This window comes from Panthera onca, chromosome B3, assembly GCF_046562875.1.
Source record: "Panthera onca isolate mPanOnc1 chromosome B3, mPanOnc1 haplotype 2, whole genome shotgun sequence".
NCBI classification, from domain to species: Eukaryota; Metazoa; Chordata; class Mammalia; order Carnivora; family Felidae; genus Panthera; species Panthera onca.
Genome location: NC_138344.1, coordinates 124,089,408 through 124,161,496, shown reverse-complemented (window position 1 = coordinate 124,161,496; position 72,089 = coordinate 124,089,408).

The following is a 72,089-nucleotide window of genomic DNA, read 5'->3' as shown; positions in this document are numbered from 1 at the left end:
AAAGATTTTTTTCCTACCTATTTCTTTATATATTGCCATATAAATTATTTTTACAAAATTAGTGCTATTTTGAATTCCCTTCCCATGATTCTAATCATTTAAAAAAAATATTATTACTAGATAACAGAAGAAACAAATACGATTTGTCATTGAAATATTACCTTCTATGATATGGCTATTATTTTTTTTGAAGTATAGTTGACATATCATATGTTAGTTTTAGGTGTACAACATAGTGATTCAACATTTATATACATTAAAGAGTGATTGCCATGATAGATCTAGTCACCATTTGTCACCACACAAAGTTGTTATATATTATTAGCTATATTCCTTGTGCTGTACATTGTATCCCTGTGTCTTATTCATTTTATAACTGGAAGTTTGTACCTTTTAGTTCCTTTCACCCACTTCCCCACCCTCTTCCCTCAGGCAAACACCACATTGTTCTCTGTATCTCTTTTGTTTTGTTTGTTTTGTCTCCTTGAATTCCAAATATAAGTGAAGGCATATAGTGTTTGTCTTTCTCTGTTTGACTTATTTCATTTAGCCTAATACCCTCGAGATCTGTCCATGTTATCATAAATGGCAAGATTTCATTCTTTTTTATGGCTGAGCAACATTCCATTTATATGTATATCACTGATATGGTTATTTTTTCATGAGATTATTAATGACCTTTTTATGGGTGTCTTCATAATCCTACTATGCACATTAATTCTACCACCAAACAAATGATACAAAATTATGTTAGAAGAAGAAGTCATTTGAGTTGTATCATTTTTCCCAGGTGGATTTCTCTTTCAGTTTATTATTATTATTATTAATTTGAGAGAGAGAGAAAGCATGTGCGAATAGGGAATAGAGGAAATCCCAAGCAGACTCTGTGCCCAGCACGGAGCCTGACATGGGGCTCGATCCCACAACCAGGAGATCATGACCTGAGCTAAAATCAAAAGTCAGATTTTCAACTAACTGAGCCACCCAGCCACCCCTCTTTCAGCTTTTCAGTAGTCATTCTGGTGGGAATAGGGATGCCTGGGACAGTGGGAACCCCATAGTTACCCTCTTGTGTACTAGTAATGGTGTATTAATGTAACAGTTGGGATTAGAAAGGATACATAATACTCATTGATATTAAGATCTTCAAAAATAGTTGTGGTTGCCTCAAAGGAAAAGAACAGGTGCTAAAGGAAAGTGGTATAGGTTAAGATTTCTAACTTTGAGTGGAGTTCTGGGAAGAGAAGTTTAATCTGAGATTGTGGGCTATGCTGGAATCATCCAGGTGAAGATTGAGGGGAAAGGGGACCTCCTAGAAAAAAAGGAGCATTTGAGGGTTCTAAGATGCCATGAACCAGAGAAAGAATGGCTCAAGTGGAGACTGGCACTGTGGTTGGAATCTAGAATATGTGAGAGAGACATTTAAAATCTTTATCCCAATAGTCATTGGAAGCAAAGTGAAGGCTTATTCAGCAGAATCATATGATAACATTTGCATTTTAATAAGGCCATTTGGACTGCATCTAGGAGACTGGATTAGAAGACAAAAAGAACATATGCAAAACAGTTATTTTGATAATCATATTGAGCCATGATGGGGACTTAAAGTGGTGAGAGTATAGATGGAGTAAAGTTGATGTTTATGAGCATCATCTAGAAGGCAAAATCAATGCATGAGCTTATGGAGACAGTAATTCTTTTTCTATATCCTCTGAGTTTGGAATAAATTGAAGAAAGTTGATGCATGAGACAACCGCATCATTTGAGGGAAGCTTAGTTGTGTGACAAGTTCTTTCCTAATGCCTCTGTCCAAGTCTAGAATATGAAGTGGCTTACTAAGGGAGTGTATTAGCTCATTGATCCACTTTGTCAGGATTGCTATCTCATATCTGTGCAAGCCCCATCACAGGGACAGAGAGACATGGGCTTTCAAACTGCCCCTGCAAGCCAGACTTGGCATCTGACCTGGCAGATGTTCTTCTGGAGGCAGAAGAGCAGGATGTACCCACTCTTTAAAAAACAAAAAGATATTTAATGAGATATAATTTACCTACTGTAATTAGTATAATAATGGACTCCCAAAGATATCATAATTTAACACTGAATCCATGAATATGTTACCTTTCATGATAAAAGGAATTTTGCAGATGTGATTAAGTTTAGGAACCTTGAGATGGGGATAGTATCCTGGGTTATCCAGGTGGGCTTATTCCCATGGCATGAGTATTTTCAAGTGGAAAACCTTTTCTGGAGGGGTTAGAAATAACTATTCAACAGTGTATTAGGGTCAGAGAAATGTGATGTTGCTAACTTTAAAGATGGATAGGAGGGGCGCCTGGGTGGCTCAGTAGGTCAAGCTTCTGACTTAGGCTCAGGCCATGATCTAGCCGTTATTGAGTCAGGCCCCATGTCAGGCTCTGTGCTGACAGCTCAGAGCCTGGAGCCTGCTTTGGATTCTGTGTCTCTCTCTCTCTCTGCCCCTCCCCTGCTCTCACTCTCTCAGTCAATCAGTCAATCAATAAAATGTTTAAAAAAAGGTGGATAGGAAAGTAATTCACATGCCATAAAATTCACCTGTCTAAAGTTAAATATTCAGTAGTTTTTAGCATAATTACACATGCTATAATTGTGTCCCTATAGACCTGCCTGTTCTGAACATTTAATATAAACAAAGTCATAAATACATGGTTTTTGCAATTGGCTGACTTCTTTCACTTAATGTAATGTTTTCAGGTCATCCATGTCATAGCATGTATTGGTACTTCATTCCTTTTTATTGCTGAATAGTATTTCACTAGATGGATATACCACATTTTGTTTATACATTCCTCACTTGATGAGCATTTGGATTGTTTCCACTTTGGGGCTATTATGAATAATGCTGCTATGAAACTTCTGTACAAGTTTTTGTGTGGACATTAGTGTTAGTTTCACTTACATATAACTAGGAGTGGAATTTCTGGATCATAAGGTAACTCTATGTTTAACATTTCAGGAGCTGCCAAAGTGGTTTTCCAAAGTGGCTGCACTATTTTACATTTCTGCTAGTAATGTTATAAGGGCTCCAGTTTCTCCAAATTCTCAGCATCACTTGTTGTCTGTCTTCTTTTATTGTAATCATCCTAGTGGATGTGATGTAGTATCTCATTAGGATTTTGATTTGCATTTTCCTGATAACAAATGATGTTTGGCACCTTTTCATGTGTTTATTGGCTGTTTGTGTAACTTATCTGAAGAAATTTTCAGATTCTTAGCCCTTTTTTAAATTGGGTTATTTATCTTTTTATTGTTGAGTTGTGGGAGATCATTTTTGTATATCTAGATAAAAGTCCCTTTTAATATATATGTTTTGCAAATATTTTCTCCCATTCTGTGAGCTGTCTTTTTCACTTCCTTGATGGTGTCCTTTGAAGTGCAAAAGTTTTTGATTATGATGAAGTTCAACTTTCTCATTTTTCCTTTTGCTGCTTGTGCAGTAATATCTAAATAATAAATTATTGCAAACCCAAGATCATAAAGATTTATTCCTTTTTTTCCTTCTAATAATTTTATAGTTTTAAAAACCTATTTTTATGTTGTCTGTTACATTTAGGTCTCAGATCCACTTTGAGCTAATTTTTATATATGATGCAAGGTAGATATTCAACTTCATTCTTTTGCATACAGATATCCAATTGTCCCAGAATCCTTGTTAGGAAGACCATTCTTTACTCTATTGAATTGCTTGGCATCTTTGGAAGATGAAAATCAACTGACCATAAATGTAAGATTTTATTTCTGGATCATTAACTAGAATTGATAGGTTCCATTGATTGGTCTACCAATCAATGTGCCAGCACTACCCTGTGCCAGCACTACCCTGTCATGATTATGGTAGCTTTTTAGTAAGTTTTGAAATTGAGAATTGTGAGTCTTCCAACTTTCTTCTTCTTCCTCTTCCGCCTCCCTCCTTCACCTCCTCTGCTTCTTTTTTTCTTCTTCTTCTTCTTTTAAAGTTTATTTATTTATTTTCAGAGAGAGCACACAAGCAGAGGAGTGGCAGAGAGAGAGGGAGAGCTAATCCCAAGCAGGCTCAAACCCACGAATTGCAAGCTCATGACCCAAGCCAAAATTCAAGTCAGACGCTTAACTGACTGAGCCCCTCAGCTTTCTTCTTCTTGAATTGTTTTGTCTATGCTGTCTCTTTTGCATTTTCATATGAATTTTAGTATCACATTGTCATTTTCTGCAAAGAAGCCAGTCAGGACACTGACAGGGTTTGCAGGGAATCTGTAGATAATTTGGGGGCAAATATTAATAATATTAAATCTTCCAATCCATGAGCATGAGACATATTTTGTTTATTTAGACCTTCTTTAATTTGTTTCAATGATGTTTTGTAGTTTATAAAATATAAGTCTTGTACTTTTTTGGTTGTTTATTTTTACATGTTTTAGAATGCACCCACTGTTACAGCATGAACAACCAAAAGAAGGAAATACAGAATGGCCTGGATCCTTCTCCTAAACTTACCAAGAAGGCAATTCATTTCTTCTCCTCTGAGGAGGAAAAAGGAGGGTAGGGAAAGGAGGGCTAGAAAGAGAACTGGAAGTGTTATTTCAATACAATTTTCCTTTAGGACCAGAAATTCCTTTTAAGCAACATGACAAGAGAGACATAGGAATTCTCTGTATTAGAGAGAACCTGATGATTGATTGGATGTGACAGTTAAGGCACAAGAAAGTGTTAGGGGTACCTGGGTGGCTCAGTCGGTTAAGCATCTCACCCTTGATTTCAGCTCAGGTCATAATCTCATGGGTTTGTGAGATCAAGCCCCCGTCGGGCTCTTGCAGACAGCATGGAGCCTGCTTGGGATTCTCTCTCTCCTCTCTGGCCCTCCCCTACTCACGTGCTCACTCACTCTCTCTCTCTCTGTCTCTCAAAATAAATAAATAGATTTTTAAAAAGGAGAGAGAGAGAAGAAAGTGTCAAGAATAATTCCCCAGTTTCCTGTGTGAGCTTGAATATATGATAGTACTATTCGATGGGGAAGATTCAGAAGAACTACTTTTGGGAAAATAGATTGAGATTCGTTTTGGACAAATTAGATTTAAGGTCCTTTGAAATATGTACACAAGGATGAATATGTTGGTACGTATGTAGATATGGACCTCACAGAAGGTTAGTAGCAAATTTATTTTGGCTTAATTAATCTACTAATGGTAAATGAAAATGTGCAGAGTGGTTGCAATCATCTAGGGGCACTTTGTAGTTTTATATGAGAAGAGAGCCTAGATCTAACTTTTGGGAATTCCATCATTTCCTGGAGAGGTAAAGCAGGATGAGCTGGGGAAACTGAGAAGAGAGATAGAGATGTCTATGGTAGGAGGAAACAGGAGACTATAGTGTCATGAAATCAAGAGTAGAGAATGTTTCTGGCAGGAAGGAGTGTGCTGGATACCATAGAGTAGTCAGGTGAATACAGCAAGACCAATTAATTTTGATGACATTGAGGTCTTCGGTGATCTTGGCAAGAACAGTTTCAAGGGATTTGCGGTAGGATAGAGTACAAGATCCTGAGGAATTAATAAAACAGAGAAAGGGACTAAATTAGAAGTAGTATCTCTGGGGGAGCCTGGGTAGCTCAGTCAGTTAAGTGTCTGACTCTTGGTTTCAGCTCAGGTCATGATCTCACAAAAGACATCAGGCTCTGCGTTGACAGTGAGGAGCCTGCTTGGGATTCTCTCTCCCCCTCTCTCTCTGCCCCTCCCCTGCTTGTGTGATATCTCTCTCTCTCTCTCTCTCTCTCTCTCTCTCTCTCTCTCTCAAAATAAATAAATATTTTAAAAAGTAATGTCTGTGAATAAAAACAGAGAAGTAGATGGCAGGGGGAATACAGTTAAAGGAGATTGTATGTTTTTAAAATAAGAGAAAGTTGAGAATGTTTAAATGTTGATAGCAAAGAGGCCACAGAGAGAAAAAGGATGATGATGAATTAATGATGTGGGGCAGTCCGTAGGATTAGGTTCTTCAAAAGGCAGAACCATAGGACAGGTAAACAGGTTATCTTTTTTTTTTTTAATTTTTTTAACGTTTATTTATTATTGAGAGACAGAGAGACACAGAGCATGAGCAGGGGAGGGGTAGAGAGAGGGGGAGATACAGAATCTGAAGTAGGCTCCAGGCTCTGAGCTGTTACCACAGAGCCCTATGTGGGGCTCGAACTCACAAACTGTGAGATCATGACCTGAGCCGAAGTCGATCACCTAACCAACCGAGCCACCCAGGTGTCCCAAAAGGTTATCTTCTTAAATAAAGAAGTCATCCATTCTTTTTTGTGGAAGGATGCAACATGTGTTGATGCACTCTTTTAGGTTAGTTGTTTGTAAAGACTTGAGTTTTCTCTGTGAAGTAGGTGGATAAGGTCAGTGACTGAAAAGAATTGGGTAGGTGGAGTGGTGAGGGCTGGAGATTCAGGGAGAGTAGAGGGTTGGACGTACCACTTATGATGAATGGAAGAGTGAGCCAGTGAAGGACATATCACAGTATTGCTGGATGGTATTGAGAGCTTGGTGTTTGTGTGTGCAGGAGGGGATTATTGAGGGAGACATAAGAAAGTGATGTGATGGATCCTAAAGGCTGATGACTGGGACAATAAACCTAAACTGGAGAGGTGGTGAGTTTAGACTAAGGTCCCCTCCAACTCTTTCTTGTTTCCAAGAAGAGCCTGAATTAATAAAATCATCTTTCATGAAAGTATTTGAAAAGGACTTGATGGTTATGAATGACAATTGCCAAATTTTCATCTTTATTTTCCCACGAGACTAGACAGTGTTTCCAGTTCCATTCTGTCATAAAGAAAAAGCCAAGGACAGTTTTGTAGAACAAGGATTCCTACCTTGGTTTCCTCCTCCAGCTGCCTGGTGCTAACAGACTGGAGTATTTTCTTACAGTCATATGATTGGTAACTACAATTCAGAGTAAGAATCCAGACAGGAATTTGTGCCATCCAATTAGAAAAGGTCATTGCACTAATCCTAGTGGAATGAGGATAGGGAGAGGTGCAACTGGAAAGGCTAATTTTGTCATGTGGCATGCGAGGGCATGTGGCAAGCCAGTGGTCCCCACCTTATCTTGGCTGAGAGCCTATAGTCCTTGGTTATGATCAGATGTATGGGGAAGGAAGCACTCACACTAGAAGTCACCGTGAAGTTAACTGTAGTCAAGAGCAAGCCTTCACATTTCCCTGGCCATAAAGAATTCCAGAATGCCATGGGAGACTTGCTGTATCACCCTCCTCCTCCTCATCTGGTGAAACTTGGTAACCTTAGTTACCCTGTGACGTGTTACAGTGGGAACATTTATCACATTCTGTGCTGAGAAAAGTAAAAGAAATGGGAGGTGGCTGAGATGAACAAAGTAAAGCAGGAGTCGAATTGCTAACTCTCAGATAACACCCATGTGGGGAACACATTTGACACTGGATTAAAATATTAGGTGTGTTTTAAAGAAAATTACTTGTCTTAAAATGCTGCAAAGAAACCTGCTTAGTGACACTCGTGGTGGAAAATCAGAATGCGTTTTAATTAATATTAATCTCCTATGCTTCTTAAATGTCCAATATTTAGAAGTGACATGAGCTCATTTTTGATTATGAGGTTTGGAAACATTTTACTTTCGAGTAATTGATTCAAGGTAATAATGGTTGAAAGCATTACTACTTGGTCATGGTAATAATAATGATAATGATAGTAATTATAGCTACCATTTATTACTTTGTGTGAAGCACTGTGGTAAGCATTTTGCATACACTGTATTGTCTAAGGCACACAACAATCTTGTAAGCTGGAACTGTTATTTTATGGTGTTTATTTTACAGAAGTCTTGTGTAACCAACAAGGAAACTGGGCACTACTAAATGTCAGGATAGAATTCACACCAGGGTGTATTTGTCTCTACTTCAGTAGAGAGCCTCAGCTTCCTCAGTGTAAAATAAGAATAATTAATAGCATTACTCTTATTGGGATTTAAAGATTAAATGAGACAATACAAGTAAAATTCTGATAACAATGCCAAGTACATAGAGAATACTCAAGTAAATGTTAGTTGCAGGACTGTACTCGAGTAAATAATGTATCTTAGAAGTTCTGCCGCTTGTGTTGTCTGTCCTGATAATCTGCCAACTTGCACTTTGAACTGCTTTTCTTGCAGTAGCTTTTCTTGCAATAACAGGGCTGACCCATCCACAAACTCTTTCTTGGGGTCGAAAGCTCACATCAACTAGCTGGTAAATGGGGCTTCAGTTCTAGAAATAGAATAAAGTAAAGCCTAAATGGCCCATAGGAGAACTACATTCATAGCTACAGTTTTGTAACAATATACTGTATTCAGCTAAAAAAAAAAGTCTGCAAAAAGGAAAGATGGTGTTCAGCAACAGGCTCTTTGAGAAGTATTTGGTTGGTTAAAACCACAGCTTTCTAAAGCAGGGTAGCAAAACCAGGACTAACATAAGAACACTGGGAATATGCATTCCTGTGAGGATTTCCAGGATGTGAGGTCATCTGCCTTGTCTTTGCTTTCCCATATTTTTAGGAAGTTACCATTTCAAATCTTACTGGGGAATACTACTCAGCAACAAAAAGGAACTATTGATACTTGCTATGATATGGGTGAGTTTTTAAAATAATTAAGCCCAATGAAAGAAGTCAGATAAAAAGAAGGCATTCTATATGATTCCATTTATATGCAGTTCTAGAAAAATGAAAATTAATCTATAGCGACACAAAGTAGATCAGTAGTTGCCTCGAAACAGAGTGGGGGTGGGAAGGGAAGCATTACAAAGAGGCATAAAGAAACTTTTGGAGGGTGATGGTTTCACAAATATATCAAACTGGTCAAAACTCATCAAACTGTACACTTTAAATATAGTTTATTATACTTCAATTATACCTCAAAAAAGCTGTTTTTAAAATTGTAACTTTTATTATTTTTTCCTTTAAATCTATTGTCGATTCTTATTTAAGAGAATGTTGTTTTCTTGCAACCTAACTTCTGTAATGTTAGAGTTAGTGATCAGATTTCACTTATTCACATACACATACGTTTGTACCCTCCAATCCCCACACATACACACACACACAAACCTGTTAACACTTTGATGAACTGCACTGAAAATATACATTAATTTTGGAAGAAAATACATTTTTATGATATTGAATATGAACCATAAATATGGTATATCTCCATTTATTTAGGTCTCCTTGAAATGTCTATCAACAGTTTTACAATTTTCTCCATAGGTCTTGCATATTTCTAAATATTTATGATTGTATTGCTATTGAAATAATATTTTTAATAATTTTTCTGTTGAAAGTTTATAAAAATACAGTTGACTTTTGCACACTGATTTTTCAATCCAGTAATCTTTTATTAATTCTTTTAGATTATTCTTTCAGGTTATCTATGTGGCCAATGAGAGCATCTGTGAATACCAAGTATTTATTTATTTTTTTCTGATGCTCATAACTTGTATTTCTTTCTCTTGCCTTGCTGTTTGGTCTGGGTTCTCTAATACAATGATGGATATAAGTAGTGATGGTTTCTTTACTTCTTGCTCTTGTTCCTAATCTTAAAGGAAATGATTCCAGTACTTTATCACTGAGTATGAGTTTACTTTGTAGGAAGATTTTAAATAACAGACTAAGTTTTTTTAAAGACTTTCTTATTTATTTTTTATTTTTTACTTATTTTAGAGAGAGAGCATGCAAGCAGATGAGAGGGGCAGTGGGAATGACAGCAAATCTTTAAAAAAAATTTTTTTTAATGTTTATTTTTGAGGAAGAGAGAGAGAGAGAGAGAGAGAGAGAGAGAGAGAGAGAGAGAGAGAGAGAGTGTGAGAGTGGGGGAGGGGCAGAGACAGAGAGGGAGACACAGAATCTGAAGCAGACTCCAGGTTCTGAGATGTCAGCACAGAGCCTGATGTGGGGCTTGAACTCCTGGACCGGGAGATCACGATCTGAGCTGAAGTCAGACACTTAACCTAGTGAGCCACCCAGGCACCCTGACAGCAAATCTTAAGTAGGCTTCACAGTGCAGAGCCTGACATGGGATTCCATCCCACAACTGTGAGATCATGACCTTAACCTAACTCAAGAGTTGGATGCTTAACTGACTGAGCCACCCAGGTGCCCCACAGATTCAATTTTTAAAAGCCGTTCTAGGACTATTAATTTTCCGTTTCTTTGTTGGTCAATTATACTGTTACATTTTCCTAGAATTTGTTTTCAAATTTTTTGGCATAAAGTTGGTCATAAAAGTTTTTTAATATCTTTGAAATATATGCAGCATTTTAAATTGTACCTATTTTATTCTAAATTTTGCTTATGAGAGCATTCTCTTTTCTTGACAAAATTTGACAATTTTGTTTTGTCAATTTTATAAGTTTATAAGGACTTTTAACTTATGTTAATGTCCTATAAGTTTATAATAATTTATAAAATTAAGCTTATAAGAATTTTATAATTGTAGAAGTAACTTTGCATTTACAGATTATTTCTGTTTTTATATATGTTCTAAATCTGAACTAATATTTTTTTGCCTTCTCTCCTATTACTGTGGATAAACTTCTCAAAGTTAAGTGTAACTCCTTCATTTGTGCATTAAATTTTATTCCTTTCTCCTACTCAAAGACAATGGCCTTACAATTCTCCTTTCTTTTTCTGCACCACCATATTCTCCCCTTGTTATTGGAACCTATCCATCAGTATAAAATATGCCATTATTTCTTCATCTTACAATAGTAACAACAAACAGCATCCTCTTGACCTCGTTTTTTCCAGCTGCTGCCCTATATCTGTTCTGCAGCAAAACTCTTAAAAACCTGCCTGAATTTGCCATTTCCGATATGTCTTCTCATTTTTTTTTTCTTGAATGCAGTCAAATCAGGCTTCTGGACCAACCACTGCTCTGAAACTGCTTTCTTCCGGTCACCATGTCGCTGAAATCATGTTGCCATCTCTTGGTCCTTTTCTTATTTGGCTGATCGGTAGTATTTGACACAGTTTGTCTCTCCTTTGAGACACTTCTTCCCTTGGCTTCCAGAATACCACATTAAGCTTGTACTCCTACTCTGTTTCTGGCCATTGCTTCTCAACCTCTTTTGCTAGTTCCTTCTCATATCATCACTATCTAAAATTTTAACCCCTCGGTTAAAATGGCTTAATCTTTGGACTTCCTTTGTCTATGCCACTTTTATGGCCATGTCACCTAGTACCCTGGCTCTAAGTGTCATCTATATTCTAATGACTCCAAAATTATATATCCATTTTATATCTTTATTCAGCATACCATTTTTAACCTCGCTTTCTCCATGACCACCATAAACCTTCAATATGGCTGGTGAAAAAAGTGGCATTAGGTTTTTAGAAGTCAACACCAGTTCAAAGTCAGTGCCTAATAATTCCTGAAATGTCTGGGTATTTCCTTTCCCTATAGTACAGTCATACTAGTAAGTGCCACACAGTGGAAAAGATTCAAAGACTCAAAGAAAGATTTATAGTATGTATGTGTGGCACTGTAGCAGGCTGTACCCTCAAATGAAACTAGCGTCTTTTAATGAAGGGGTTCTAGACTTATGAAAGGAAACTTGGAGAGAGGCATTGTGCCAACTCATGTCTGGTTTCTAACAGACTCAGAATTATTATTTTATAGATCACGTAACATTTTAGCAAGCTATCTGTGTATTTCATTCCTTAGAAACACTGTAATTCATTTGCCACAGCCAAAGATGTCTGCAAGACAAAACCTACTGACTACCCATTTATTCCTTCTGCCCATTACGGTAAATGTATATCCACATTGTCTCTGTCAGTTAAGCACTGACACTTGGCCTGTGCAACTGTAGGGCCCCGCTGAAAATCAGGAGAGCATCTCAATGGCAGCATTTTCCATTTTCATACCTTTCCTACAAAGAACAGCCATCAGAGAGCTTTCCCAAGATGCTGGTTCTTCCCTCACCGATGTAAAATGAGTGTCCCTTCAGCTTTCTCAGGGAATGTGGTGCAGGTTGAGGGTAGCAGTAAGGTGGGAATGTAGGTCACATATGATAAGTCTGCTCTAACATTCTTAGCTCTACAAGCCTTCTGTATTTGTTCTACATTTTGCCAGGAATGTTCTGGCATCTCAATCTCCTTAAATGCCGCCATTCAAAAAGTCAAGGGCCACTCAGCCAGAATAAACTATTAGAACCACTTCCAATTAACACATTGAATCCATAAATACTCATAGATACATCAAAGTCAACAAATTCGGTCCTTTCCAGAATTCCGTTCCATCTTCCGTGGCCTCACATCCCTTAGAATCCACTCAGAGGATTCCCCATCTTCTCTCTGTAATTGTCCCGATGCACTCAGAGAATCCATCTCACACAACAGTCCTTGTTACCTTTAATGCCACACAAGCTGAAGGGCAATAGCCGTTTGGTTTCCCAAGGACCTACTTCAGTGGGCATTTTATCACAATCAATCACAGTGAGGCTTTGATTAATCATATGCCAGTGCATGTCATGGATCACCAACAATCCATTTCCCATTAACAAGGAGCTCAACACTCATGCAAGCCCAGAAAATGACCAAATTAACCCCAATATACTATGTTCGATGGTCTGTTTCATAGTGCTCTTCCTGGTGCCAATATCTTTATGTTAGAGCCCTTCAAAAACAAAACAGTGTTTTGAACAGAAATGAATTGATGTAATGAATTGATAATCGTGTCTAACATTATTGTCTATGTACCAGAAAAATAAAGAGAAATAAAAAGAAAGAGAACACTAGGGTGTCTCAGAGGTAGAAATTGCTAGAAGCAGTCATTTCCTTAGGGCTGGGACAGCAAGAGGGGAGGTTGGAAAATTTAAACCCTGGAAGCTAGGAGGAAGGGCCTGTGGTTCTAGAAGTCAGACTTCTGACTAAGTGGCTCTGATTAGCTGGTGCTGACGTCTTTAGTGTGGAGATGGGTGGTAAGGATGTTTTTACCAATACTGGAATAATTAAAATTGGATTCAGCTGCTGTTACTGAAAGGGTATGCTGCTGCCAAGGTGAGAGCATTGCTAGGGGAGATGCTCACAGAAGTAAAATCAAGTAGGAAGCAAACACGAATCCTATAGCAAACAATTTGCAGTAATTTGAGGCTTATTCTTACCTTGCAATCAAACCACAGCTAAAAAAGCTATAGCATAGAAAATCACTGTTAGGGCCTCATAAAGACTAAACTCTTAAAAACAAGTGCAAATAGCATACATCTAATATAGATAAAAGAGCGGTAAAAGAAGTTACCTTTCCATCCATCTCACTCTGTGTGCATATGTAAGAGCAAAACATTTGCATGTTTGCACGTATATACAAGTAAAACATTTGGGGTTCATCAATATGGTCGCACAACTAAATTTGTTTCCATAATTTTGTTTCTAATAAGAAACTGTTCATCAAGACAATGAGCGAGTATGTCATGTCAAAATATCATCTTTTATGTGTATGTATTTAGCATATTTTTGGATGAAAAAGATGTTATTCTGGAAAAAAAGGAGTTGTCCAAAATGTGGTTTAACTTTTCAAGAGCTTTCAGGGTGAAGAGTAGCCAAATGAACAGGTATTATAGAAGGTAAAACTTCACTTGAGATTTAAGTGAGGCTCCTGGAAAGGAAGAAGTCTAGCTGCCTTATTCTCAGGACACAGATTGGTTTATCTTGCAAATCTTAAGGAAAATCCCATATACGTGTTGGCTACTATGAATTTAGCAATGTTATAGAATGATTGGCCAGTGCACAAAAATCAATCGCATTTCTACATATAAGCAACAAGAAACTGGAAATTGATAAAAAGTGTCATTTTTACTAGCAATAAAAGTCTGAAATACTTAGGAACAAATTTATAAAGCGTGTGCAAGGTACACACTTTAAACTGTAATGAATTTAAACTACAATATTTGTTGAGGACTATTAAACATGATATTAGTATTAAATTAATTAAACTTACATTACATTAATATATTAATATTTAACATAGCAAATTATGTTCTCTAATAGAAAATATATCTCATAAAAATTGTTATCAGAGGAATGTAAACTAAAACCACAAGTAGATACTATACAAATACAAAATAATGGCTCACATAAAAACTGATAATGCCACAATCCATGAGGATGTGGAATGACTGAAATGCTCGCACATTGCTTGTGGGAATGAAAAGTGGTACAGCCACTTTGGCAAACAATTTTGTAGGTTCCTACAAAATTAAACATACATGTGCCATAAGACCCACCAATCCCATTCCTAGATATTCGAAGAAATGAAAACATGTCTACACAATTGTACAGAAATATTCATAGAAACTTTGTCCATAATAGCCAAGAACTAGAAACAAATCACATACTGTCAAAAACAGAAGCCAAACACAGAAGACTGTATGATTGCATTTATATGAAATTCTAGAAAAGTTAGAACTATAGGAAGCAGACCTGTAGGTTTCAGGGTCTGCAGTTTGGGAGAGAGGATAAACCACAGAGAACTCTTCTGATGTGATGGAAATATTCTGTATCACGATTATGTGTGGAATGTATACCTTCTCATCAGATTGCTCATTTAAGATTGGTGAATGTTATTGTGTGTAAATTGTACCTCAAAAAGCTGATTTTTAAAAATTCTCAAAAGAAAACTAAATCTTCCACGAAAGTGAGAGTAATTTTTACTTTCACGAGGAATGTAGCCTCATGCCTCTCCTTATTTCTGAGGAGGCAAAGTGAAAGAGAAGGAAACTCTCACATTTCCCCTTGGTTTACGGGAATGTAACCATGAAATGTAATTTCTCGTGTTTATTCTCCAAGGAAGTGAGGCTATCTGCAGGCATGATTTTTTGTCTGTTTTCAGAACATATCTCAGACTCTTTGTTAAAACCTCTTACTAAAAATATTATTGAAGTGCTTGGGTGGCTCAGTCGGTTAAGCATCCGACTTTGGCTCAGGTCATGATCTCGCGGTCCATGAGTTCGAGCCCCGCGTCGGGCTCTGTGCTGACAGCTCAGAGCCTGGAGCCTGCTTCAGATTCTGTGTCTCCCTCTCTCTCTCTCTGCCCCTCCCCGGCTCATGCTGTGTCTCTCTGTCTCTCAAAAATGAATAAACATTAAAAAAATATGACTGGCATTTGCCTAGGTCTATGAGCTGTGCTGGAACTTTATATACATTATTTTAATGTAACTTAATCTTGACACTATTCAAAGAGGAGGTACTATCCCACTTTTTTTTTTTTTAAACATGAAACTGAGGCTGAGAAAGGCTGACCTGCTCAAGCTCACAAAGCCATTAACTGGCAGAGTTGAGAAATAAGCAAGATCTCTGTCTTGGGCTTCAAAGGTCGTATTCTTTTTATGCAAGCATACACTGCCTGCAAAAATAAGGAAGAGAGGGATGAGGGGGAGAGGAGAAGAATGATGTACTCTTTTGGGTCACAGTAAACATCTGTGAGATTCAGAACACAGTTCTCCTTAGACAAAGAAAACCTAGGGATTCTGAAACCTGGCCTTAAACATTCTGAGTACCAGGAAACACCAGTGTTTGTGCAGTGCCAGTTAAATCAGGCTCCTTCAGGATAGACCAAGGATTGATATATATATATATATATATATATATATCAGTGTATGTAACTGTGCATATATGTGCACATAAGCACTGTGTTAATCTACTTAAACTGTTATAATACCATACATGCTGTGGCTTAAGCAACAGACGTTTATTTTTTCACAGTTCTGGAGGCTAGACGTCAAAGATAAAGGTGGCAGGGGCACCTGGGTGGCTTATTCGATTAATTCAGTGGCTAATTCTTGATTTTGGGTAAGGCTGTGATCTCACAGTTCATGAGATTGAGCCCCGTGTCGGGGTCTGTGCTGACAGCACAGAGCCTGCTTGGGATTCTCTCCCTCTGACCCTCTCCTGCTCTCACACTCTCTCTGAAAATAAACATTAAAAAAAAAAAACCCAAAAAACATAAGGATGCCAGCATTACCAGTGTGCTGAGAACCCTCTTCCTGCCTTGTGACACCTGTCTTGTTTTTGTGTCCTCACATAGTGCAGAGAGAGTGAGCTTGGGTCTTTTTTCCTTTTAAGGACGCTGATCTTATCATAGGATGGGCTCCACCCTTGTGAATTCATCCTGACCAAATTATCTCCCAAGGATTCCACTTCCAAATATCATCACATTGGTACCTTTTCATGGTTACATTCCCCTAAACCAAGGGGAAATGTGAGAGTTTCCTTCTCTTTCACTTTGCCTCCTCAGAAAGTAAGGAGAGGCATCATTGATACCATTCATTCAATATATGAATTGTGGGGGAACACAAACATTCAGTCCATGGTGTACACACACCCCATGTGATTCTAAGATTGTGAACCATTGCTTTATTTTTTTAAAAAATGTTTATTTATTTATTTTGAGAGAGTGAGCAGCGTTGCATGGGTGGGGGAGGGGCAGAAAGAGAGAGGGAGAGGGAGAATCTCTCTGATGCAGGGCTCAGTCTCACAACCACAAGATCATGACCAGAGCCAAAATCAAAATTTGGATGTTTAACTGACTGATTCACTCAGGCGTCCCCTGCTTTAGAACAGTCCCCTGCTTTAGAACAAGCTTCCGTACGCATTAAAACCACCTGGAGAACTTGTTAATAAGTTGATTGACGGGCACCACCCCCAGTTTCTGACTCTCTAGGTTTAGGGTGGGGTTCCAGAGTTTGCACTTCTAGCATGTCTCCAGGTAATACTTAGGTCAAAATCTTACTATGAGAAGTATTTTAGAAGTTGCTGATTACTGATGTATATAAGCTATTAGAAATCAGTTGTATCTACTTTTAATGAATTCTTGATTTCAGGAATTCACTCCATACAAGTTTTTTAATATATTTTTTTTAAGTTTATTTATTTATTTTTGAGAGAGACAGAGACAGCATGAGCAGGGGAGGGATAGAGAGGGAGAGAGAGAATCCTAAGCAGGCTCTACACTGTCAGCACAGAACCCAGTGTGGGGGCTTGAAGTCACAGACTGTGAGATCGTGACCTGAGCTGAAACCAAGAGTCAGATACTTAACTGACTGAGCCACCCAAGCACACTACAAATTCTTTTGTTTAGTCAACAAGTATTTGTTGAGTACCTAGTAACATCTAGGTCCTCTATTAGGTTCAGGGGATACACTAGGGAATAAAGGTTGACAGAAACCCTGCTCTTAATGGGTTCTATTCTCTTGGAACCCAACACTGAGTGAGTCACTCGTTTACATTTCTCATGTACTACTCATTTTGCTTTGCAACTATTTGTCTGTATATCTGCTCACTTATGGTGGGAGGGACTGCGTTGTCATTCATTCATTCATTCATTAGTTTATGAGGCACTGAGCTTGCAAATGAGATCCAGAGTAAAAATCATAGTTCTTATCCTCAGGAAATTTCCTGTGTAGCAGTGAAAACCATAAATAGCCAATACAAGCCACAGCAATAAATGTGAAAGAGGCTGTCAAAGATGCTATTACCAAATCTCCACTCCCTGGCTGGAACACCTTTTCCTCAGCTGCTGCCAATGCCAAGCTAATGCCTTATACCTGCCACCTGTTTTGGAGCATGGCCCCTGACTAATGGAAACCACCTGCCCTGGAGATTGCTGAGAGGTTACCACCCACCTAAGTACTTGGAGTAAGAATAGACTTCAGCTGGGGGAAGAAGATGTGGGCGGGCTATAGAATCAGAAGGATCTGCGCAAAGGACCTCATAAGTGGCTAATGTGATGGGAACATGCTAGGAGGATGTGTGCTCTGGTTGATGAGCCTGGATGGTATGGACAATGAATGTTTTTCAGTGACATAGGCAGCCATTTCATGAATCTTCAGGATTTTAAATGGGTGAGTCAGATTTTCATTTAAAAACCATCACTGTGGCTTGAAGAAGGGATTGGAGGAGGGTGGAGGTGAGTTTGGAGGCACCAGGGTAGTGGTTAGCTGGCCTAGTTTTGGAGTCAGATGTCTTGGGTTTGAATCCTTGCTCTTCCTCTCACAAGCTGTAATTCATTGGTTAACATATATAATTTTTCTTAGTGCCCTCAGTTTCTTTATCTGTACGTTGGGATTAAAGGTAGAATTTACTCTTTAAAGTTGTGCAAAGAGAAGTAATCAAATTATGGTAAGCACATAGAACAATTCCTGACTCCTAGAAAGTACTTAACAAATGTTGGCTGTTATGGTTTTATTATTTCTATTGTTATTAGTAGTGGTCGCAGAATTAGCACAAGGAAGGAGAAAAGAAGCAGTAGTAACGTTAGTAGTTTGTTTAGATGAGAAAGGATTGGAAGCTAAGCTAAGAAAGTAGCAGTGGGATGGAGGGGGAAGAATTTTGTATGATATTTAGGTTTTAAGTCTTGGTAACAGTTTGAACTTTGAAGTGGGTGAAAATATAGCTTGCGCTCCTAGTTGGATACACAGTGGTGCCATTTCCTGAGATGGGGCTCACAGGAGAAAATGCTGATTTGAATGGGAAGGTTGGAGTTTAGTTTTGTATATTTTGTATTTGAAATATATTTGCTACATCCTTGGGGAAGTTCCCATATATAGTTGTAGAGGTTATGCAGGTATGACATCAGGGAGAGGGACAGACTTAGCCTTGAGATAACTATTTGATAGTCAAGAGTGTATTTACAACTATAGTATCTATGGAGTGCCCCAAATGTTTTTAAATTAGTAAAAAGAAAATTAGAAAAAATGAGAGCATGAAATACTTTAAAAATATTTTAAGCAGAAGATAAGGATGGAGGTTTCAGGACCCAACACAGAATAACAGGAAAAAAAAAATGCAGCCTTAGGAAGAGTACATGGTACACCAGGTATCTTAAATAGAACCAGTAATGTCCACTATGTAAAACTACAAAAGTAGACTCACATTGTCTAGGCAACGTCTGCAATTCCCAGACCACAGAGCGAATAGATAGTATAAAAGGAGGCATTTTTACCTTTAAAGTTACAGGTGACATTCCAGTGCACCTGGTGAGGGAGACCTCACACTTGAAACTCATGCTCCCTTTGATGAATTTTCTTTTAACACTGGGGCCCAAGCTAAAGTCATTCCACAGTTTGTAGCGGTAGCCCTCTAAGAAAAGGTGACTTGTTTTAGATGTTTTCTTTGAAAAACCAAGAGCATAGCATCATAGAAGGCTACAGTGATCCAGAAATTAAATGAACAAATTAGAAAAAATAAAAAAGAGGTGAGTAGAATTGTTCTGGGATCAAGAGTTCCCATTCCCCTGCCAGAATTAGGTAAAAATGAAAATCATTATAAAAGGTTTAAATTGTATTTTACAAAGCTAAGTGTGCAAGACCTATATTACTTTATTTTTTTTTTAAATCAAATTAAATTTGGCCCTAAGCTTCTATACTACAGAGATAGTGGTAAATTCACTCTGGGTTACTATTGGGACCCCTTCCCTAATTATAAGTGCAATGTAAGAAAGAAATCTTTGCCTTCATATGCTTTCCAGAGATGTGGGTTTCATTCTGGTTACCTCTGAAAAGTCCATGGTCTTTGAGGTCCAGAGATGCTGTTGATCTTTCCCACACAACTCTTTGGGCACAGGAATCTGAATTGTCAACACCAGAATTGCATACCTCAAGAATATATACTTCAAGAAGGAAGGGGGAAATCAAGACATTTTAAAATAATGGAGGGGCACCTGGGTGGCTCAGTCAGTTAGGCATTCAACTCTTGATTTCAGCTCAGGTCATGGTCTCACGGTTCATGTGTTCAGGCTCCACATGTGGCTCCACACTGGTGATGCGGAGCCTGCTTGGGATATTCTCTCTCTCTCTCTCTCTCTCTCTCTCTCTTTCTCTCTTTCTCTCTTTCTCTCTTTCCCTCTCTCTCTCTCTCTGCCCCTCTGCCCCTCCCCTACTCATTCTCTCTCTCTGTCTCTATCTAAATAAATAAACTTAAAAAAATAAAATGAATGGAAATTAAGAGAATTTGTTGCCGGCAGATCTATAAATGAATGACTATCAGAAATTCTTTAAACAGAAGTTACGTTTGATGGTTTAAACACAATTATTATACCAATAGGGCTTTTAATCCATGTAGACAAAATATTTATTACCATTATAAGTGTGGGAGGGTAAAGGGACATAAATTCAGGTAAGGTTTCTATACATTACTTGAACTGATAGAATCAGACTCTGATATGTTATGTATATAAAATATAATAATTACATTACATATATAATAATTACAGCAACTGCTTAAAAGCCTAAAGAGAAAAACTAAAAAAATGCTATAAACAAATTAAAATGGAATTCTGATATGAAAAACCTCACAAGAAGACAAGAAAAAGAAAACAGAAACGGAACAAAAAATGGCATGGGCCCGATTTATCTATTTTTGTTACTGTTGCTTGTGCTTTTGAGGTCATATCAATGAAATCATTGCCTAATCTAAGTTCATGAAGATTTTTACTTCTATATTCTAAGAGTTTTATACTTAGGCTTTTAACATTTTGATCTTTGATCCATTTTGAGTTAATTTTCATATATGATGTGAGGCAGGGGTCTAATCTTTGGCATCCTTATTGAAAATCAATGGGGTTTACTTAAGCATTCTTAATTCTCTTCCATTTGTCTATATGTCTGTGCTTATATTATACTACATTGTCTTGATTACTGTACTTTGTAGTAGCTTTTGAAATTGGAAAATGTGAGTCTTCCAATTTTGTTTTTCTTTTTCAAAATTGTTTTGGCTGTTCTTATCCCTTGCATTTCCATGTGAATTTTAGGATCCATTTGTTTTTTTCTGCAAAAAAAGACAGCTGGTGTTTTGGTAGGGATTGTTTTGAATTTGTAGATCAATTTGGGGAATATTGCCACAGTAACAAATACTCTGATTCATGAACAAGGGTGTTTTTCAATTGACTTAGGCCTTTAATTTATTTCAGTGATGTTTTGTACTTTTCAGAGTATAAGTTTTACATTTCTTTAGTGAATTTATTCATAAGTATTTTTGATACTATTTTAAATAGAATTATGTTCTTGATTTCATTTTTTATTTGGTTATTGCTACTATATAGAAATATAATTAATACTCATATTTTGATATATCTTGCAACCTTGCTGAACTCATTGATTAGCTCTAATAGTTTTTTAGTGAATTCTGAGAGGGTTTTCTACATACAAGGTTATATCCATTGGCAAATAGAGACAATTTTACTTTTTCCTTTCTAATCTAGAGAATTTTAGCTGTAGATTTTTTGCAGACAGGCGTGTGTGTGTGTGTATTATTATGATTATGATTATTATTATTATTATTATTTAAGAGAGAGGGAGGGAGAAGGAGAGAGAATCTTGAGCAGGCTCCTTTCCCAGTGCGGAACCCGATCTCACTACCCTGAGCCAAAATCAAGAGTCAGATGATTAACTGACTGAGACACCTAAGCACACTTTGTATATATTTTTAACACCAAGGGACTCATACTAAATTTGGTATTTGTCAGCCTGATTTTTTTACTTGCTATACCACAAAAATTTCTCCATATCATTAAATACTCTTTTCTACATGACTGTAATGGCTGCATGCTATTTTATTGTATGTTGCACCTTTTGAAATCAATTGTTTTGTGTGGGGTGTCTGGGTGGCTCTGTTGGTTAAGCATCTGACTCTTGGTTTCAGCTCAGGTCAGGATCTCATGGTTGGTGAGTTCAAGCTGGAGTCAGTTTGGGATCCTCTCTCTCCCTCTCTCTCTGCCCTTCCCCCATATTCTCTCTCTTTCTTGACATAAACTTAAAAAAATCAATTCTTTTTAATTCCTCTAAGGTTATTCTAAAAATTAGTAGAGGGGTGCCTGGGTGGCTCAGTCGGTTAAATGTCTGACTTTGGCTCAGGTCATGATCTCACGGTCTGTGAGTTCGAGCCCCGCGTCGGGCTCTGTGCTGACGGCTCAGAGCCTGGAGCCTGTTTCAGATTCTGTGTCTCCCTCTCTCTCTGCCCCTCCCCTGTTCATGCTCTGTCTCTCTCTGTCTCAAAAATAAATAAACGTTAAAAAAAAATTAGTAGAAACCCATGTAAATTGTTTAGGCTAAAACCTGAGAAATAGCATACCTGTTTCAAAGGGCATATACTTGTGATGGATTTTTTCTAATTCAACTTAGTATTAATTTTACTTGTGTTTTCTTTCCAACTGAATGGTCAGCTTCTTTTAGAACAGAGTTGGACTTTTGCTTCTGTGTATCCTCCATGAGACTTACAACAGGACCTTTTGCCTGAAGGTGCTTCAGGAACTATTTAAGTGACAGCTATCTCTTTGCAAGAAATTATTCTTCGATTTCCCCATTATATTTGAGATGTTTTAGTTGTATCCTTTTTATGTTTTACAAAATGACATTTCTCCCTTTGATAACATTAGAATTTTTTTGTATATTCTCTTCATTTAACTTTATTGGGTGTTTATCAAAGACATTTCTAGGGGCGCCTGGGTGGCACAGTCGGTTAAGCGTCCGACTTCAGCTCAGGTCACGATCTCACGGTCTGTGAGTTCGAGCCCCGTGTTGGGCTCTGGGCTGATGGCTCAGAGCCTGGAGCCTGCTTCCGATTCTGTGTCTCCCTCTCTCTCTGCCCCTCCCCCATTCATGCTCTGTCTCTCTCTGTCTCAAAAATAAATAAACGTTGGGGCGCCTGGGTGGCGCAGTCGGTTAAGCGTCCGACTTCAGCCAGGTCACGATCTCGCGGTCCGTGAGTTCGAGCCCCGCGTCAGGCTCTGGGCTGATGGCTCGGAGCCTGGAGCCTGTTTCCGATTCTGTGTCTCCCTCTCTCTCTGCCCCTCCCCCGTTCATGCTCTGTCTCTCTCTGTCCCAAAAATAAATAAAAAACGTAAAAAAATAAAATAAAATAAAAAAAAAATAAATAAACGTTAAAAAATTTTTTTTTAAAAACAAAGATATTTCTAGTCTTTTTTTTTTCTTTCTTTTTCTTTCTATTCCAGGCGAAGAAGGGAGCATTGGGAACTTTGCCCTTAATAATACATTGTTCAAGTAATCCAGGGTTTGATGTGTAAATATAGTTAGTATAAAGTTTAGTTTCTTTTAAGTTTATAGCTGGATTGAATGAATATCTTCAGGTTGTCAAAATAATCATCACAGGTAGTAATGGTAACACTTGGCACCTACACATGCAGGCATTGACTGAGTAATTGGGTGTGTTTAGTAGATAGTTTGCAGAGGTAGGAGACTAGGAAGCATGTTGAGTTAAAAGAATGGGGGGGGGAAGAATGGGAGAGGAGGTGTCCTCTGAAAAGATGGGGTGGGGGTCATGGCAAAGAAAATTCATGAAAATCTGTGTCTGGTGAATCAAACAGGAAAAGGTAATGGTCATTAACTGAATAGTCTGAGCTTTCATGCTATTAGAGTTTACTATAATATAAATTACTATTTTGGGATCACTGTGCCAAAGAAAAAATGACATTTTGTTTAAAACAACAGAAATAGTCCTCATACGGGCCTCTGTTTTACTTTAAAGTTGTTTTCCAAGGAACTCTTAAGAACCTTTTCTAAGTGTGACATTTCAAAGCCTGAGGTTTTGTGCCCATCTGCAATTTATCTCTTAGCATATGTTAAAAGGAAAGATGCTTTTGTGAAATTTCATTTGACTGTTAGCACAGTACATGTCTTTTAAAGTTTACAAATTCCAATATATACATCTGTAACCCCAGCTCCTTAGCAAGGAATATAAAATACTAGCTTAAAATACTAGCTCATTTACTAATATTTATTGAGTTATAGAATGGCAATGCTGCGCTAAACCTGGGCAGAACAAAGTTCCTGTGCTTGGAGATTGTAGATCCCAAGCAGTGAGATAAAAATACAATAAAACAAGCTGATAATGATACAGTGTAAAAATCTACTGTTCAGACTTCTATATCTGAACTGCTTGAGACCAAAACCAAACCCAAACAGTAAGTCCCTGTATAATATGTGGAGATGCTTTAGAGGAGATATGGGGGTAGAAGCTGGAGAAATCAGGTAAAGCAAGAATGTATGCTGCTGTGCAAAGAGCCAAGTGTTATGGATGAGTTGGGGCTTGAGATCATAGCATGAAGTGGTCAGATAGGAGTTCAGATGCTCCTTAATTCCCCAATCAAATCATAAAGAAGGAAGCTCATGCATTCCTTCAGTGTGGGGGGATGGAAGGAAAGATTTCAGGAGATGAGAGGTCAGTGTAAACACTACTGGAGGAACGCACTGCAAGCTATGAGTCAGTGTGGTCAGCGTGGCACCCAGAACAGATCATCATCATCCTCTGGAGGCATGGCACTGTCTTTGTTTAGATCCTTGAGCAATCCACACAGAAGGCTGGAAGGGGACAGGCTAAAAGCTGATGGGTTAGACAGGAATCCAGGGTGCTGAGAAAGACCCTGCCAAAGTGATAAACTATTGGTGTGTAGCTTCCATGGTGACATCAATACCCATAGTCTGAGAGTCTTTCTCTTTCCTCTCCTGCTGCTGCTCAAGTAGGACTACTACCTACCTCTGCCTGGGCCACTGTACTAGACCCCTATTTGGCAACCCTTTCAAGGCCTGCCCTCCTCTTGCCTAACTGTTCTTTTTACTAATGATCAATCTTTTCAAAACCCCACTTGCAGCTTATCTGATCCTGCAAACTTGACGTTCCTGCTTCAAGTTCATACTTTACTAATCATTTTTCAAGTATTTCCATAAACTGTTATGAATCTTATTTCACAGGGTTTTTTTTTTCCCTCCAGATATTTAGCCCTTGCCTCACCTAAGTCAGAATTTTTATTTTTGCTTCTGTGCTTTTGCTCAGCTATTTCCTTGGCCCCACTCCCCTTGGTTTATATTCTATTGACCCTTCAAGGTCCAGTCTAAATCCTAATTTTAACTTAAAACTGTAGGCTACATACTTCAGTTCATGAATGTTTGTTTTCTTTTCTTTTTGCCAGGGATGAGTCTATGAACTAGGATGCTGGAAAGAAATTACCTCATTTCACTTTCTGGTGAGTCCAATAGTTTCATGTATTTCCATTCTGCTTTCTGTACCATATAGTAAACAGTTTGACAATGGAAGTCATTCTGAAAATCCTATGGTACCTCAGGCAATGTTGGGCTTCAAGCAGTTAATACATAACATGTGCTTATTAACTGAGGAAGCCGTGTTGAAAAGTGTCATAAGGATACAGAGTATAGAAAAGTGATCAAGAGGTGAAGGGTACTAGTCAGACTTTCCCAAGAAGACAATATAATTGTGCAAGGGCTTTATTTCTTTTCAAAGACTTAGAATGGGAGGGATAGAAGGGAAAAAATTCCAAATATTATATGGTCCCTTGTATTGTTTGGTATAAGCATCTAGGGAAAAATAGAACCTGGAATATTTGATGAACCCTCCAACTATGATATATTAACCTGGAATGTACTTTATTCTTATTTTTTTATTCCTCAGAATCCCTGTGGTTTTTAACAGTTGAAATTATCCAAGGAGAATGTGTGGTCCTTTTGACCAGGGACTAGTTTCCATAAATAAAATAGCCTACTAATTATCATCTCTTCTGTCTCCAGTCCATTTCTGCCACCCATAGCAATGAAGGACTCCATTAAAAAACATTACTATTTTATTAAAAATGTTAGATTGATTTAATATTCCTTTTAATTTCCCAGTAGGTTTTGAAGAGATTATGGAACTATCTGCATATGCCCAGAAGCAGTGATAATAATAGCAGGAGAACCTGCTTCAGCATTAGTGGCCCTTTCTTTTTTAAAAGTGACCTAAATGGGGTCATCGCCTTTACTGATCAGTTAAAGTTCTTTATCTTCTTTCAAACTGGTAACAAGGGAGATGATACTTTTCAATACTCATCTAGGGCATGGTAAAAATGAATGTTTGCTGAAGTAAACAATTCATGCAGACTACTTATTGGGCTTATTCAGTAATCAGAGTCCATGAAAAAGTTGAGCCGGCTCATTCTTAACTTGTTTTCATGTGCTGTATATCCTTTAGTAGTTTGGTGAAGCTTATGAACCATGTCTGTGCCAGTGATAAAGCAACAGCTTCTTAGCTGCAAGCTCACTCTTCTAAATTCCACTTTGTGATACTGTGGAAAAGACTTTGCCAACCACATTTCAGAACGGCCACCTGGCTCCCTGCAAGGCTATGCCAATGGGGGCACTAGAGATAGAGGACAAGACTGGGGGACAGAGAAGGGTGGAATTTCTTCCTGTTGGTTTTATATGGGCTTCCTGTTTGTTTCCTGCCTGCTTCCTATTACTGTGCAATACTTATTCCCTTAGAATCAGCTGTATACTTGTACAACAACAGCTGGATTCATTCTGTAGCTTTTCAACATTTGTAGAGTTGGGTTATAGCACCACCTCAGAGACCTCAGCCCCAGCTAGCGCTCCCTTCCCAGGAGTCTGCATTTCAGCTCCACAAGGTCTTTCCTCTAAGTTTAAAAAGTTCCAACCTCTATCTTTGTTTTCCCAGGTCAAGGAGTGTGGGTGCCTCCTGCAACTGATAACTCCATGATATTTTAGTGCAGTGGTAGGCAAATACACATACATTATCTACTGCTGTTTCGGTTCTCTCTCTCTCTCTCTCTCTCTCTCTCTCTCTCTCTCTCTCTCTCTTTTCCATGAGCAGAGCCCAATGAGGGGCTCAAGGTGGGGCTGGATCTCATGACAGTGACATCATGACCTGAGCTGAAATCAGGAGTCTGACCCTTAACCAACTGAGCCACCCAAGGGCCCCATTGCTTTAGTTCTACAACAGAAGAGATGAATTCTTGTGATGGAGACTACCGGGCTGTATTAAAATGCTAATTTTGTGGTCCTTTATACAAAAAATTCACTGAACTCTGCCTCAATGTTCTATTCTTGCCTTTTTAGTTAATTTACACTAAATTTAAAAACTTCATATTAAATTTTCTCTGTTCAATAACACAAATGGGCGCACTTGGGTGGCTAAGTTGATTAAGTGTCCCAGTCTTGATTTAGGCTCAGGTCATGATCTCATGGTCATGGGATCTAACCCCTGCTTGAGATTCTCTCTCTCACTCTGTCTTCCCCTTCCCCACACATGCATGCATTCTTTCTCTCTCTCTCTCTCTCTCTCTCTCTCTCAAAATCAATAAGCTTTTTTTAAAAACCCCAAAAAACAAATAATACAAAGGGTTCTGTTTTCTGCTTGGACCTTGAATGATTAAAAAAAAAAAACTGGTTGGGGCGCCTGGGTGGCGCCGTCGGTTAAGCGTCCGACTTCAGCCAGGTCACGATCTCGCGGTCTGTGAGTTCGAGCCCTGCGTCAGGCTCTGGGCTGATGGCTCCGAGCCTGGAGCCTGTTTCCGATTCTGTGTCTCCCTCTCTCTCTGCCCCTCCCCCGTTCATGCTCTGTCTCTCTCTGTCCCAAAAATAAATAAAAAACGTTGAAAAAAAAAAAAAAAAACTGGTTCCACAAGTGGTCTAAGGAAATGGACACTCCAAAATGGGGATTTGGGGATTGCTTTGGTCATATTCTTGTGCTTGAGCACAATGACGAAGTTAGATGCTAGTAGTCCACAGCATGCAGTAGCATCTTGTTTAATCAAATAATCATCTGTGATTGATTGCGATAAAGGATCTACTAAAGAAAGTGCCTAAGAAGCTGCTGAACTTGACCATTAGGACAGCAATGATGATAATAAGGACTTTGGTGTGGAATGGATTTTGGATTGCTCATACAGAAAGAAAATGACAAATCCAGACACCCAAAGACTTCTGCAGCTCTAAAAGAATATTTTATTTTTTGTAGCCACAGAGCTAACATTGCTGAACATCAAATACAAAATTTCAACTGGGCAGGGTGTACAATTAAAACAAAAGTTAAATGCATAATATTTTCAAGTCTCTCATGTATGAGCACGGAGTCTGACTTGGGAAGAAATGTACCCCTATTAGTCTGGTGAAATCTATGAACCCCTCTTGGACTACTGCTTTTGGATGCACAAAATAAAATATAGAGAACCAAAAGGAAGCTAATATTGAAATACAGTAATCAAAATGTTATACATGTTTTTAAACAATGAATGCTTTAAAGAAAAAATCTAGCAGTAGGTCTTATAAATGCCATAATTTTGAACACTTTCTTGAGATATCTGCATCAACTGTAATGTAATATGAAATATCTGTTATTTCTGTTGTTGACAAAGTAATTGATAACAGTAACACTACTGTGATTTTTTTTTTTTTTTTGCCCATATATATTATTGAAGGAAGTGCTAAGTTTCAGTTAGAGGTTAATAAAAATAAAGATGTGTATTTTCTTCTCTAAGTTCAATGGTCTTCTGAATGACATCCATGTATCCCAAACTAAGAATCTCTGTTTTAGTCATATATTCTTGAGAAGTTAACTGAATAAGTCAAAATTAATTAGATGAGGGCCAAAGCTATAAGGCTCATTTAATCATCTTTTAACTCTTTCTACTTACAACTCCTCCTAGTATCATTCTCCATTTTTTTTACCCCAGGAATCTCTTCTCTAGGAGATGCGACGAGGTACATCTTCTGTGTGCACCTATATAGTATCCTGGACTTTTACTATAAAAAATATACTACTTATGTAATTTCCTGTACTGCACTTTCCCCATTAAAGAACTATGATGCTACACTGCCTATTTATCTTTATGTATTTTCCCCACTAGATTATAAACTTTGTTATTAGAGACCAAGTTGGACTTGTTGTACCTCTAACATAGGGCCTCCCACCCAGTAGATGCTCAGTATATATTTGTGAATAAACAAGTGAATGAATTGATGAATTCCAAGGTAGAAGTGGTTTTTGCTCTTATTGGTGGCCAAAGTTCTCACCTAGATATATTTGTTAAATATCTATTTTGAGAGAGAGAGAGAGAGGGAGAGAGGGAGAGAGAGAGAGAGAGAGAGAGAGCGAGCACGAGAGCGAGCAGGGGAGAAGCAGAGAGAAAGAGAATCCCAAGCAGGCTCCATGCTGTCAGTGCAGAGCCCTATGCGGGGCTTGATCTCAGGAACCATGAGATCATGACCTGAGCCAAAATCAAGAGTTGGATGCTTAATGAACTGAGTGACCTAGGCACAACTCTCAGCTAGATATTTTATATAAATGCTGCCACAAGTGGAGATAGAAGAGAGAACGTGAGTGACATATCAGTTCAAATCTGCCCACCACTAGAAAAGGAACTCCGTATTCAGACCCTCCCCACAGTGGTATAGTAGACATGTCATTTACTGGGGTGGACACTGTTGATTGCTTAAGCAGCAGCCACTGTTCCATTTTCTCCTTTGCAAATAGAATTATGATTTGTTTTTACAGTATCGTATGATATGTATGTCAGGGGAGACTGGGTCTCTATCAGTGATGGGGGTGGGAGATGAGTCTTGTTTAAGCTAATCCTGTCATGTGACTCCCTTTGACAACATTGGCATGTGATGCAATTATGGGCAATGAAATGAGATGGCAAACTGGTGAGGGGTGTCTAGGAAAAGTCAAAAAGAGATGCATGGGAGGCAACGCCCCTGTTCCTCTCCCTTGGAAGTTATTATATGAGTAAGTGATGCCTAGAGCTCATCCAACCCAAGTGTGACAATGAGGGGAGCAGCTGGCACACTGAAAGTGACAGTGTGGAAAAATGGAAAGAAAGTTCATCATTGTTGATCTCATCGTGATGCCGTGTGAATCAAATGTTGTACTTGTTATACAACAGATGTCTTTATTGTTTGAGCCATTTTTTTATTGGGTTTTTTTACTTGTATCCCAAGGTGTCATAACTATATCACCTTCTTAAGGGAAGAACAGCTTTACTAATGCTCATGGATGAATGTGAAAGGAATTTCTTTCTGCCTGAGATTTCGATACTTGACTGTAGCAGAAGTATGTCATAGGATGCAGGAATTTTTTTAGAGATCCAAAGCTCTAGCAGACTAATTTAGAGAGTGGGTAGGATGCCAGCCATTTCTGAAGCTCATCAAATGAGAACATTTAAAGCTGGGTGATAAGCCTTTATAGGTAAACTAATGCCAAAACCCTTTTCAAACCAAGTATTCTATGGCAAGGCGTTCTGCAGCATGTTATGTGTTACCATGTTATGAAACTGGCTTTGACATTTGGATGTCTACCACTTGGTGAGTGGTTAGTTATAAAATGCTATTGGTTCAACAGATTATACTTCTGGAATAAAGCCTGGACTTCTGGGATCTTTTTAGTGGCTGGTTTATTTGTATTTCCAAGGCCATTTTTCCAATAAGCCAACACAATCAAATTACATGCAGCTTTGAAGACATTCTACCTTACAGTTTGACATTTTAATTAGGACTTTAAAGAGATAATAATCACTGCCCACAACTTCCCTAATGTTACCTAGAAATGGGTCAGTTAATTAGGATCCCAGAAAAACCACTGCATACATTTCTTTTTAATTGTTTTTCCAAACTTTCATCACCACATCTCTTGGCTTCAACTCAGACCAAATCAAACAAACAGCAGGGAAGGGTTCAATCTCTTCAGCCTTCTGAAAAATCTAAGGGTGCAAATAAGGAAGTCAGTCTCTGTCCATCATCTAAAATTGTATGCTTCACTCTGCATAAGATATTTTTCTTTCATTTCAAGATTGCTTTTGAAAGGAAAACCATGCCAGTTCATTTTATTAGATCATTCTCTATGAAAGCCATTAGGATCCTGTTCACCTGGTCCCTTTGATTCTTGTATCTATACTTCATTATTCTTTATCTCTCTAGGGTAAGTTTATTAATGGGTGGTCCCACTAAGGAATTTTTTAATGCTCTCTGGCTGCATTAAATTCCTTCTAAGTGGATTTTACAAGGTGGAAAGAAAAATGAGTCCATCTATTATTGAGAAACAAAGGGGCCTAGGGTGTGATAGCAATTCAAGAAATGAATTCTGTTCTCTTGGGCAGATTATGTGTAACAGGATGCTCACTGCCTCACCAAGACTTGCCGCTCCCTATCCCTTGGGTCAATATACAAGAATGGAAATGTGGTAAATGTCTGAGTTGTTTTCTAATGCTCTGATGTGTTTTGACACATTCAAGAGGGAGAGGTGGTTGCTGCTTCCCAGAAGAGATTTAAGGAGTGTAACAATATGCCACTCTGTCATTCTGCCAGGCAAGTACCTTTAGCCTCACTTTTGAACCTGACTGCATGTGCCTCAGTCTCCAGTTGGATGATCAGTTGCAACATTTATTTCAGTTCCTCAGATCTTGCAGTTATAAAGTTCTTTTAGTTAAATAGTTGGACTGTTGGTGGTTAATTTGAAAGATACCTTCAAATTGCAACTGCATTGATGATTTAACATCCTGCTTAGTGTATTCACTTCACTTTTGTTCATTGTCATAGACAGGTGTCCCATGAATCATGTGAAGCTCAAGCTTTAAGACCCCTACACGATCCCCTTCCAAGTCTCTAGCAAAGAACTCTAACAACGAAATCATGTTTGTGTAAAATTTGAAAACAGAAGATTATATAATAACAATCAGTTGTAACCACTGTGTACTTTCACAATGAATTTTGTATTCTTTTTCTTAAAGAAGGGCCCCCAAATGTCATGAAGTTTAGGCTGTGTTAGGCCTCGATCTGTCTCCTTTGTTATATACTTTTTCGAAGATTGTAGGTCCTTGATTAGAAAAGTGTGATGTGTCCAGATAGCTACGTGGTTGCTTTCAAAGTAGCTATCTATGCAAAGGAATGTCTTTGAAGCAGACAAAATTAGTTTGGTATATTTTATTGTTCCTGTCTCTGTGTTTCTTTGAGATTTCTCCAAATTTGAGATCTTTATCTGATCTTGGGAGTTTAAATCAGTTAAGATATGTGTGGCACTTAGTACAGGAGATATGCATGGTAAGTCCTTGGTGAATACTAGCTATAATAATTATTACTGTATTTAATTCTTCCAAATTTTGCATCCTTGTGTATCTTTTCCTACCACTCTTCACTAGAGACACCATTTCTATTATCACGTGAGAAACACCCCATTGCCCAGATGAATCATTTGTTTTTCTTCCCTGCTTTTGAAAATATTTCTCTCACTATTTTCAGCCATATATAAGAATAATATAATAAAGTTCTTGATGGGCCAAGAAAAATGATGGCTTAATACAGTGTCCCAAGGTGACATAGTGGAAGAGTGTAAGGACTAAATTCTTGCTCCACTATTTGTTAGGTGACCATCCTAACTTTACTTACTTCTGGGAGAAAAAAGATATTACTTATTTTAGAGTGCTGTTTTGGAGAATAAGTGCGTAAAGCACTTATCACAGTGTCTGGAATAGACTAAGCACTAATGAATAGGAATAATTAATGTAACCAGACCACTCTTTAGGACACAGTGTCTGAACCCAAAAGAAGGCACCTTTAATGGAGCCATTCAGATAATTTTTTGTCAGTTAGGGAGATATTCAGAAGCATGGTGATTTATCTAGGGTTTCTTTAATATGGTTCAGTTAAAATTCCTATATCTATGAACAGCTCTATGTTTCCTAAGATATAGGATGAAGGACAATGGGAAGATAATATTCTGGCATGCTTAGGAATGCTGATAAGTTATCTCATAGGCTTACTTTACATGGCTTCACGGCCCTTAAAGTCTCAAACTAACTAGTGGACTTTGAAGTCTACTAGAATTTAATAAAAATGTTATCAGAATAAAATTTGAATTTATTTGCCTAGTTGATATAACTTTATACTGGATTTATGTACAGATTCAAGTAATAATTGGTAATGGTTAAGAATTAGAAATAGCATACTAGGAAATATAGTCCTCAAATCTCATTTGAATCTCATCCCAAGTGTCTTCACAATCAGGGATTGGAAAGATTGATTTCTACCTTGCTTGGAAATTTTAGGAAAAAAATACCTATAGTATTTCTTTAATTTTTTTTGGATAAACTATTTTGTTTCGTACTTAATGTATAGATCATCTCTTAAGTTCTTTGTCTAATAGGGCCAAAATTGATAAAATATTTTCCTGAATTTGAAAATGTCTGCAGTCTCAAGAGTGCTAGACCAAGTTGAGCAATTCTGTACAGACACACAAAAAATGGATGATGTACTATATAAGAGCATATATAGCCTTTCAAAAAATATCTACCAAATATGAAATAAATAAAAATTTTAGACTATGATGTTCTTAAGGGCAGTGTCTAGCAGAATGCCTGGAACATAGATGTTCACTATATATTTGTTAAATGAGTAAAGGAATATATTGACCTGAATTTAATTAAGTTGCGTAGTTTGGACTTGGTAGGGAAAGCCCATGAAATATACTAAAAAAATGTGAATCTTTGAGGCTCTTAGAGGATAGTCAGAGACTTTGAGGTCTTAAAAAGGAATTTAGTGACCATACAGGCCAACCGATTCATTTTATACCAGGGAGACCAAATGACTTTATATAAACTAGAGATGGAACCAGGAGATAGTATGGAGTTTAATTAAGTGGGGTAATTTGGACTTGGTAGGGAAAGTAAATGAAATATACTGAAAAAATATGAATCTTTGAGCCTCTTAGAGGATAGTCAAAAACTTTGAGGGATTAAAAAGGAGTTTAGTGACTATACAGGCCAACTGCCTCATTTTATACCAGGGAGACTGAATAACTTATATAAACTAGGGATAGAACCAGGAGATACTATGGAGGGCAAATGAGTTGTACATGAAAACATTCTTGTACACTGTGTTTCCAAGTAAATCATCAGATTTTGTGGAATGATATTAAGAAAACTAGTGCTCTGCTAATGGCAAGGTTTGGTTTCTTCTATTATTTATGTTTACTTATAGTTATCAATTTCTTTCAGACTAACTCCCAAGGACAGTCTAGATAATTTTGTTATAAGGGAAAACTATAGCATTGCATAGAAAAAAAAAAAAAGATGATCATGGCTGAGGAGTTTGGAAATGTCTGTCTTTCAAAGGTTTCTATTGTAACGAGGTTTGACATATATCATGTACATGGTATAAGTGAAAATTTAGGGGAATGTGAAGAATAGGAAGTAAGATTTATACAATAGACGAAACCTGAGGCACAGCAATCCACATGGATCCAATCAGTGTTAACCCCTATTTAGATGGTCATGAAAAGAAGGGAAACAAGAGAGTACTGTGCTTCTGAGGTTAAAAAACACTCCACTCCAGGAATCTGGGTTCCTAAACCTGTGTGTGTGTGGGGGGGGGGGGGGGGGACAGCGCGAGAGCTAGTGCACGTGTGGGAGGGAGGGCAAGTTTTGATACATTGGATACCTGAGTCCTTTAAGGTATTTGGCTTCCTTAACCTCATACAAAGCTACTTGCCTAGGGAGAATAAGGAACAGATCACAGTAAAGCTGGCTATGTATCAGCTCAAATAACCGGTCAGCCTTTTAAGTCCCAAAGGAAATTAAGCCTCAGCCAAACTTTTGAATTCCTTTGAGCAACCCTCTAGGCTGGTGCTTCTAAGAGTAGTTCTTCCCATTAGTAGCCATCATGAGGTCTGAACTAGTTTCCTTTCCAACTCAGTTTTGAAGACTGGTGAACAAACCAGACTTGAGTTTGGGTTGATGATCTGTAGGATTGATAAGACTCCCCAGACTAAAATTGCATTGTCTTAAAGCAAAAGACAAACAATTAAGTCTATTCTTAGTGGCAAGTAAAAGACAGTAGGCAAAGTTATAAGATTCAGGTGTGTCAAAAGCATTACATTAGTCTTGCCAGCATGAGACCAGTAAGTACTAAAGAAGAGTTATAGCTACAGGTGGAAAATATTAAATTACTATTTTTGTACTTCCTAGTGCCCTCAAAAGTTTTGGCAGAGATGTGCCTATAGGCTGCTGCTCTGGCTGTGCAAAAAAAAAGAGAAGAATTTAGTAGAGAAAATTGAATTCAGGATCTGTACTCATAGAGTTGGATATGAATGAGCAAATGCTAGTTTTTCAGTGAAGTAATTTCTATAAACCGAAATTAAATTGATTTGATGGCTCTGAAGCTAACACTTTTGGGTATCCTTTTTAAAGGATCTTCTGAAATGTCAATTTGTAGAAACACGAAGCTCACAATCCTATTTGAAAAAAGTTGGGCATAGCAAAAAATTTATTTTAGATAAAGTAAATGTATTTTATTAAATAAAATTTTATTTTATTGTTAAATAAAATTTTAAATAAAAATAAAATTGTATTATTAAATAAAAATTTATTTTATTAGAATATTCCTAGTGTTTTCAAAATTAGTCTTGCATCACCTGTTATTATAGGGGAACACTGAATAGAATGTTTCTCAGACATGGCTGGTGTGTCCAGCTTTGAGTACTAGTTAGGACTTTTGCCAAAATACACATTTACTTTGCTAGCTTGGGGGAATGAAACTAGCAACTGGATGCTGCCTTTAAGCACATGAGTATCTTTTTGGTATATGCTAAATGAAAGAGTTTAAAAGAAAAGGAAACTTCCATTCACACAAAACTCTGGTTAATATCTCAGAGCTGAGTTCCCTGCAACATTTGGAAGGGTGAGGAGAGTAAAGAAATATCTCTGGCATTTACCTTTAGGTTGGACAAACCACATTAATTCTATACTTTTATTGTAGCACATTTTTCCTTTCCTGGATTTTTGATCCTTTCTACATTACTTTTGACTAGTGACCACTGCTAAGAATTTCCCTAGGTATATATAATAATTAAGACTCTACCGTGTAGAATAAAAAATAGTCTGTGTTTCTTATCTGTATGTCATTTGCTTGTACCAACCTAGCCATTTTATGATTACGATAGATTGTATTTTTCCAACCTCAAAGAATGTTTTTTACTAATTCCTTTCAAATTCTTCTCACTCAGTGAACGATTCAGAAGGAAAAGCTCAGATTCAGGTGAAGGCAGTCATACCAAATACTTGCCAGACCACAAAAACTTCAGCTGCCTGGGCTTAAGGCTGATTTCAGTCACTTAAGAATCTGGGGATGAAAATACTGTTTGTAAGGAACTTGTAGGAATTCTGTGAATGTCACAGATCAGGTCTGTCACCCATTCAGTTGAAGAACCATTTAACAGTCTTCTTTAATGACTTTCTTCATCTCTTTATCATCATTGTTTTGATTCTTAGACCCTCTAATAATTTCCAGACTCCAGAATTAGAGTTTCTTCCCCTGAAGACCTTGAAGTTCAGCCCTGATAATCCTCCTTTGGGGAAGATGGTTTGCTCTGTCTTGCTTTTCTCATCCCTGTGCTTTGGTCTTCATGCCATAACTCAGTGGTTCTCAAATGTGAACGTGCATCTGGATCCCTGGGAGGCTTGCTGAACTGTGGATTGCTGAGCAAATGCCCCCACCCCAGAGTTTCTGACTCTGGAGAATTTGACTTTCTAAATCGTTCCCAGATGTGACATGCTGCTGGTCCCAGGACCATACTTAGAGAACCATTGCTCTAATTAGGCACCAGTTCCCATTCTGAGAACATTCCACTTTTCTTTCCACTTTCCATCCATTTCTATCTTTTTCCTCTTTTGAGCCAATTTTTCTGCACTTGTTTTCAAATATGTTGCTAAATGTGCCAGGCATGCTGAAGCCTTACTAATACAGTAGCATTCAAATTACATAGTTTTCATCTCACATTGTTCACCTGGGCATTCTAGTGTTGCAACTAGTTACCTAAGGGTTGACATCTCCAACTATCACAGCCCAGCTTCTGAATTATGTAACTCAAGCAGATAAGGACAAATCAAGGGTCATAGAGGAGTTTTGTGCTGGCAAGCAAGCTTATTTCTGTTTCATGATGGACTTCTTTGTCACAGTGATATTATTTGCTCATCAACCCAGGCTCCAGCTAGTTATTTTGGAAAATAGACAGATTTATGTTTTCATACAGTGATGCATTTATCATTTTCAAAGTATTTTCAAATCAGTTATGCATACATTGTTTGGGAGATCTCAAAGTTGATTATCCAAGTTGGTTACCACCAACAGTCAAGAGGCGTAAATATAACACTTGATAAGTGTAATATAAATGCCAAGGAAGCAGCCTGTCTTGTCAAATTCCACCAAGGGCAAGCAATGCAGCAGTTGCAGACCTGTCCATAGTGGCCTGATGGATGGCTGTGCATGTTGGTACTTCAAGGATCCTGGCTCTATCCCCACCCATGGGACAACCTTACATGTGATGAGAGTTATAATTAAAATGGGACTTGACAAAGTAATTGGGAGAGGCAGCTGCTTTTGCAATGTTCAGGACTAGTTCAATGGATTTTCTTCCCCCTTTTCAGTAGCATTCAGCAGCTTCTTTGGTGACCAGCTACGTCGTTTGGCAGCGGGCTAAAGGGCTCACAATTGCATGGAGCAAGAAGCATGCTGAACCATGATGTTCCAGTTTAAAAGGACAGAGCTACAAAGAAAGGTAGGCTTTTATTTGAGTAATATCCTTTCAACTGCACAAAATCTCATGCCCGACCACATGCCATTCACCACTGCCATGCTCATAGCTCTGTGCATATGTCTTCATTCTCTTATTCTGGAATCCTGGGTGGTGATAGTGGTGGTGGGGGGTATGTAATCAATGTCAGCATCTTGTCTTGAGTTTTCCTATTTTTCTCCAGTTCTCATTTGCCTCTTTGATTCTTTTCTTTACCAATTTCAACACCTATTCCCTCCTTCTTTTGGGGCCTATGTTTCTTATTAAGATGATTATTTTTGGCAGGTGGTTTGGGCCCCTGAATGTAATATTCAGTATTCTCTTTTGATGGGAGAAAACTCATAGTATTGCAGCCTTCACATAGAATACAGATTAAGTCTTGCTCTGCCTGTCCACAGGTCCACAGGCAAAGTGCCTGTCTACAGAATGTGGTGATGCTTCCCCTTCATTGTACTTGTCACAGTTAATAGTTCTCACATATTTGAATGACTATTCAATCAATATCTATCTTCCTCACTGAACATGGGCCACTGGGAAGACAATAGCTACCTATTTTACTGTTGAGACCATTTGGTTTCAAGTGCCTCTCAGGGTTCCTGGCAGAGCAGTCACACAATAATATTTGTTGTTGGGAAGAAAAGAATATAGATCTCAAGTGTACCAGTCCTTAGCTGATGTTAAGTACACACTGGGAATGCTACTCTGCTTTGGAAAGGATTATGCAGAAAGATCTAAGTTTCATTAATGAGTTCGTTTTTTAGTTTGTTGTTTCAGTTTATTTTGAGACATTCAGATGACGGTGTTTGTTGGGTGGAAATAGAGCATGTATCATGCAATATGGAAAAATATTAACTATAGTGAATTATACCTTCTAGTCTAGCAACCTGTTGCTGGAATATATAGATTGTTAGAGCTTTATATTAAGTTTCTCACAATTTTGGAAATATGGTATGTAGCAGTTTTTCTAGCATTATCCTAACAATTATCACAGACTGGGTGTGATAAATCTATTGTCTCACAGTTCTGGAGCCTTGAAGTCCAAGATCAAGGTGTTGACAGGGTTGGTTACTTCAGAGGACTATGAAGGGAATTTATTCCATGACTCTCTCCTCATTTCTGGTGGACCTTGGCAATCTTTGGCATCCCTTGGCTTGTATAAGCATCTCCCTGAGCTCCACTTTCATGTTCAAATGGTATTATCTCTGTGAAGCTGTGTCTTCTTATAAGGACACCAGTCACTGGATTAGGGCCCACCCTACTCCAGGATGACCTCATCTGAACTAATAACATCTGCAACAACCCTATTTCCAAATAAGGGTACTCTCTGGGGTATTTGGGAGTTAAGATTTCAACATATGATTTTTGGATGGACAGAATTCAACCATAACATGATCTAGTAAGAGGTAGCTATTGAAAAGAAGATGCAGCTGCTCAGCCAGAATCTTTGTACCCAGAACCTCCTCCCCACGTTCCCTGCCACCACCTTTCAGTGGCAGGGTATCAACCTTTTCTGATGCAGGGTCAGGACAATCTTGGCTTGGCAATTAACTTTGATTTAATGAGTTGAACCTGTTTTGGGGAGCCAGCCAGCAGGTAAGGTGCCAGCTGGCATCTGTCTCTGTACCATGTCCAGTGGCAGTTAGGGACACTGCATGAGACAGTATGAGAAGATTCCTGATGTCTGCAGGAGGTGCAAAAACTTATTTCTCCTCACTGGCATTTGAAGAGCAGTGCCCTCAGCTCCCCCTGCTATGTGAAGAAGGCTAGAGAAGCTTCTAGAACAGTATCTGGTGTTGGCTACTCAGAACCCTGACATCAGTTGATGAACACCATTGATCTGTTCTGACATAAGAGTTCCTATCAAAGGAAAACTAGGGTGATGAAATACATTGGAACCATCTGACACAAATATTTTATTTCACCATAGTAAAAGGGGAAGGTAATATTTGACTTCTGGCTGAATGTCCATGAGAAAGACCAATATGTAATCTTGTCTTTGGCTTGTCATCAAGAGAACATGTTACATCACTTGCTTGTAGCTTCCAGGTCCTTAAAAAAGTAATTGGTTGAGATATAAAGTCTTTCCAAATTGTAAAATTCAGAGTCCGTTGTCTCTGTTAATGCTGCCTGTGCTCTCAGGTGCAGTCATTGCTTTCGTTTTGGGATCAATGATAGAGAAAGAGGGAAAGAGGAGGAGAAGGAGAGAGAGATGGAAAGAGAGGATAGGGAGAAATAGAGTGTGAAGTTACAGCAATGGGCCCGCACCACGGCAAGTGATTTGTCCACAGTGAGTTAGTGTTAGAGGTGGAACTTGAATGTAGATCTCTTCCTGAATGGGGCAGAAAGCTCTTCTATAAAAAATATCATTGGGTAAAGAAGGTGAGGAAAGAAAGTCAGGGATAACACTAAATAGAAAACAAAACTGCAAATGGCAAGGAAAAGTGACAAACCGGAGAAAGAACTATACAATGTGGCCCTGCTTCAGCTCCTGACTACCTATGTCATCCCAGATGAGGCACCCCAAAACTACAGGCCTTATCTTTTCTCAACTGGAAGAGAGGGCACTGGGATAGCTCATTTCTAAGGAAGTTTTAGAGTAAAACATCCACAATATTGTTGTTTCAAGTCCATCTAGAATCTGGATTCCCTATATCTTTAGTTAGCTAGATCTGTCTCCATAGTCTTAAAGTTTTTTTTTTTTTATGTTTAGTTATTTATTTTGACAGTGAGAGAGAGAGTGCTTGCATGCAAGCTGGGGAGGAGCGGGGAGAGAGGGAGAGAAAGAATCCCAAGCAGGCTCTGCACTTGATCTCATGAACCATGAGATCAGGACCTGAGTTGAAACCAAGAGTAAGACACTTAACCAACTGAGCTACCCACTGCCCCATATAGTCTTAAAGTTTTATTTATTTCGTTTAAAGTTCCCTCTAATCGATTCTTGTCCTTTTATATATATATTTTTTTCCTTTACATCCATGGTTTTAGGGTATCTGTGCTACAAACTATACTGTAAAACTATTTTATAAGAAGCATGTGGCCAAAATTAATTATTTTGCCATTTTTGAAGTTAAATACCTTAAAAAGATAAGCCTTGATGGCAAAAAGTGAAATCAAATCCCCTCTCCCAAACGGTAACTGCAACAAAGAAATTTGTGTGTCATAAAGTAGGGTCTTTATGGTACATACACGATCCTACCTCCAGTTCTTCAAACTATAATTCTGAGGATGATTGCACACCAATAAGCAAGCATATAAGGGAAGAGGAAGATGGGCTTCAAGACTTATACTCTGAATTTAAATCCACTGTACAGATTTGATGATATTTGGAAGTACAGTAAGAACATCCCCAGTAAGTGTCTGGCTGAGTGAAGGCCATTTTGAACTTGTAGTCAAGGTGGCAGCAATTTAGCTCAAGCGAGAACTTACATCCACACAGATGTCCCTCACAGAAGCTCTAGTAGGTGGCACCATAAATGCTTTTGTGTTGGCACAACTTTGGGATGCTGTGTTGATAGATTATATTGGGAAGGTGGGAGGCCATGTTAGGTAGTGGTCAAGAACACAGGCTTCCCAAAGCCCAGTGGTTGTTTTAAAATACTATTTTCATTTCTCACAACTCTATGACCCTAGGTAGCCATTTTATCTTTAAAAGCCTCAGTTTCCTTACCTGTAACTAGGTGATGGATCTTAGTACGTATTTTAATTTTCTTTTGTGTGTGAGGATCAATCAAGATGATAAGTGTAAGGTGGTTGGTAGAGTGGCACATAGTAAGTGCTTAATACATACTAAGTAATAATTATACATGTTATGATATCCTCTTTCTTGGAGAAACTGACTCCAGTACAATAATGGATTCATAACTTAAGGACTTTTCATCAATGTGGATCACTTTGTATTATTAATCTGTGACTGGTCACAAATTTCCAAGTGTACCAGAACATAACATCACCCTATAGACCCAGAGCTGAAGAGAAAGAAAATACCCCTGAGGTAATGCCTGGGTGTGGTAGAGCTGCTGTCTGAGGAGCACCCAGTCCGTTACAAGTCTGAACAATGTGATCCTCGCTCTAGGCACAAACACTAGGCAAGGAAATGTCTGTTTTATAAGAAGACAATCCAGACTTGTTTTTCAGGGCCTTCATAATCCCAAACTTCAGCAGCAGCAGCAGCAAGAATTATTGAAGATGGGGCCCAGATATTGTGAGAAAATAAAAAGGAAAAGGAAAGGGTAGTTTGCAACCTCAGGGTAAGTCAATAGAAACCAGATAGGAAAAGAATACAAAAAAGACATGAAAACAAATGTGAATGAATATAAATGTGTATCCCTAGGTATATGGAAGTACAGAAATGACCTTAAAAGGCTACCTCATTTGAGTAAATGTCTGCCCCCTCCTTGGCCACCTCTAATAGTAGGACCCTCCATGTCTTCTAAGCATCCCACCCACTTTCTCCAGGGACTGGCTGGATAAAACTTTGTAGAGGCAATAGTGAGTGGAAAAACCCAACTCTTTATTCAAACCTTGTTTTCAATCCATTGCTTAACATTCCTGAGTTTTGGATGTAAAATAAGGACAATGTATAAATGGGCATCATATTAGTACCTACTTCATGAGGTTGTTGTAGGGATTCAATGAGATAAAACATATAGAACTCATAAAGCATAGTGCCTGGCACATAATTAACACTAACACAATCAACCAAGTGCTCAGTTAATTGTATTATGATTGAGCAGGACTGTCTATGATTGAGCAGGACTGTTCCAACATTATAATCTTGAACAATTGACTTTATTTCTCTGTACTTCTTTTTTTTTTTTTCAACTTTTTTTAATTTATTTTTGGGACAGAGAGAGACAGAGCATGAACCGGGGAGGGGCAGAGAGAGAGGGAGACACAGAATCGGAAACAGGCTCCAGGCTCCGAGCCATCAGCCCAGAGCCTGACGCGGGGCTCGAACTCACGGACCGCGAGATCATGACCTGGCTGAAGTCGGACGCTTAACCGACTGCGCCACCCAGGCGCCCCCTATTTCTCTGTACTTCTGTTTCCTACTCTATAAATGGGGATTCTAGGAGCATCTATCCCATGAAATTTTTGAGAGAATTAGAGGAGTTGATACAGGTAAGGCTCTTAGAATAGTGCCTGGCACATAGTAGGGGTTTATTTGATGTTAGCAGAGAAAGAGAGAGTGTGCACATGCGCATGACCAGGGAAGGGGCGGGGGGGGGTGGGGGACAGAGGATCTGAAGCAGGCTTTGTGCTGACAGCAGAGAGACCCATGTGGGGCTGGAACTCAACAACTGTGAGATCATGACCTGAGACTAAGTCTGATACTTCACTGACTGAGCCACCCAGGTGCCCCTGATGTTAGCCATTATTGATGAAACAGTTCTTCTGACCAGTTGCTGCTTCTTTTTCCACTCTTTTTTGCTTAATGAGCATTCCTCTCAAGCAGAATGCCTGTTCCCTTCCCAGCTCACTGTCTTCACGAGAACTCTTCTAGGGTAGGATCTAATTGAAGCCAACGCAATAGGTTTAAACTTCCAGGGGCCACTGGGACTCTCACGTTGCTCATGTGCCTCCCAGGAGCAACAGTGGATGAAAATAAATTCATTTCCAGGGGCAGCTGAGGGAACAAGCCCGAGGGAGAGGTAGTTTCATTATGGCATAGAAAGAACATGGAGTACTCTGAGAGGGGGAGGCCCAGGATGGTTGCAAGACAATGTAGTTTGTTTGGGAGGCTAGCCATGTGGCAGATGTGTGAACGGCTCTGAACCTGGAGATCTTGCTCTGCCAGGTGCTGCTCCCCTTTCACAAGCACTTAGGTGAAATCCACTTAGGTAATGCCTGGTACATACCTTACTGAATCCACAGTGTGTACTTCACAAGTTTTTGGCAAAAAGCATTGTTCATTGGTTACGCCCAACCTATTCTATATTTGTTTGGAGGGTACAGGACTAATGAGATAATCATACCCTGGGGCTGAACTGGTTGAAATCTGTAAATCTCCCAAAAGTGTGATTACCTATTCATAATCCTACTTTCCAATATCCTGGAAGTCTCATTAGTACATATTTTTTTATTTATATGATGGAAAAAAATTGCTTTTTGTTTGCCATTGAAAGAACAGTTGGTACGAGAGACTTAGGTGTTTTGTTTGAGCTATTTGTTTTTATCTCTGTGATCAGATCAAAGAATGTGCTTCCAAATGTAGGAGACTCTTAGCAGTGAGTTCTGTTCAGCCTTTTGCTTTTATAGCAAGGACCCTCTGTGAAGGTCTACAGGCACTGTGAGACTGGAACATTGCAGAGTGAAGACTTGGCTGAAATTGATTGTTATCTAAGAATGGTTCCTAGAAAGACATGGGCCTATGCACCAACATAGGAACAGGAACCCTGCAGAGAACAAAATTAATTCTAGTGCAGGCTCTAGGGACAACCCCATGGCCCTCTGCCTGAAACATCTGTCAAGACTGGACAATAACAACATAAGATTTAGAGGTTCATACACTAAGAATTGCAGGTGATTGGAGATTAGAGGAATGTTGTTTTGTTTTTTGGGTTTTTTTTTTTTTGAATTTCCTTAATCTTGTGATTTTTCTAGGCAGAGATGACATGAACATTAATGGAATTTTCATACCATTCCCATTTTATTTAATTGGTCATGTGCCTCACAACGCATGGTAAAACTTCATAGTATATAAAGTGGTTTTGTAAATTTCTTTGATGTTTACAAATTACTTCTTCTTTGATTGCTGCCCAACACCAAATAAAATTGCTTGAAATTGTGGTCCCAAACTACCATGTAGCATGGGGCATGGCAATGGTGTGGGTCTGTGCATGTGACCCCACACTCCTTCCTGAGCATCTTCCATTTATGATACTGTAGTCAAAAGAGTCTTATTAGAGAAGCAGAAGATCAGGATTCTCCTTCTGTGACTGCCACCAACCTGTACACTATGATAAGTGGGCCGCTTCTCTAAACCTTAGAACAGAGGGGTAATAGAGCACATGACCTCTGGATCTCTGGACTATACTTTAGCTGTCTGTAAATTGCAGCAAACCATGGCCTCAGTCTTGAAAGGACTCATAAGGCCATAGCCTGTTTGGCTAAGTAGTCAAGGGGTTTGAGAAGAAGGCAGTGGGGGGGGGGGGGGGGCGCATTTTAATGGGGTAAAAGAGGAAGGAAGCTGGGGTATGGAGGCACGGTTTGTCCTTTGCTTTCTGAATGTCCTAACTTCCCCCTTCTAAGTAGCAGGGCTAAGAGAAATTGGCTTGGTCTCTCCTATGTCTCCCCATCTCAACTCCTCCACGAAAGAGGGTGCAAACCCTCCATAATTACCTATTTGATTCTCTGTTAAAATGCATTGCTTGGGGCGCCTGGGTGGCTCAGTCAGTTGAGTGTCCAACTTTGGCTCAGGTCATGATCTTGCGGTTGTGATTTCAAACTGTTGGCTGTGCTGACAGCTCAGACCCTAGAGCTTGCTTCAGCCTCTGTGTCTCCCCCTCTCTCTGTCCCTCCCCTGCTCATGCTCTGTCTCTCTCTGTCCCTCTCTGTCTCTCTCTCTCTCTTAAAAATAAACATTAAGGGGCGCCTGGGTGGCTCGGTTGGTTAAGCGTCCGACTTCGGCTCAGGTCACGATCTCACGGTCCGTGGGTTCGAGCCCCGCGTCGGGCCCTGAGCTGACAGCTCAGAGCCTGGAGCCCGTTTCAGATTCTGTGTCTCCCTCTCTCTGTGACCCTCCCCCGTTCATGCTCTGTCTCTCTCTGTCTCAAAAATAAATAAACGTTAAAAAAAAAAAATTAAAAAAAAAAAAAACAACATTAAAAAAATCATTTTAAAAAGGCATTGTTCTAAGGGCTTTATATGCTAAAGGACCAAATACATTTAGACTGAGTCTGAGTCTGCATTTTTTATTCATGTCCTATCTAATATGGTAGGCATGTAGATAAAAAAGTATAGTTTCCCAAACTTCCAAACTCTTTATGTTTTTAAAACCTTGGAGTATTGCAAGCTAAATATCTGGATAATAACTTAAAATTTCACTTTTGACCACTTGGGTTTATAGATACAACCTTTTTAGATCCAGCCTTTATGCGGTGACACAAGACAATAACAAGTTTTAGGTGACTTAAAAATTTTGTCTCCCATAACACTTTATCTTCAAGTATCTTAATGAGATTTAGACTTTGTACCTTAATGTAATATAACTGCTGAATGAAGTGTGCTGATCTCCATCAGATGCAGGCAGAAGGCATCTTTATCTTCCACTCCCTAATCCTCCTTCATTTCTTTAAACTCATTGTCCCTCTAGGCAGCCTTCTTAGGTAACAGACCTTAACTGCTCTAGAACAGCTGTTTCCCACGTGCTGTGGACCACATGCGGTACTTGAAAAATATTTATGCATCCTTGTCCCTGCTATTAGGGGAAGCACAATTTGCCCTCAATACAGAGAACAAATCACATACTATAGGTAGCTTCTGGCAGCTTCTTGTCTGGAGATTTTTTTCAAGAATATGTCTTCCTTTAGACCTGTACCCCCAAAACTCTAAAGGGAAACAGACCAATCTCCCCAGGTGCTTCTCTTAACATGTCTTTCATTTGGTCTCAAGTAAGGAGGAAGTACTCCCCAACTTCTTCATTAGTAGAGTGGGGGCACATGGAGGGCAAATGCACAATATTCCAACAAATCCCTCCAAAAAAAAGTTTCTTTTCTTGCCTCTTTAACCATACTCCTTTTATCCCTTTAAGGACGGTGCTGAGCTAAAATTGGAAGATTAGTTTTTGTCTATCCACTTTGCAAGTGCTGTATAGGCCTGACACCTCAGGTTGTGCATATATATTATATATGATAATGCATTCTATGTAATATATGTATTATATGTAATAATATAGATGCTATATACAATGTATTATATATACTGGTTTAATTCATTAATAGGAGTAATTTAATTATAATTCTATTAATATATTATTATTACATAGGTCTACAGCCTCCTTAAAGGTAGAAGCTTTTATTTATAGGAGTATATTTATACTCCTTATAATACCTAGCTCCATGCCCCATATATGTATGATGAGTGAATTAGTGAATCACTGATTGTCTACTCTCCTGAAGAATGACCAGTTTCTGTTAAGCTATGCACACTTTCAAGTTACCCTCCTGCATTCTGCTTCTCATGTAAGTACTGTTATTAAACTTCTAAATACTTAACAGAAGGCTGTTTTTTGGCAGTGAATGAGCTCTTTTTGTCTTCTGTCCCGTGAATATCCTAACTACTTTGTCACTTTGATCTAGGGGGCATTTCATCCTCAGAAATGCAAAGGAGTTGGCCACTGCACAAAATGTGTCCTATTTCCTATTGCCGTAAAATCCACTGCTCTTGAGCCTTTGCCCGCCCCCTTTCATGACAATGTGTAAGCCACTAAATTGCAGTTACTGGCTGTGGCCATGGCCATCAAAAAATCGTGCATGCCATGTAGATTTGAGACTTGCTCCACTAAAGAGTCCACAATGGCTTTACTGTAACTGGGTTAACTAGAACTTGGCAAAGAGCTCTCCAAGGAGGGTGATACCGAGCCCCCTCCCCCCTTCCAGGATGCTGGCCTGATCTTCTTGTATTTGTGCAACTGGCCCATCCAGAGACTCACGAAAGCTGGGAGCAGGGCCCCGGTGAGGGTAAATCTCTCTGGGTCAGGTTGCCCTTTTGCAGCTCTCTTTCACACAGCTTCTCTTCCTGCAGTGTGAAGTAGGTTAGAGGGTAGCTTGTTTTCTTTTGCTATTTGAAATACAGCATTTAGGGTCATGCTCTGAATAATTTGTGCTTGTTAGAAATGACTGTCGTCCTCTTGAAGCAATAACAAAGGACTACATTTAAATTAAATTCAGCCAAGCAAGAGCCTCTCCACAAAATCAATGGAGCCAGGCCTTTTTCAAAGAGTTATTTTAATTTTTTTTATCTGTAATATTCTAGGGCATAAATCAGCAAAGATATCCTAGAATCTAGAAAGAGATAGTTCATAAGTCTTTAAAAGTATTTGGTAATATTTGGGATGGGATTGAAAAAGTAAGATAAAGTATTAGATACAATCATCTTTAATATCACTTATTTTTATATTTGGCAAACTTTATTCTTCAACTTCCTAGTATAAAATTTTAAGTATGGATTTTTTGAAAGAGGCCTTCATTTATTTATTAAATCTGTAAAATCTTAAGAAATCAAAGCCATGTCAGATGTAGTTTTAAAAAGTCAATTTGCATATGTGTATTCCTACATAGACACACTGCTGTGGTCTTCTTACCAAATACGACATCAGTAATGACCAGCAATATGGTGGCCTCATGTGCTGGAGAAGACTTGCTATGTCAATACACAGAAACATACCTATTTTTTAAAGGCTTTATTAGTTTTTTTGTTTGTTTGTTTTTTAGAGCAGTTTTAGGCTCGCAGAAAAACTGGGAGGAAAGTACAAAGATTTCCCATATATTCCCACTGTCACACATGCATAGCTCCTTCATTGTCAACATCCCCTCCTACCAGAGAAACACTAGATATCTAGGCTTAAAATTCTCTTTCCACCGTATCTATATTAAACCATACTTCAGTACTCAGAGAGTCTACTTTGGACCTGAATGCATCACAGCTGGCACACTTTACAGTTCTTTAAGACCAAAACCTCTCCATTCTTTTCTCATATTGGGCATATAAATATTTGGAGCTGCCAAACTTTATCTTTTAAAGTCAAGAAAGAAAGTTCCATCAATTATTTTAATAATTTGCCTTGCGGTTGCTCTTCTCCAATTAGGGACTAATCCTGTCTAATAAACCTAATGAGCAGGTTAATTATTAATACACACTGAAAAATTAAACTCCTCATATACATTCACCTTGTCTGTATCATAGGCAATAACATTGTTATATAGAAACATGTGCTTCTCTGCTATAGTTTCTGCTTTTAAAACAAAGAGAAGATTTTTAATTTTAGTCCATATGACTATTCTGAACAAAATTATTTTACCTGGTTTTTGCCTTGGCAAGAGCAGAGTTGCTTTTTTTCTGTTTTTTGTTTTGTTTTGTTTTGATGCTTGCTATTTATTGCAGAACTCTTTCTCTGTGGCTTTTTGCATTAGTGTCACATAAACCCAGTACACATCTACTCCTTAGATATTCACTTTATGGGCCACAAAGGCAATGGATCTTATTTTCTATCAACCTAACCCTTTTCCCCTTCTTCCCTTCTACCTCATTATGCCCTCTCCTAGTGCATGTGTCCTTTGACTACTTTGACCTTAAGGAGACTTGCACAAAGTCAAGGGTGATATCTCTAATAACTTACACATTGCCTTTTCAGGCTCTGAAGCATGTGTGAGGAAAGACCCCTTTTCCTGATTAAAAATGATATCCGCTATTATTGTTTCTTCTCAGTTCAAACATCAAATTCTTCCTGAATCCCTTCTCCCTGCCAAGGTCAGTTAAATACTCTCAATACCAGCTCCACCAAAGGGGCTTCCTTCTCCCTTTGGTAAAGTGTCTACTCTTAATACTTTTCAGACTTTAGTATCATTAGACTCAGCAAGATTAACTTCCTGAAGCCCATTTTCTAAAAATATAGCTATCATGAATCCCTCCTCAGAAATTCTGATTGACTCCGTTGATTTCAGATGGTACTTGAAAACCATTTCATAAACATGATTCTGAAGTGGTCACATTTTGACAAACACTGTCTCAATTAACTGTGGTTTCAGTCTGCTTTCTCTGTGTCAATGCTTTATTTGTTACCTTGGTATGACTTAAGGAACAGTTCTTGTTGCTGCTTCAGCAAATCTATGAAGGGGGAGGGGAGCGTGCATATGGGAAAGTAACTGAAAAACAAATGCTTTTATTATCTGATAAACATTTGGATGCCGGAGAAGTTTCCCATCTTACCATCTTTCAGAAGATGACTAAATCATTCCTTTTTACTAAAAAGACACACTGGTGATAAGACAAAGCTGATTAGCTCATTCTAGAGCCATGATTAGACACCTGTCCCCGTTCCCATCCCCTTCCCCTTCCCCTTCCCCATTCTTTTAATAATCTATCTAGAATGACTCTAGCATGATCAGGAAGTTATGATCTGTGGACCCATGTGCATGTCATTTGCTGCCAAAATACCTCAGTCTTGACCTCAAAGGACCCTGATTTTGATTGATGAGACTACTGCTATTGAATTATTACTCTGACATTTGTTAGAAAACTGAATTTAGGAACATCTTCTCTTTGAGTACTAGGAAGTTTATTGAATAAAATGCTATTTTTCCATGTTTGGACATTCAAATTTAATCCAATGGAATAATTCAAATATTGCCATTAGTTCTGTGTCATGACAGTAGAAACTTCTAATAACCATCTACTTAGATAATGCTGAACTTACAGGGCAAAATGTTATAAACTTTGGAAAAGTATCAGTAACTGAGATTATCTAGGGAATTCTTGAGTTTGGAATGGTAATCCCATCAGATTTTCTGCCTATGAATGTAGCTATAGGTCGTATTTGAGAAGGAAGTTTTAGGCTCAGGAGACAGCCTGACAGACCAGGACGGTTAAGCACCAGGTAAATGGACTCAACTCTAAAGTCCCAACCTCTTGACCTGCCCACTCAGGTCGATGGATGGAGAATTAGGGAGGTAGTATTTTAAAAACTATTCTAAACAGTTGGAAAAGATGTCCAGACAAGCAGGGAACATGCTATTTATAGAACTAAATAATTCAGCTGCTGGTCAGTGTCAAAGTGGTCCAGTGAGGTGTGATCTTGGCAACAGGTATGGGGCACCAGCTGAATAATAAGGATTTAGTTAGCATGACTGCAGCCTTGAATGAGCTAGAAAAATTAAGGAAGGATGCCATATTTAAAAGCATTGCCTGCAGGATCTGAGAATCATATCTTTCTTCCTTTGGCCTCCTAATGATCTCTAGACAAATAGCAGATTAGTGTCTCCACTGACTCAATAAATTTTAGACTCTTTTTCCAAGCAAGGTAATGGTAAGATTCATAAATTCTACAAAAGTGAGGTTAAACATTTTCTGTTATATATATATACCACTTTGCACTCAAGAATGGAATGGGCATTAAATCAGTATGACTTTGAACTTATTCTAAATTTCTTTATACTATTAAGATTTAATATCACATACATATTTTGTGAGTGATTCTTTGAACTTTCATATTATCCCCTCCATCATGTTTTTGGAATATCAAGTCACAAAGACAAACTAGTCTGGCAGGATGTAAAATATGAGCCTCTATTAGGGTATAAGATAAAAGCTTGTGAACCAAATATTGGATATAAGGTCACAATAGAGCTAACTGGAAGGCTAAATTAGTGCTGAGTTAAATGAGTTGTTGAAGTAAGATTCCTTATATTTCCCTAAAGATTCGGGAAGTTCCATGTGTGTAGGTGCCTTTTAAATTTTTTGTTTTGTTGTTGCTGTTCACTGCTATATCCATATAACACAAACGATGTCTAGTGCTTGGTAGGTACCCAATAAAAATTTGCTAAATGATTAATTGAAAGTGATCCAGGGGTGCCTGGGTGAATCAGTTGGTTAAATGTCCAATTTGATCTTGGCTCCAGTCATGATTTCATGGTTTGGGAGATCAAACTCCAAGTCGGCTATATACTGATGGCATGGAACCTGCTTGGAACTCTCTCTTCTCTCTCTCTCTCTCTCTCTCTCTCTGTCTCCCCCCTCCTGCCCCCTCCCCCACTTGCATGCAAACACACATGCATCTCTCTGTGCACATGCAAGTTCTCTCTCTCTCCCCCACCACCCCCCCCAAAAAAAATTAAATAAACTTAAGAAAGAAGGAAAGTGATCCAAACCCTACTAAAGGAGAATAGTCTGGAAGTGGTGCATGGGGATAGGAAAACAGAGGAAGTTGAGGAAAGCAGCTCATTAAAATTTTCAATAATCCAGAATTCTCAGCTATAAAATACATGTGTTACAATGAATCCATTTTGCAGGATTATGCTGAGGAATCACTTTTTCAAAAATAAGCACTTTGTAAATTCAAAATCCCTTTGTAAAGATTTACACAACCTGATATCCAAAAAAGGTGATAAAGGGGATAATTTGAAAGTTCAGAGTACCATCCAAAAATATATAACGAATATATATATATATATATATATATATATATATATATATATTCCTCTTGTCTCACAGTTATTTTGATTTAGTCTGTAGTCATGAGTGTTTCATGAAAAATTTATTGAGGGTAAAGCTGGAGCTTCCCTTAGTGTCCTATAGTGCAATACTCTCTCATTCATTGGAAGCTTGGTCTCAACAGGATTCTACCTGAGACTATTTAGTTCTTACCACCATGTTTTTCTTTGTGTTTGTCAAACAAGTAGACTGAATCATAAACCTGAGCTTTTATGGATAATTCCTCAGAATTGTAATCAGATTCAGTGTTTCCTAAGAATCAGACCAGGGACCATTCCAAATCCATGGCCAGATGAAAAATGTAAGGACAAGTCAATGAGATTTTATGAAGCTATTTTTCCCCCAAATTAAGAAATCCCCTTTATATAAAGGTGGTATTGTTCCTATTATTTTATAGCGATCTTTCATTATAGTTATAATAATAGATCATTTTATAATTATTATAGTTTTTAAAAATGTTTTTACATGGCTACCTAAAATATTGGCAATCCTGATTATGTTATTTCTTTAATTAATATATAATATATATGCATACATATATACATATATATATATTTTTAAAGTAGTTATAACAAATCCTGGTGTATTCTGCAATTAGCAAGTCATGGTCAATCCTACTTTGACTATATCACTGCTCATCTCTTTTCTTCTTTCTTTGTGTCTGGATATCTTTCTCATTTTTTAGCAAATCCATCTTACATTTTCATCCATAAATATTTCAGCATTTAATTGCACAAAATAAGGATGAATTCCTTAAATGTATCTTGAAAATTGAAGCAAGTTCCAGGGAAGATATTTAATTCCCTCCAATACTGGTGAGAACTGGATCCCAGAAAAGGAAAATGCCTCACACTAGTAGCTGGTAGAACTGATATTTCAGGTTTGGAATTTTGATTCTAAGACCAATAATTATTCATAATAATACATAAAGAAAAATATAGAGGACCCCTACTTACTATCATATAGAAAAATAAATTCAAAATGGATCAGAGATCTAAATGTTAGTGCTTGAACCATGGAAGTCTTAGAAAATATAGATGTTTGCCTATTGGGGTAGGCAGTAATTTCTTAGAGATGACACCAAAAGTGCCAACAATCAAAGAATAAATAAATGAAATAAACTTCATCAAAATTAACTTTTGTACATCAAAGGACACTATCAAGTAAGTGAAAAGTTGGCCCACAGAATGGGAGAAAGTATTTGCAAGTCATATATCTGATAAGGGTCTATTATCCTAGGCAATAAACAGTTATTATAACTCAGCAATAAAAAGAAAAATAACTTGATTTAAATGGGGAAAGGATTTGAAAAGACATTTCTCCAAAGAAGATCTAAGAATGTCCAATAAACACAAAAAAAGATGTTCAACATTATTAGCCATCAAGAGATGCAAATCAAAGCCACATTGTGAAATCAAATCAAATCAAAGCCATCATTAGGGTGGTTGTAATAAAAAAGACAATAACAAGTATTGGTTAGAATTGTAAAAAAAAAAAAAAAATGGAACTTGCATGCATGGCTGATGTGAATGAAAGGCATAGCCAAGCCATTTTGAAAAACAGTGGCATTTCCTCATAAGGTTAAATATAGAATTATCATATAAAACAGCATTTCCACTCCTTGGTGTATACCTTAGAGAAAAGAAAGCATATGTTCACACACACACACACAAAACTTGTACAAGAATATTCATAGAAGGACTACTCATTCTAAACAAAACATGAAAAGCAAAATGCTCATCAGCTGATGAGTGAATAAACAAAATGTGACCTGTCAGTACAATGAAATATTATAAAGCCATACAAAGGAATGAAGTGCTGATACATACTATACTACAACATGGATGAATCTTAAAAACATGATGCTAAGTGATAGACGATGGACATAAAAGGCCAAATATTGTAGAATTTCGGTCATATGAAATGCCCAGAAATAGGCAAATCCATATATACACAAAATAGATTAGTGGTTGCCGAGGCTATGGGGAGGGAGGAATGGGAATGACTGGTTTCCCAAAAGAGAATGGGGTTTCTTTTTGAGGTAATAAAAGAATGTTCTGGAATTGGATGGTAGTGATAGTTGCACAACTTTGTGAATATACTAAAAACCAATGTATAGTACATGTTAAAAGAGTCAACTTTATGGTATGTGAATCATGTTTCAAATAGGTGGAGGTGAGCATGCTTCTATCCCCCAGGGTTATTGCTATCTTCATTTGAGTAATCTTCTTTATCTTTTTACTGCCCTTTCCTAAAGGAAGATTCTGTAGTGGCAAACTAAAGTTGTACATGAACAACATGTGAAAGAGCAAGAATCATTTTTGCATTTTAATTTTTATTTTTTTAGTTTTTATTTATTTGGAGAGGGAAAGAGCATGCATGTGAGTGGGGGAGGGGCGGGGGGGCTGGCGGGGAATCCCAAGCAGGCTCTGCACTGTCAGCATGGAGCCCCATGAGGGACTTGAACTCACAAACCATGAGATCATGACCTGAGCCACAATCAAGAGTCAGACACTTGACTGAGCCACTCAGGTGCCCTGTATTTTAATTCTTTAAACAATCTTTTCAGTTTAGAGTGATTTTAGATTTACAGAAAAGTTGCAAAGATGATAGAGAAATCCTATATGTCCTTCACCCGGTTTCCCCTAAGGTCAACATCTTATACAAGTGTAGGACCAAGACCAAAAACGAAGACAGTTACATTGCTACATTACCATTATATAAACTCCAGCTTTATTCAGATTTTACCAGTTTTTCCACTAATGTCCTTTTTCTGTGCCAGAATCCCATCCAGGACACCAATTTGTATTTAGTTGTCACATCTTTTTAGCCTTCTCTGATCTGTGACTATCTCATTCTTTGTCTTGTTTTATTTTTTGACCTTGATGGTGTTGAGGGCAATTGTTGAGGTATTTTATAAAATGTTCCTCAGTTTTGGTTTGTCTGATGTTTTTCTCATGATTATATTGGATCCCATGGGTTCTGGGGACAAATGTTGCAAATGTGCCCCTCATTACATCATATGAGGGAGTACACAGTATCAACATGACTTAGCACTAGAGATACTAAGCTTAATTACCTCCTTAAATTAGTGTTTACCAGGTTTCTCCACTATGAGTTTATGACTTTTCCTTTCCATACTGTGTTCTTTGGAAGTGAGTCATAAATCCAGCTCACATGAAGAACAGGGTGTGGGGAGATTAAGCCCTATCTTCCGGAAAGGTGTTTTAGTCTGTTCAGGCAGCTATAACAAAATACCATAGACCAGGTGGCTTATAAACAACAGAAATTTATTTCTCACAGTTCTCGAGGTTTGGAAGTCCAAGATCAAGATGCTGGCAGATTAGGTGTCTAGTGAGACTTCCCTTCCTATTTCATACACAGCTGCTTTCATATTGTATCCTCAGAAGGTGGAGAAAAGAGAGTTCTCTCAATCTCTTTTATAAGGACACTCTCCCATTCATGAAGGCTCTACTTGATCACCCCCTAATGACTTGACCCCATCTCCTAATACCATCACACTGGGAGCTAAGATTTCAACATATGATTTTTGGAGGGGTCACAAACATTCAGTCCATAGCATGGGGGAGTATCTACATAAATTACTTGTAACTTTTCTGTATGAAAGATTTGTCTCTTCTCTTCCATGTATTTATTCAATCATTTATATCAGTATGGACTAACATATATTTATTTTATATTGTGTTATAATTCAGCTCCATGTTATTTATTTTGTTCATATTGTCCCAGCTTTGGCCATTGGAACTCTTTCAGGTAGGTCTTTTTTTTCTTTGACATGCTCCATCCTTTTTAAAAATTAAAAATATATATATATATTTTTCATTGAGCGCCTTCTTACTTTCTGGCACTACCAGATGCTCTGGGCCCATCTTGCATATCCCCTTGAACCAGTCCCAGTTTATTGGAGAATGGTAGTAGAAACCAAGATATAGGTGCTGGGTGTAGAAACAGTAATGTTCGTATGTCAGCTTAAGGGAAAGGAAGGGAGCAGCTGTCAAATGGAAAAGAGAAAGAGCTAAGAATGAAGGTACTAGGTTAGATGATAGCTGAGGATTGAATGATGTGTTGAAGCTGGAGATAAATCATGGCATCCACTGGCTCACCCACATGAAACACCATGCATTAATAGGCATGGTGACCTACTCAGGCATTTAAATTTGATGATGAGGGGCATCTGGGTGGCTCAGTTGGTTAAGCCTCTGACTCTTGATTTCGGCTCAGGTCATCATCTCGTGGTTTGTGGGTTCAAGCCCCATGTCAGGCTCTGCTCTGACAGCATGGAGTCTGCTTGGGCTTGTCTCTCTCCCTCTGTCTCTGCCCCTCCCCTGCTTATGCTCGCTCAGTCGCTCTTGCTCTCTCTCTCTCTCTCTCAAAATAAGCTTAAAAAATAACATTGATGATGAGACCATGAGGTAAATATATAAAAAGCCACCTTCAAAATTGAGTAGGATATGCAATTCTAGAAGAAAAATTCATAGCTGACCTCTTAGACCCAATTTCATTTGTATTCTCAAAACTGAGTACTGTTTGATATTGCTCTCTTTGCACAGTGCTTTCTCTCTTTTTATGAGGTAGACTCAAATAGCCACTTAAAATATAAATGGTATAATAATGATAATGATAACTAGAGAGTGCAGTTGTTTGGGATTCTGAAGCTCCTGTTTGTGTTTTATTATTATGACTTCTTATTTTGTCCCAGGCAGAGAAAAACTGGATACCAGACACGCAAATAGCTGTGGTGGAGAGATTGGAAGGGAAAAACGGTGTAAAAGTCATGGTACAGCAGGCAGGGAAAGCATTGCAATTCTGTTCTCTCTAAACCTGAAGTGCAGAGGCTGGCTATGTGGGAGATTGTAAAAGGAAATCTGCTTAATAGGAGAGCAACGAGGTGGACAATCTTTGCTATACTTATATTAACATATGTGCACCTCACAAAATACATTTTGAAAATGCTGGCAGACACATTTTTTTTTTAAGAATAGAAACTGGAGAGTGCAGTTTTTTTTAGCAGCTGAAGATTTTGAATTGTACTATAGATTAGCTAGAAGTTACAATAAGCCCTTCCTGAGTCAGCTAAATAGTGAAATGAAGTTTCCTAAAGTTGGTTTAGCACTGGTGGGTAACATAATAACTCAGGAATCACTGATTCAGTCCATTTAGGGGACAGAAAAAATGTTTTGATTTCCCTTTCTTATTTGCCCAGGGCACCCTAGGGGGCTGTTATAATTAACAATACATTGTTGTACTTGTAGAGTCCTTTTTATCTCAGAAACCTATGATCCTGGAGGAAAAAGATCTTACAGCTTGCCTTAAACAAAAGTAAATGGTATGTTTCATTTGATCTGCAAAACTGTATTTTCCTACTTACCTGTCTCTGGAGGCAGCATGGCTAAGTCACACTAGTCTAGGGCTGGGGATTTGTCCTGCCTCTACTGTTTACTTGCTATGGGCTAAATTGTGCTTCCTTCACAAAGTGATACGTTGATGTCCTAGCCCCTACTGCTTCTGAATGCAACTGTGTTGGGAGATAGGATCTTTAAAGAATTAGTTGAATTAAAATGAGGTCATTAGGATGGTCCCTAATCCAATATGACTGCTGTCCTTCTAAGAAGAGGAAATTTGGACACAGTCATGTACAGAGGAAAGATAGGAAATACACAAGGTTAAGCAGAGGGAGGCCTGAGACAGATCTTTTGCTTATGTCCTCAGAAGGAACCAACCCTGCTACACCTTAATTTCAAATTTCCCAGCCTTCAGAAGTATGAGAAGACAAATTCTGTTTAAGCCGGTCTTTGATACTTTGTTAGAGTATCCTTAAAAAGCCAGTGTTGTGCTCTATGGAAATATCACAGAAATCTTGGGGAAAGAGAAAACTAATATTTCTTGACAGTCACTGTATAAACAAATAGGAATAAACTAAGATCTCCCTTAAGCATCAGAACTACCCTTCAGATGAACATTAACCTCACAGTACTGGTGAAGAAATGGGCCCTGGGAGAGACTGGGTAATTTATGGAAAGTCGAAGAGCTGGTGGTGGAATGTATTTAAACCACTATCTCTTCTACTCCCAGCCCTTGCCATTTTTACTTTGTGCCATTGGAGGTAAACTACAACATATAACCCAAGCCCAACCCTTGGTGTACTTCTACAATGATTTCAACAAAAGATATACTTGCTTATTTAGGAGTAAGCCCAAGGAAGCTTTAATCTGGAAATAATCCAAACCTCTTGATAAAAGGAGCCCCCAGAATGACAAACAACCCTCTTAATAATCCGTGAGTTACTTTGGTCTCCCACTAGATGGTGCTAGAGCCTATTTCTAGGTCATGAGGCAGTATGGTCTGGGGATCTTCATCTAGTACAACTTTTGGTTCTTCGGCCGTAACCTATTTTGTTTTAACATTTCTTTCCTATTGTTGTTCATGTTTTTCTACTTATAATTGATAAGGGAGTCCTTAAAAGTGCCAAAGTGAGAGAGTCTTCCACCATATTGGCATAGCAGGAAATACACACGTGATCTTGACGAGTGATACCTTATCTAATAAGCACAGAAGACTTTATTTATGGAGAGGTCTTCAAGACACGAAACTGTGGTTGAATGCATAGAAAACAAAAGATTTAAAATTCTTCTATCTTTAGTTCTTCTAGTGATGGATTCACTGTGGGGAGAGGCACATAACTGCTCACTGCCCTAGTTTTTCCATTTATAAAATAGAAATAAAATATGGGACACTTACTTCAAAGGGCACTCAGGAGATGAATGAGGTAGTGTCTCTTAAAATAATCTGTGGTTGTTAGAGAAATAGTTATATCCTCTTTGCAAACAGTGCAAGAATGATGAAGCCTACAACCTGACTTTGACCCATCAATGCTTATTTGAATTTTTTAACCTCACTTGGTCGCAGATTATCCTCAAGTACTTTCACTGCTCTTTTCCTCAGTAAGATAAAAGGGCATCCACATGATGGAAACTACCATTTGGTGAATGGATTAATAGGTGCCTTTCAGTTTCTCAGTGGAGGAATTTGTTCTGCCCTCCAGAAGTCATTTCATCTCTATTTTTCTCTAAGCTCAAATGCTTTGCTAAGGGTAACACTGAGGATAAGTTTATGGATAGTCTCTTTATTCTTAGTCAGCAGGAGAGGTTTCTACTGTACTTTGCTTTCTTTCTTTTTTTTAATGTTTATTTATTTTGAGAAAGAGAAAGGGTGTGTGTGTGCACACGCATGCAAGAGAGGGGGAGAGAGAGAGAGAGAGAGAGAGAGAGAGAGAGAGAGAATCTCAAGCAGTCTCCACACTCAGCATGGAGCCCAACAAAGGGCTCAATCTCATGAACTGTGAGATCATGACCTGAGCCAAAATCAAGAGTCAGATGCTTAACCAACTGAGTCACCCAGGCACCCCTATTGTACTTTGTTTTCAACCTGTTTTCTAGATGTGTTTAGAAAGGCACATTGGAAGGTACATTTGGAAAGAATGATCATGGATATTTAAGACCAAATCATATTTTTTAGGTTTGAAGAATGCTATAGTTTGAATTGTGTCTCACAAAAATTCATATGTTGAAACCATAATACCCATGGTGGCTGTGTTTGAAGATAGGGTTGAAAGGAGGTAATGGAAGTTAAATAAGGTGATAAGGTGGGGCCCTGATAGGTTAGGATTAGTGTCCTTAAAAGAAGAGTTATCAAAGAATTTCTGTTCTTTCTTCATGCTCACCTCCAACCCCCCTAGTCATGTTAGCACACAATGAGATGGTGGCCACTTATAAGCCAAGAAGGAAGCTCTCACCAAAACACAGCTGTGTTGGCACCCTGACTTACAACCCTCAGAACTGTGAGAAGATAAATGTCTATTGTTTTAGCTATCCAGTGTGGGGTATTTTATTATGGCAGCCCAAGATGACTAAGACAAAATACTTGCCTCTTCCCTCTAACAAAGAGGTTAGCGCACTGTGACTGTAAAGGGCCATATAGTAAATATTTTAGGTTTCACAGGTCATAGAGTCTTTTGCAACTATTCAGCTCTGCCATTGTGTCACAGAAGCAGCTATAAGCAGTATGTAAAAGAGCAAATGAGGCTGTGGTCTCATAAAATTCTATTTATAAAAACAGACAATGGGCCATATTTGGTCACAGGCTGTAGTTTGCTGGCCTTTACTCTAAGAAAACACCAAAATAACAAAGTAGATATATTTAGTTTTTTTCTCAAAGGCATATTTTAATCGTTACTAAACAAACACAAAATAATGACAATTAATCATCTCTTCCACTTTTTAAAAGTTCCAATGTATGATTCTCACTAGTAATAATAGAGTTACTTTTAGACCAGAGGCACATGGGCTAATGCTTACTTCTATGGCTAAACCATAGAAATTCTGAATCTCCTAATTTTTTATTTCTCCTGATCCAATGAAAATAATCTCTTTAATGTCTTAAGGAGACATTTCATACCACCTTTTCCTGTAGGAAACATTCAAGTGGGAAATCATTTATGGCTATAAATGTAAGTAGCCTTTCTTAGTTATACATGCCATGCTTGTTACTGAGCCCTTTTGTGTGTTTTATGTGCTGGTTCTGATGGTCACCTTTCCCCCCTCTTCTTTCCAGTGCTGTCCAGCACTTAGCTACATTTCTCCTTTTCCTATTCAAGGGCTATAATTGTTTGAAAATGCCTCACTGGCCTCCATGACTTTACAATGACTGCCAAACTTTTCTGCTTGATGGTTTAGCTACAACCACAACCACAATTCCCAGGATGCTTATTTTGTCCCAGGAACTAGGGCAACTATTTTCTAAATATAAACTCATTTAATTGTTATAATATATCTGTAAGATAGGTATTATTATGTCCATTTTGTAGATGAGGACAATGAGGTACAGAGTAGTTAAGCAAAGAGCCCATAATTGAATAATTGGTAAGTTAGCAGCAGAACTTGGTTTGAAACTCAAAAGTGTCAGAATCCAGAATATGAATTTTTATTCACTATTGCCTGGTGGCTCTCTGATGCATACACTTTGAAAATGTTCTTTCTCTTTTCTTATACCCTCATAATACCAAAAAATATGATCTCCATATAATTAACAACCCTTCAAAAAAGCTGTGAGTACTAGAGATTGAATATATTATACATCACCTTAACAAGGACAGTCTGAGTATTTTATTTTTTGTGAATTTTACAATTTAATTTCTTGTAAAGATGGATTTTTTAGATCCATGCATGTACCATTTTAGTGCATTATTCTCCACTGAGTTAAATATGGGTTAGTCAACTCCATGTCAATATGCTTTTTTGTCTGTCTACATGTATTAAGACTGTCAACTCATAGAAAACAAGGATGATTTAGCTTTTCTTATCTGTAAGGGAACATGCTACCTTCTGGAAAAGTGGAGACTGTGGGCTTATGTGTTAGGCAGAAGTTGTATGAGCCTTTTATTTGCTTCACATGTTATGTAACCTCTTGAAGCTTTAATATTTTTATCCATTAAGTAAATTAATAATGCATCCCTTCCAGGGTGATCAAGGTTAGAGCTAACATTTGTAAAGTATATAGTCTGGTACCTGGCACATAACAGGTTCTTAATAAATATTAAGCTGTTGATGAATTGATCAAATGACAAGTATTTTCAGAAATGATATAGGTTGATCAACTGAAAATATTATTGTATTTCATGAGACATGAGTTAGCACAATATGTATTTTTGAGATTGAATGTTGTTGTGTGTTTAGGAAAAATGCGATTTTCTCATTTGGAATAAAAATGACATTTTGGAAGTCCTTGATATGACAGTGAGCTCCTTCAGTGCAGTTTGCTGTTAAAGGGAAGGAGTGAGACACATGGCTTAGATTTACCTTTGAAATACATGATTTAACTTTTAAATGAAGGGGAAAAATGCTTGGGGCCAAATGTGTTTTTGGTTTTTTTTACAGACTACACCCCATGAACTTCTACCATTCTTTCTCATATGCACTAAGTATATACTTAGGTTAACAGATCAGGGCAGGATTGCATAAATGAACTGAGCCTTTATTTCATTGCATTTATTATTTAAGCCATCATGTTGGGCCAGCCTCTGTGAGTGCCAGGAGTTGCTGACCTCCAGGCAGTCCTCTGAGATAAGATGAAGAGGATACAGCTCTGACTTTCTTACCCAAATTGCCCCTTATGTATCAACCAACCAGCAGGGATTAAATGCGATTATTGCTCCTTATCTGCTTTGTGGATTATTAGAGGAAAAACAAACAAAAAAAAAGGAAGCAGTTTCCTTTCTTTTTTTTTTTTTTTAAGTTTATTTATTCTGAGAGGGACAGCATGAGTGTGCAAACTGGGGAGGGGTAGAGAGAGAGGGAGAGAGAGGATCCCAAGCAGGCTCTACACTGTCAACGCAGAGCCTGATCTGGGGCTCAGTCACATGAACCATGAGATCATGACGTGAATAGAAATCCACAGTCGGATGCTTAACCAGTTGAGCCACCCAAGTGTCCCTTGGCAGTTTCCTTTCTTCTCTCCCATTTCTGTTGACTTTATATACCATGAATTAATGTCTGTCTTAGTTAGAATACTAAGACCTTTTAATCCTTATTTGAACTACACATGATTAAGGAAGCAAATCAAGAAAAAAAAATCATAGACTTCATTGTTAAGACAAATATATATGATTTAGGGTTTATCAGATATTTGGGCAACTCTTATACCAGCAGAGCATATAAATATTTCTCAATGAGAACCTCAAGTGGTGGTGACTGGAGAACAGAGTTATGAGCTGTCTGCTACACAATGCAAGGTATGAGTGTTGGGGAAGAGAGTCAATCAGGCTCTCTGGCCCCTGGGGTAGGGTTCAGATTTAGCAAAAAACAAATAAACAAAAATATAGGATGCCCAGTTAAAACTGAATCAGATAAACATGAATGACTTTTTAGCGTATGTTACAAATATTGAATGGGACATATCTACACTAAGTGAAAATATTGTTTATTAGAAATTCACATTTATTATTGTTTTTAATTCTAGTAGGTTTAATATAGGAAATTCACATTTAACTGGGCATCCTGAATTTTATCTTGCAACCCAGCATGGGAGTTTGACAAAGACAGATGTCAAGGCAGAGCCATGGGTCCAAGTCAGGCAAATTGAGAGGAAAGCAGGGACACACACAATGAATTGGGGTAAGGGGATCTTGAAAATCGGGATAAACCTGTTTCAGTATAGGGAAGCCGTTAGATCTCCTGGTTGTAACAGAGCTAGGAATTTTGGCTTTCTAGAATGTGTCCTCCTCAGATCTTAATGGCATTACTGAATTTACCACCTCACCACATGAAGCACACCCTGGAAGATCCTTAGGATTGAAAAGCCTGCTCTGTGGTACGGTGGAGAGAGCCCTGGGTTGTAAAATGCTATACTTGTGATGGAACCTTGTTTCTGCCACTTACTGGTAGCACAGCTAGTCAAGTAAGCTAATCTCTGTAAACTCCTGGATCCTTGTATCTGAAACAGAGAGGTTTGAAGTGAATCACTCATTCTTAAATTTGTTATTGGCTGAGTATCTAAAATTAATCAAAATCCCTCTTTTTGTGTCTTCCATCTTTCCCTCTCTACTTTTTTTTTTTTAATTTTTATTTATTTTTGAGACTGAGAGAGAACATGAATGGGGGGAGGGTCAGAGAGAGAGGGAGGCACAGAATCAGAAGCAGGCTCCAGGCTCTGAGCTGTCAGCACAGAGCCCAACGCGGGGCTTGAACTCACGGACCGCGAGATCACGACCTGAGCCGAAGTCGGCTGCTTAACCGACTGAGCCACCAAGGCGCCCCATCTATTTCTTTCTCATTAGTACCCAAACCTCTTTTAGTCTATTGGGTTACCCAAATAAGTGTCTTCAATTTCATATTCTCTGTTCCTCCCACTGGTGACATATCTCTTTCCTTCTTTTCAGCCAAACATCTTGAAAGAATAATCCCCGCTTGTTGTATCTTTGTTCTCTTTGTTCTCTCTACTTCCCAGTCTGCTGTGGTCTGGTTAAGGTTTTGAACAACCTCGTAACTATGAAATCAAATGGATGCTTTTCAGGATTTTTCATCCATGACTTTTCTGTAGCATTTCTCGTGGCTAGTATACCGGGCCTCACCCATGCACTCTATACACTCATTTCCTCTGGCTTCTGAGACTGCCTGCCAGAGTTTGCAGACTCCTCCTCCTCTGCGTGTTCCTTGTATGTGGACACTTAGGAGGATTTTCTCCTGGCTCTCTACTCAGTCTGCAAATTGTCCTTTTACTGGTTTAGGCATTGCCATGGCTTCAATTTGCATCCATATGTTGATGAACTACCATTGAAAATCTCCAGCTAGACTTCTCTTCTGAGCTCCATACTGATATTTCCAACTATAGGATACCTAGAGTTGATATCCTGTGGCCACCTCACTTTTAGTATGGCCTAAGCATCTGCTGCTCCTATACAAGCAGAGTATAAAGAGAACACCATTTATTTTTTTCTGACAACCGAGAAGATGGTAAAGAAGCAAGATTTAACTTCTGTTTAAACTCCTATTACTCAGATAAATGTTTTCTGAGTGCTGACAGTAGCGTTTTGTAATTATAATGACTTGTTTTTTGATAGGTAAATATGCTGATTGTGGCTGAAGTTTTGTCTGGCCATGTGCCTTTACAAGAGGTATTCCCATAGACTCTACCTGTTTATTGATTGTCCCAGAGACATATCCTGTTGATAATATTCTATTTGCTTTTTTTGGTTGTACAGAATTTTGTACATATCTATTTTATCATGCACAAAGTCATTGCTGTGGTTACTGTGTTAATGCTAAGCATAGTTGGGGTTCGTGAGGCAGAGTGTCCCAAGAGGCATTTGGTGATGGTACATTCTTCCCTCATACACCTTCTGCCAACTAAACAAGGGACATTTATTAGAGAGCTCAGCTAAAACTACGTGCACTGGAGAAATTATGCACATTTTGGGCACACATCAATTTACCAAGGGTTGTGCTTCTAAAGAATTATTCTGGACACATTTTATAAAGAAAAGCACATTTTGTAGTGATTTACATTATAATTTCAGGGATGTGTGCCCTCATTAAAAATGTTGGCACTAAGGCAAATTAAAATCATTTTTTAGTGTAAAAACTCTGCAATAACATATTTATTTTGAAAGAGTGGTTTCTGAAAAATTATCCACAAGATATCAGAAATAAGTGAAATGGCCTTGTTGTATCTTCTAAATTTCACAAAATTTTAAGATGAGAAGTTAACCTTGAAATACACAACAAAATGATATTCATTTTAGTTTCCATGGTATCATTTGTATTTTTTTTTTTTTTTTTTGAGAAAGGAAGAGGTTTTCTTGGGGTGGGATGAAGGTGATAGCAAGGGATTGTCTTAGTCTGCTCAGACTGTAATAACAAAATATAGACTTGGGTGGCTTATTTCTCACAGTTCTTGGTCTAAAAGTCTGAGATCAGGATATCAGTGTAGTCAGATTCTGGTGAGGGTCTTCTTCCAAGTTTGTAGATGTCTGCCTCTTGCTGTATCCTCATATGGCAGACAGAGCAAGAGGAAGCTCTCTGGTCTTACAAGGGTACTAACCCCATCAGGAGAACCCCACTCTCATGACTTCATCTAAAGCTAATTACTTCCCCAAAGCTCCACTTCCTAATACCATCACATTGGGGGTTAGAACCTCAACATATGAATTTTAGAGGGGCACAATTCAGTCTGTAAGAGAGATAGTCTCTCTGCCAGGAAAATACTCTGCATATTTATAAGTTGGTAGCAATTTTTTCTGTTTTGAGATAAAGAGTACATAGCTAAATACATCTTAGAATAAACATTAAACTGATTACTAAGTCTTAATAGATTATTACTCTCTTTGTCTCAAGAAATCTATGATATAGAATAAGTTGGTGCCAAGAAGTTTTATTGTGTTCTTTAGATTATTGTACACCTGGAAGAAAAAAGTTTATAACCCCTGATAAAGTCTACCTTATCTAGCATTTTGAGTTGACCTTATGTCATTTCTCTGTATATACTTACTTGGACACAGAATAAAATTTAGAAAGGGTCAGATAAAGAATTCAGTAGATTTAAGTGGATCATGTCTAGCTTTTCATTCTTTTAAAATATTGCTGGTGTTAGTATTTTCTGTAGAGTTTGACCATTTCAATAGAGTTTTTGAGGAAATTAAGGCATTGAGGATAAAGAACTAGTTTTGAGGAAGACAGGATTACTTTAATTTTTAGTGAAAGCTTACATCCACACAGAGACAAGACATGTACATGAATATTTGTAGCAACAGTATTCATCATAGTCCCAAACTGGAAATAATCCAAACGACCATCAGTAGGTGAATGGACAAACATACAATAGAATACTACTCAGCAATAGAAAATTGTCCACAAGATGTCAGAAATAAGTGAAATGGCCTTGTTGGATCTTCTAAATGTAATTATAAGCTAAAATGTAATTGAACCTCAAAAACATTTGGCTTAGTGAAAAAATACCAATGCATAAGACTATGTATTACATAATTTCATGTATATAAAATACTGAGAAAAGACAAATTTATAGAGACACTAAGTAGTTCAGTGGTTGCTGGGGGTTGGGATGGAATAAAGATCAACTGCAAGTTAAGGGACACAAGAGGACTTTTGGAAGTAATGGAAATGTTCTAAAACTGTATTGTGGTGATGGGTGAACAAGTCTATGGATATTCTAAAAAGCATGGAATTATATACTTATAAGGGGTAAATTTATGCTATATCAATTATACTTCAAGAAAGCTGTTAAAAAAATAACTTCTAATAAAGCTTCCTAATCTTCCTTCAGGTAAAACTGTTGAAAACTCCTATCCTAGGGAATTGCCTTTGCTCTGGTCCAGCCTAGATTTCTCTTCTTTTAGATTACACTGATCTTAACACCATGATCTTTTCACAAATCCTTTGGAGTCTGTTCAGAAGCATTACTAGCCAAGTGGACACTTATTTTCCTTGGAAAGAGGTGAGGAGGGAGATGGGGCTACTCTGACCACAGAATTATCTATGACTTTCAGGCACAAGCCGCTTAGTAGAATGACAGGAATTGTAAACACAGTAATTGGGAGGCACTGGGTGAGGGCCTCTGTCTTTTCTGGCACTGTCAGCCAAAGTGGTGTGGCCTTGGCAAATAAATCTAATAGCTGCGCTTGATTCCCATTATGAGCCACAGGGGTGCAGTTCCTGACATCTCGAAATTCTTGAATAATGTCCGTCAGCACTTTGCTATCAATGTGCTGCACATTGAGCATGTGCTCGCTTGAGGAACACTCTGCTCATCTCTACATCAGAATCTTTGGAGAAAATGCAGAGCACTGTTGAAATGCAGATAATAAACAGTAATGGAGCAAGAACGGGGCCGTGTTAGTGCTGTTAGTCACAGTAAATGCATCTGATATTTTCCCCGTCATCTCTCACCATTACTCCTTTGTGCAGAGAGCAAATGATGTTTATAAACTTGTCTGGATAGCCAGTCTTTCACAAGGTTTTCTACATACTAATTCAGTTAATAGAATCAGATGCCCAAGTTTCGTTCGCAGAACATAAAATCAAAATGCAATTCTTGCCACTTGTTCTGCTGTCACGTAAAAGATGGGAAATGATGTTTAATTTTCTACAATGACACAAAAGCCCAGCTGATTGGATCATCGTGAATGGTACACGTGGAGGCACTGAGTTATTCTTTGGTTTGAGACCTTATATAAACAGAAGGAACATTGTCATGCAGGAGATACCATTAAAACATTGCTGTAAGGGGATGCAACTGTGCTCTTCATAAAAAGCTAGATATCTTACATGATATTTCACATGTGCATGCTTTTATGGGACATGATTAGACTGTGGAACATCTAAATCTGTAAAAGGCCAAGTCATTCTATAATGTAAACCTTTAGACAAATAGAGTCACAACATTAAGAGTTGTAAAAGTAAAAAATGAAGGTCCAAACCTTAAGGAAATTGAATTTGATATGAGAGATAAAATGTATTTATTCTTTAAAGCTAAATCATCCATACATGAGGAGTGACAAGATAAACCAAATATAGTCCGTGCTTTCTGAGAGAGTTGAATGTTGGTTGGAAGAGAATGAAATATTTCAGGAGGAGATGGTACTTACAGGTCTATCTTCTATTGGGTAAAACCTAGCCACGAGGGAAGAAAGTGGGTATGGGAGTTGAGGGAAGCATTCCAGGATTTATTGAATATGGAGATGAAAATGCTAAAGTATGGTTTGTAAACAGTGAGGAGAATGGTCTGGCTCTAGCAGAAAATATATATTGGGGAGTTATGGGAGATAAAGCTGGAAAGTGTCTTATACTTTGTGGATTGTCTTGAATGTTAGAATTACAGGTTTAGATATTATTATGTAGATAGTGGTAAACCAAAGGTAGTTTTGAACGAAGAAGTCACATTATGCAGATGATATTCTATAGATAATGTGCCACCTTTTTAGAGAAGGAATTAGAATAGAAAGACCCTGAATTCTGAGGGGTTCATTAGAACATGATGGGAAAGAACAGATGTGAAATAAAAGTAGATAGTTGTGGAGTGGAAGCAAAAATATGTCCTCTCTTCTCCTTCCTTCCAATATTCAAGTTAACCCCACGATTACACATCTGGATTAAAAAGAAAATGATTGTAGCCTTGACAAAAAATATTAATCAAGAAAGATAGCTAGTGGAAAGGAAAATGATGAATCTTAAGCAGTGCGTGTTGAATGCAACATGTTGAGCACACATCTAAGGAGATCACTGGCAGGCAGTTCCAAAGTTAGCTACATTGACTGCTTTGTGTTCTATCATACTGTTGTACTCCAGGTTCCTGTGACAGGATTTGTATGGAGTAAGTGCCCTGTGCATATTAGGTGAATGACTTGAAAGAAGTAAATATTATGATGATGGTGATTTGGTTAAATGTCAAGAACACAGATTTGGAAGTCCTCTGCACAGAGATCATAGTTCAGATTGTGAGAAATGATCAGGTTGAATGCGTGTCAGGAAGGAAGGAAGGAAAGAAGGAAGGAAGGAAGGAAAGAAGGAAGATAAAGGCAGGAAGCGTAGGAGGGAGAACAGTGAGAAAAGAAAGAAAATGATCAGAACCCAAGTCTTGGGAAGGTCTTCTAGTGAGGAACTATAACAAGACAAGGAATCCACCAAAGAAACTGTGCGGATCGGAAAGACAGTAGCTTCAATGTAAAAAATTTTTACAGTTTAAAATTGGGAGGCACCTGGGTGGCTCAGTTGGTTAAGCTTGATTGCAGCTCAGGTCATGATCTCATGGTCATGGGATTGAGCCCTGCACTGGGCTCTGTGCTGACAGTGAGATCCTTCTTGAGATATTCTCTCCCTCTCTCTCTGATTCTCCCTCACTTGAGCTCGCTCTCTCTCTCTTTCTCAAAATAAACAAACACTTAAAATTGGTAAATAAAAACAGTACTTCAGTGGTAGTTTTAGAAGAAAAAAACTACCCTTCATCCTACATTCATTTTTTAAAAAGTTGATTATGTGAGGGGGACCTGGGTGGCTCAGTCAGTTAAGCATCTGACTCTTAGTTTTGGCTCAGGTCATGATCCCAGGGTCATGGGATTGAGCCCCGCATAGGGGCTCAGCATAGAGCCTGCTTGGGATTCTCTTTCTCCTTCTGTTCCTCCCCTGCTCGCATGTGCTCTCCCCCACCTGCCACCAAAAATGCATTATGTGAGAAGTGAATATGCTTGGTTGCTATAAAATGTTCTCTGGTAAGCTATGTGGGAAATAGGCATAATAGTGTGCCTTCTGTTGTACGGTTATTTTTCTTGTTTGCTGAAGGTGAAGAAAACAGGTGTCACATGTGTATGTTGATGAATATCGATACGTGACAAGCAAAACCTGTTTATTTCCTCTGGAATGATATTTTACTCCATTTATGATTATATAAAAATTAACTTTGGAAGCTGAATTAAGCATATTTTAAAACTTATCCATCAAGTGAGTTGTGGATAGTCCAATCCTAGAAAATATTTGTGAGTTTCCAAAAGGGGTTTTTAGCCACATCATCAAGAAAATACCACCCACATTTTTCTTTTTGTAGGAGTAGATGAGACTCATTTTTTTTCCTCCTTAAAATCATTTTCAAGACATGGTCCTTGAAATCTTCACCAACTTGAGACAATACTTAGATTTTTTAGCATTAATATACTATATCCATAACTGGTTTGGGCTATAAATGTGTAAAATTTATTATAATGAGAAAGGTTGGAAATTTTCTCTTGAAATTTCACATTCAGTATAGTCAATGCTTAAAGTATATCTGCCAAACAGCCAAGATCCACTGACAGTTATAATTTTTTCAAGTTTGACACAGTTGGTCTTTTCTCTGGTGTTCCAAAAATAGGTCACTTGGTCTTTCAGCTCATAAATTTAGCCAAGAATATTTTCTTTTGAGAATCAAAGGACCTCAACATGGAACACAAGTATTTTTTGATCCACATAACATATATTCACAAAGCAAAGGAAAAAAACTGGTGTTTCATGTAATGTTATTCTCATATTGATCATCTTAGTAGTGAGATGAGTTCTTCTATAAAAGAACTTGGCAGCATTTGGAAATTCATTGCTTGTGGACAAATGGCACAAGACACCTAAACTGATGATTTTTCTTCCTATTCAATTTTTTTTTTTTTTTGCTAGCAATCTAGATTACTGAGCCCAATGTTTCTAGAATAGGAAGAGCATATACCACAATCTTTCTCCTCCCTAATTCTGCTCCTTTGTTTAGAAAAACTTTCATGAAGATAATACATCTTTGTGATAGTTGCCAAGGTTTGAAAAAAGAACAGTTTTATTCCACAGAATCTTTAAACATTCAGAATGAATAGTTAAATAGACTCTCCCAGTGATAGAATCATCCCAAGTGAACCAAAGAAAATAAAAGGTAAGGATTGATTTTTTTTCATCAAACTTGCATTATGGTATTTTCTGCTGAGTTATCTGTCTGAAGATTGACTACAGAAATTACACAAAGAAACACCATAATGTTCTTTAATCAAGAACTTTACTTCTACCATAAAGAAACACCATAGTATCTTGGAAACATTTGGAATACAAGGTTTAATACAAGTCACCAAAGAAGTCAAGGTTTTCTTTTTGCAGTTGAAGGGGTTATTTCACATAAAATTTTCATAGTCTTTGAGGATTCTTGGTTATAGGTTTTAGTAACTGCCAACTTCAAGTGTGTGCCAAATAATAGTTTGGATTTTTTTTTTTTTAGGACTAGAAGGAATTTTACTTAAATTTTTTTTATTCAAGTACCATTCAAGAATGTCATTTGGTACCATTACTCTGTATATTTAGATCTAGACCATACTGAGAATTTTGGACATCATCTTTTTACATTTGTGAGTCTTGGTATCAGTCTTATAATATTTTGGAGTTTTATTTTTGCTAACATTGACAGTTACCCTACTCACAACAAAAACACTTACCCCCCATCACTCAAAGAACTTAGAAAAACAGGAGATGCTGATCAGAGCCTGGTATTACTTTTATAGAGGTCTAAAATCTAAGTTGTGTAAAGGAAGAGGCTTTCTTATTCATCACTCAATCCCTTCACCTAGAAGAGCTGATGAGTCATTGCTCAACAGAAAATATCTGTTGAGTAAACTTCTTAAATGAATATTTGTTTAATATCATTAGGGATGTCAAGGGTTGGCAATGGATGATGGGGCTGGCTGCTTATATACATACATATATATGTATATGTATGTGTATATATATATATATATATGTATATGTACGTGTGTATATATATATATATATATATATATATATACACACACATATATATATATGTGTATATACACACACACACACACACACACACACATATACATGGCTCCAATAAGTAGTATTTTTGGTAATTTTCCATGTATAGCTATTCATTTAGACCCATTTAAAGGTTCCTGGGGCCAGTTTCAAATGATCTTATTTTTAAATCTGTGTTCTAACTTCCTTAGAATGATCCATAGCTCATGGAAAAGGAAATGGAAGATGCATCATCATAAATAGCTTTCATGACACCCACCACCCCCTTTTTGATATTATAGTAATATGTTAATTTTTAATTTTTGTTTAACGTTTATTTATTTTTGAGACAGAGAGAGACAAAGCATGAACGGGGAAGGGTCAGAGAGAGGGAGACACAGAATCTGAAACAGGCTCCAGGCTCTGAGCTGTCAGCACAGAGCCCGATGTGGGGCTCGAACTCACGGACCGCGAGATCATGACCTGAGCCGAAGTCGGCCGCTTAACCGACTGAGCCACCCAGGCGCCCCTTAATATTTAAAACATAAAACATTACATTTCAATAAGCATTTGGTTTATCAATATAAAATACATCACACACATAAGTTATATTAAACAT